Raw genomic sequence first — 61,634 nt, 5'->3', positions numbered from 1 at the left:
TGACCCTAGATTCGAGTTTATAGGAATTGCTCACAGTAGACGTTGTGTTTATAAATTAGAATTATCATGTTATTACTTGCAATCCAGGTAGGAAATTATGTAGAATTCCTTTATTAAATTTCATGGATTGATATGGGATCTTATTGATTGATTAACGTAGTTAAATGTTAATATCATGCATCTTTTATTCTTGGGATTGATTAATTGGAGTGATTGTGGAATGATGTTGGATATGATTATTATTACTATGATCAGATTTGTTGACCAATGTGGCTAAAGAATAATATTGTGCTTCGTTGGTTGTCTTTGAGATGTTGCATGCTATATATTGTGGTATTATGTTGAAACATAGTGATTTATAAGATGGATGAAATGGAAATCTTGATTGTCATGTGGGTTTGTTATGTAGCCCTGAATCTAGTAATTCATGCTTGTTAAGTCCCAATAATTGATTGAGGAATGCTATGCCTTCCTGTTAGAACGCACTGGGATAAATGTCTGAGTTTAGTGATTGGTGAACAACGAATAGCTTGATCCCTTCTTAGGGTACGTAGGCAGTCTAACGCTAAGGTTAGATGCAGCCATGGAATAAAAGAAAATGAATGCATGGTTAAATCATTGATTGTGTTGTGGTCTTGTCTCGGAGGTGATACATGATAGATAAACAGGAATATGGTGACATCACGTGGCGATCTTGGTCGTATGTCGGGATCAGGACGTGTCACCACTTGTCTAGAGATGTGGTGTATCACTCTGTGTTCCAGGCACATCGAAAGATCTCTCGTCATCTTGACTACTATTGGCTCATCATCTTGATTACTATTGGGAAACAACGCCACAAAAATAAAACTAGGAAAATGTAATTCAATTTGAAGTCTTTCTCTTATTCTAAGAAAAAAAAACTAATAATAATAATGTCTTAATGATAGTTGACAATTGGGAGAAAACATAGTGTAAATGAGGGGTGGGTGGGGTGTATGGGCACCAGCACATGTGGTGTTTTTTATTTATTATTTTGTCTCTTATCATTAAATAAAGTTGATGAATGATTTTTTATTAAAATGAAAAAATTTGAAACCTTTTTCATTAGTTTTCTATTTTAATATCCAACACCTATTGATTCTTAACTCTAAGGATAAAAGCAATCATTGAAAATGACAAAAACATTTGGTGGAGTATTTTAAATGGACAAAAGTCATGTTGACAAGGGACTTGGATTGTCTACCCTCCTCATCTCATACATTTCCCATGCCCTCTTATATTATGTGGTCACGGTTAAACCACGTCAACATTTTATATTGATTTTGTTATAGAAATAATAAGACAAAAAGTAATGGAAATATAAAATGTTGACATGGTTTAACCGTGACCACAGAAAACGGAGGGCATGAGGAAGGTATGGGATGGGGAGGGCAGACAATCCAAGTCCGTTGACAAGACGCAATAGACAATAGACTTGGCTTGTGTGTGTGTGTGTGTGTTTTTTTTTTTTTTTTTGTGGTGTGTGTTCATATGGTTGAAAAATGTTCATTGGGGTTTTTTTAATTAAAATTTTGTTTTGGGGTATGCTATCCACAATTTTTTTCTTTTCCCCACATACTACTCTCAATTTTCGACCGTCGGATCAAATGAATTGAAGGATATCAAAAGACAAAAATAAAAAAAGGGATAATTCTATGTTTATATTGCCAATTTACCAACAAGCCCTTATCATATTCTTATTGATATATGGATAATTTTAGGGAGACCAAATTTTTCAATCCCCTATGCAAACCGAATGATATGGTTTTGGATGATTGGATTAGTAATTAAGTGTCGATTAATATGTTTATTTCTTACTGTTTACACGTATTTTGGTTTAAAAAATTGGTCTTTCGAACATTGTTCTTAATATATCCATTGTGCACCAATAGGAATCGACAATTGAAAGTCTCTTGTTTTACATGGATCGAAACTTAATATCTAAAACGTTCACAATTGACGACATGGCCTCAAAGTTTTTAGACATCTCCAATGATATAAGTGGAAGTATAAACAATCACGTCTAATCAGAGCGTGTCATGTAGATCGTAACATTAGACTGACAAAACTACCTTGATAGAATGCATGAGCATATCATTATCCCATGAGGATCCTCTTCGGATCTTCAAATCGTGTTCGTTCATTGTATATCGTGTGATCAGTTTTTATCAAGTACTATTCATATTTAATTTAAAATAATTTATGACTACACGATGTACAATAAACGTACACAATTTGAGAATCCGGAGAGGATCCTCATTCATCATTATCTAAACTTAATAGACAAAGTAGATCAGCCCAATAAAAAATAACAAAAGCTCACAACTACCATGGTCAACGACCAATTTATCCCAAGAGGATCTTCTCCGGATCCTCTTTGTGAGGATCCTCAAATCATAATCGTTCATCGTATATCGTGTAGTCAGTTTTCGATATATACTATTTAAAGACTACCTCTTACAATCGTTTGATTAAAATAAAATTCAACAACGTTTTCTATTTGTCTTTCTTTTCCCATTTATGTGCGAGATACACTACTTGTATTAAAGAGGAGACGATGAATTAAATATGGCTCAAGGCTCACGCATGAGAAAGTTGCTCAATCTTGGCTAAATGCTATTGGGTTAGCTGAATTTTATTTCTTAATTAGGAGGACTAATCGTCGGTCTTCTGACCTTTTTTAGTTGTTATCTATGAGTAGGGATTGCACCCATTTTGCTAAATAATAGAACCCAATTCTATGTTATATTTACATTCATATCTGAAAAATGAAAACCACCAAATAAAATCATGCTTGGATTTACCAGGTCGATTAATCATGCCAATATAATAAATTCAAAGAAATGTACATGATATCGAGGGAAAAAAGTGCTATAGAAATATAAAACTTAAAACATAACATTGCATCATAAGACACACGTACACATCCCACGACACTCACCACTCAGATTGGTAGGCATCAGATTACACAGTAATGAAAATGCCCATTATTCAAGTCCCAGGGACGACACTACTTACCACACAAACACAACGCATAAGTTCATAACCTCGTACTATAGTCATAAGATGACCACATAGATTCAAAACTAGCCAACCCTTCAATGATGCGCGTTGATGGGAGAATCAGTGTGGCAGCACTTGTAACTCACGAATGTCTCCATGGTGCGAGGACACTCTGGGCATTTCATGGTCTCCGGGACCTTTCCAGCAACGCTCGGGATGTCAAGGCGGCAGCAGTGCCTCATAGTCTGAATCACCTTCTCGTAGTATGCTTTGAACGAGAATTCAAAGCCCTTCTCCTTTATGAAGTTCTTCCATGTGTCGAAGTCGTCGAGGACCTTCAAGATTGTGAAGCCATGGCCACTCACCACCACAGTAGACCCTTTAGTAAGCACAGCCCATCCACCCTCATTTTTGTAGGAAAGCAGCTTCTGGACTTCTTTGGTCACAGTGTCAGTTTGCTTGTTGACTTTGGTGAAGAACAAGCTCTCAATTCCATTCCAAAATCTCCCGAGAATTCCAAGGTCTTCTCCGCCTTTCGGGCTCTTGCCAACACAAAATAGCTCAATATTGATCTTCAATTCCTTGATGAAGGGGTCATTGGCAATGGTAGTTGCTTTCTTTGTGAACTGCTGGATCCAGTCATTGTCTTTGCCTCCATAGAAGAAAATGTACTTCTCCTCTTTGATCTGTTCGAACAAAGAAATAAAAATTATACCCACAAATTTGAATTAAAATTGGTGCTGTAATGTTGTGCAATTGTGAAAAATGAATTGAATTAATTACCCAGGTCTGTATGGTTGGGTGAATATCATTCACAATGGGAGTGATCCATTCTTTGTCATTTGTGATAGTATCTTCTATTCCCTTATGAAAAGGAAATGCCTTCATTCCATGAATCCGAATCAAGTGGAGAGCATTCGTATTTTCCACCTTGCCTTGCGGGTTCATCACTACCACAGCGGGCTTGCCCTTGAAGTGCCACTCCTCCTTGATGAATCTGATGCCGGCTACAGGCGCAAAATACCGCACAGTGTACCATGGCATCTTGACCATCAAGACCTCGAACTTCTTTCGTAGGTCATCAGTCCATTGCTCCACAATAGGGATCCACACAATCTTATACTTATCGTCTTTCTTTGTCCCCTCATAAACTGGTTTGATAATCGAAATGTCATCATCAGAAATGTCAAGGGTGGAAATGAACAAAAGCACATACTTCCTCCTCAGCACATCAATGCTAACCTGTTTGAAAAATTTAGGACAATGATTACATTAATTAGCTACATACACTACAAACGGTAATAGTAAAATTTATCAAAAAGTAGTAACGTGCTGTGAGAGCAAACCGTTTTGTTAGTAGAACCATCAATAATTGGCTGCACGGCATCCTTAGTAAAAATCAAGGCCTTGAAAACCTCCATAACTTCGGCAGGGGTCTGAAAAAGTTTCCTCAGCTTCCGGTAGGTTTCTGCCTCCACTGTTTTATATAGAAAACACTTGTTTTCAGCAATGCATATCAAGTATAACATGTACATGTACAACGGTACAAGTACTCACCTATCTGTTTTTTGCAGATTAACAATTGTATCTTAAGCTTGTTGAGGATATAGTGGATTTTTTGAGCAAATTGGGACAAATCATATGGCTTCTCTCTACAATGCAGGAAACCAAGTCAGATAAATATTACTTGTTTTGAAATTGTATTGATCATAAATATAACTTTTACAGCGTAATTAGTTTGGAAATAAAAAACTTACTCATCACTGGTTAGAAGGGTGATCTTAGTTGCACAAAAAAAAATAGTTATGATAGACCAATAGACATCGACCGGTATGTGATCCATTGCAATTGCCAATGCTGGCACATCCTTTGGATCATAAGCAGAAATCTTCTCAAGCTCAAAGATGCACTCAATCACTTGCAATGTGGTCTTGATCAGGACGTTGAGCTCAACAACAGCTTGCCTGCGCTTTTGGAGATCCACGGGCTTGAGAAGGACCGGCACTCTCTTGAGGATTGCGACGGACTTGGCAAGTAGGTCACTTTGTTGAGTTTGGGCAAGGAGCCAGAACTCTCCATATTCCAAAGCAAATGCTGCTAGGGCCAGCACTGCCTTGGCTTCCCATGAATAAGTTGAGAGCTTGTTGAGTATTGCCAAGGTTGATTTGTGGGCAATTTCTTCACCTGGTGGCTTGCATGACATCTGAAAGAAATTGTAGATAATTAAACCCGTGATTTTTTTATAGGAACTATAAGATATTTTGTTTTAGAAAAATAAAAGGAAAATTAAGAATTAATCAATTTGTTATGCAATATTGTAAATAATGACCTCACAGCAAATGGACTTGAGAGTGCACAATGGAGAACTGAAGGTGGCTTTGGGGGGCTTCTCGTCAATGGTTTCAACATGTACTTGGGTTCCCTGCAACAAATCACTAGTAATTAATCACCAATTGGAAGTTTGCTAATACTTAAAATTAACCTGAGCTCAGTAATATTAATTGCAAGATATTTCTTACTTCTAATCACTTAATTAATCCTTTTGATAATGAATTCAAGTGCTGAACCCATGATTTGGTTTCTAATCTTTAAATCTTCTTATTATTTTAGTTAAGATTATTATTAATAAAAATCATTTTCAAGCTTCATAATGTATACGTGTCCGATTTACCAACAAAGATAAATGTATGTGGCCCTTCTGTCAAATACAAAATTAAAGAGGTCCAGAGGCAACAGAATTATCAATATCAATAGAAGGAAAAGTTCTTGTCCAGAAGTCAGAGTTGTAACCGAGGGAGAAAAAGGTGCCAAAGATGATCAATCCTTCCCTGAGTACTTTTTTGGTATATTGGGTACCTTAAAAATAGAACATATCAACCTTGTGTTTTAAGTACTGTAAATTTTTTTTTGTCGCTTACCCTTAGCGTACTAAAAAGCTCTAAACTAATTTAGCTCATTTGAAGTTGTAAGACGGAACATTTACCATGTTTTTACCAAAAACAATTTCTTAAGAACATTCTCTACATTCCCAAATTAATTTTTCATATTATGTAAAAAGTTAAGTTTAATTATAAGAAATTCTCTATATTTCATTAATGAAAACGGAATATTTTCGTATAAAAAGTTTCAGAGTGTTCTGATAAAGTAGTTTCCAAAAAAAATTAAATAGTTGGTAAATCAATGCTCTAATCAGTTCTACAAAATGTGAAGTGCTTATATAAAAAAAAAAAAAAGACAAATAATCAATCCTACTCTCATTCTACCTATTTCAGAGTAACATATTTTAGAACTATGAATCTAGATCAAGTTAATTACTTCCTTTTTTGGTCCATGTTTTTAGGAGATTTTCTATGGTACTCCAGAGTGTCGATATTTAACTGTTAAATATTTAGGCAGAAATTGAGATCTAATAGTGTTGGGGACAGGTGAATTTGCTGTCGCATCGGACTGAAAACGACTACCTAATCGTCGGATCTATTTGTCATAGTACACAAACCAAATGTCCTTTACCCACTTCATCTCTTCTAATTTTCAGGACAAAACCAACCGAGTTATCAAGTGCCATAGTATAATTTTTTATTAAATGCAAGGAAATCTAGCATAGCCATCGCAAATAAGAGCAATGCTAGTTATTGTCACGTAGGCAATTGAAGGTAAGAGCCCCTGGCTTACATTTTACTCTAACAGTCTTCCCGAAATAAACACGGAGACTATTCTGAGCTTCTTAAGCAAGTGGTACCTCGTTTAAGAACAATGTTCTGGTATTAAAGCATTTAAGCGACTATAGTTAGCATTTCTCTTTTACGTAGTGGAAGAACATAGAGATGTTACACAAATGTCATACCTGCACAATGTTATCGACAATCTGGGTCGAGCGCTTGATGATGTTTTCAGTGACAAGAAAGAGAGAATCAACGTCAAAGGAGTCATCCTCATGGACGTGGGTTGTGTAAATGAGCTCCAATATTTTGTTGTCGGACATGGTGAAGAGGTTGAGCTCACCCTCAATGTGCTGAGCAGTGGTGGCAACCGCCGAGGCCACCTTGCTCACCACAGTTTGTGCTATGCCTAGCATGGTTGAAGGAAATGGCTTACTTGCTTAACAACTCTGAGGAAAAAAGTTTTAGGAAGCACACAGAAGGATGAAAGTTCAAGGAAGAACACAGAAGGATTTGTATGAACTAGGGCTAGTGGGTGGTTGTGTACAGTTCATTGCTGCCCAGTTCCTCTATTTATAACCATGTTCATCTTGGAATCTAGCATATAAGTGTGGCCCTGCTATGTAGAAAATGGCCATGTGTATGATCGGTAATTTTTAAGAGGCACAAGGTACGTGAATATTTTCAGAGGCTTTTTACTCAAAATAGTCTTTAAAATTGACACAATTCTTTACTTTGATCCTTAACTTTAGTGAAAAATGCGTTAATATCCCTATTAAATTATCACGTAAACGACCACGTGATCACTATTTTATGAGTAGTTTTTTCAAACCAACCCCCACTTAATAAGAATATTGACAGTGAAAAAACTCAAAGACTACTTCTATTGATTTTCATTGTCAATGCTCAAAATAAAGAGTTATTTCAATTTCAAGAACCATTTTAGTTAGATCTGTCTATTTTTCCATGATGATAGGCTCTTTTAAGAGGTGTTAGCAACGTAAATATTAGGACGAGTATATTTATTTTAATCTGGCATAGGCGTAGGCTAGAGGATGACCCTCAAACACCCAAATTTAATAAAATTTATTAGAAAATGAAAAAGTACAACTATGGGGGACAAGTAACCAAAACCTCGAGGAAAAAGAAAAAGTAAAGGTCATAAAAACCAATATGAAATGGTAGTTGGGCATGCCAACCAACCAACCAGTCTGTATGAAGAAGAAATAAGAGACGAAGGTGGATCCCAGCAAGTAAAAACTAGAGCTCATAGAATCGTGATTTGCCAAAGAATCTGGCTTGATCACTTCAAGAAAAAGGGCTAAGAACGTAATTGAATTATACCTTTCTCATTTTCATTGAGCACAAATATGTATTTATGCTTTTTAAATTCCGTCAAAATATCTCAATTATGCCTTCAAAAAAAAAAAAAAAACACATTAGTTTGTGTCGTGCCAACTAAAATTTGAACACAAAACTGAGATATAATTTTTTTTTATTAATTTACAAACACACAATAGGCATTGTACTCTCTAATTTAATATAATTAAATAAAAAAAATGGTTTTGTGTCCCTTACATTTACTTTTCCGTATTCCCAACTACTTTTACCATTTTTCACAATTTGTGAAAATATCTATTTGCAACTAACTTGAATTATTATTAGGGCATTTAGGACTAGTTTATTATTGTTGTGTTTTTTTTAAAAGTTACTTTTGATATATTGTGAGGATAAACAGCTGTAAAATAAAGTAGTTCAGCGTTTGATAATTTTTTTTTTATGAAAGTACTTTGAAAAAAAAAGTAGTATCCAATTTTTAGTTTTTTTTATATAAAATTCCTGTGACTATATTAAACGATTCAAAAATATATAATATTAGATATTAAAATAATAATTTATTTTATTTAAAATCTTATTCTTCTCCATCTTTCTCAAAACAACTTATAGCATTAGAACCTTCAAAAATCTTTTCGCATTAGTGCCTTCTCTTCTTGAGAAAGCACTATCTTTTTTATTTCAATTATGAACCAGTGCCATCTCCCTCAAGCATTTGGTGTCGTCGACACCCCAAATCCCCAGCTCAGCTGCACCACCCACACCCCAGAAATTCCAACCCAGCCGAGACGCACCAACCCTCGCAGCACCATCCCCCACCGCCCCCCCCAAAAAAAAGCCAAATTACCCCACCTCCACCACGCATCTAACTTTCCCCTTTACACAATCCAAAGTTCGAAAGGACACCCCAAATCCCCAGCCCAGCCACACCACCGACACCCTAAAAATTCCAACCCAGCCCCACCGCAGCCCAGACGCACCAACCATTCCAGCACCGCCCCCCCCCCCCCCCCCCCCCCCAAAAAGGCAAATCACCCCACCTCCACCACGCATCTAACTTTCCCTTTTACATAATTCCAAAGCTCGAAAGTACACTTTTAGCGATGGGGATTCAAAGCACCCAATCTTCCCCTCTAAGCTCCCCCAATCTGGTGCGACATTAGCCCAGATGTGAAAGTTTTCATATCAAAAACTAAACCCAGATGCGACTGCATGGAGTCAAATGGAGAAACAACGAGGGTATTATTTGGTTGAGAGATTTTCTTTAAATTTTACTGTTCATCTTTTGCCGCTTCCACTTTTTTCTGCTTATTTTGACCCAAGATTTGAAAAAAAAATACTTATTTTTATATTAACCAAACACATTTTACACTCTAGCTTTTTTTCATAGCAGTTTTTTTTTTTTTAATTTAATCAATCCCAAACCTAACCTTGGATTGAGACTAGAAAATGTGACCGCGCTTCGCTGTGGGGATTGAATGTATTAGTCGCAACAGGTACAAATATGCACTAAAAAGACGGTAAGAACGGAATCACACCCTCAAATGCACCAATATAGATAACACACACTAATGCACCTTCATACAAACTGTAGACCAAGATGCACAAAAAACATTAGCAAATTCCTTGAAGGAAAATTTCTAGACCTTTGTTATATTATGTATTAAGAAGAACCAAATTGTATCCCCCAACACGAAATTTGTTCGAGTCATAGTCCCCTTGCAAGGTTGTAAAACTCAAAACTTACTGTCCAAAACCAAAACAATTTGTACCATTTACATGCATGCTCAACATATGCCTTGCATTGGAAAAACGTCTAAAATCAAATACAAATTTGTAAATCACGTACAAATTTTGTTTTACATTTTTATAATCGAGTAGCAAGTAAAATTACAAACTTTCAGCAACCTGAGAGCAGAAATTAAGATGCAGAGATACTCCCAAACATACAACATATTGTATGAAAGCTAACCATAAAGGTTTATGAAGCAAACTGCTGCATGAGCTTCCTCTTGAACAAATTGGAGGTACTTTAGCCTCTGTTCCTCCCCCTCGGTCAAAACAATTACAAAAACATAGTAGCTTAACTAAAAATGCATGATGAAATGGATAGTTTTCATGCATAGAGAGAAAGCACTTTGATTTTTTTTATATAATATGAGACAACTATAAAAATAAATCTAGCATTATATCTTAGGTACATGTATAATAATCACAATTTGATGCGTGCCTAAGTAAATCTTTTTGGATTGTCAACTGGCTAAAACATATCGGAAAATAAACAAAAGAAAGCACTTTTAGTTGGTTAACTATTATAAACAAAGGAAATTAGTATGAAGGTCCCAAACTAAATCCCAATTAAGACAAAAGGCCTGCTTGACCAAGTTAATAAACCAACATAGATGAATTTATCTAGGGGTGGTTCGGTATGGGATCCCATACCAAAACACTTGTCCCGATTCCCAAACCGAAATTTTCGGGAATCCCAATTTCAATACCGATCCCAAACCAAATTTTCGGGAATCCCAATTTTCGGGAATCCCAAAATAGTTTCGGGATTTCGGGACAAATCGGGAATCCCGAAATGGTTTTGGACTTTTGGGCTTTTAGACTAAAATTTGACATATTATGCTTTTAGGCCCAATCTGCCAATTTATTTCTACAAATCTGCCAATCAAATCTGCCAATCAAATGGCAAGGCTTGTTTATACTAATCTCTACTTAATATTAATACTAACACTTAGTTTTCATTTCGATGCAGAGAGTGATGGATCAACTGCAAAATAGTGAAAGAAAACAAAGAAGCTCAAAACTGTACACAAAAACCAAAATCAAGCAAAACGAAGAAGCTCAAAACTGAACATTGCAAAGTAAACGCCAGAAACTGAGCACAGAAACTGAGCAAGCATGCCAAGAATCAAAGCAAACCCCACAAGAGTCAAGAAATGATAATTGAGCCATTCGAAGAGTACCCAAACAAGTTCTGTGCACAAATTTGACAATATGGCTAGCAAATAGCAAGCAAACAACAAATAATTAACAAGAACTAGTAACAGTGAGCAGAATCATAAGGTCTGATTAGCTCACCTTCATCAAGCACAATTCCGACGTTCAATCCCTTGAAAACATCAGATTCAGCCAGCTTCTCAGCACCGTCGTGTCCCCCAATCTCCTCATCAGGAACATATGACAAATAAACAGACCTTTTGGGCTTAAACCCAGAAGCCTTGAGCCGTCGAATCGCCTCCAAGTACTGAATCCCGACGCACTTCATGTCCTGGGACCCCCTGGCGTAAACGTCGCCGTTCGAGTCCAAGTTGGCCGAGAAATGGGGGGTGTGCCCACTTGTCGTGCTCGGCCGGAACGACGTTGGTGTGGGAATTGAGAAGAACAGAGGAGAGAGAGATGAGATGAAGGCTTGTCGGCTAGATGAGGGAGAGATCAGAGATGAGAGATTAGGGCTCGGCTATTCGATTCGATAGAAACAATGGAACGAAAGTGAAGTTTGTGAAATGGTATTCTGACCTAAAAACATATGAACGGCAAAGATTAAATCCAAAACAATGAACGGTTGAAATAATTCTTTTATAATTAAAAGAAAAAAAAAATATATATATATATATATAATATTTATTTTCGGTTCGGTATGGGAATACCGAAAATTTGAGATTCAAAACCGAATCCCATACCGAAAATATCGGTTTGGTTCGGGATTACATACCGAAAATTTCGGAATTTTTGGTTTGGGATCGGGATTTTTTCGGTTTGGTTTGGGATTTTTGGGATTTTTTTCCAGCCCTAAATTTATCTATCATTGTTGTTTGTCGTATATTTGTAGTTTCATCTTCTGTCTTTTCTTGACTTTCTCAATTTTTCTGACTACAACCTCATTCAGCATTCAATGAATTCAGAATTCAGAATTCAAATATAAACAGAGGACGCCTTATTGACTATAATCCTCACTAACCAACTAAGCTTAAATTGCTCAAATTAAATAAATTGTACCCCTCTCCCCCATTTTCCATGCAATTCACCACCTAAACAATGCAGCAAAACACCAAATGAAGAGATAAAAGATTGTTACCTATGGTTAAACTTATTTACAATGAAAGATGTTTTAGCTTTATGAAAGAAGTTTTACATGAAAAGTATAAAATAGGTGAATCAAGCTCTTAGAACTCTTTGAACCAATTTATGAGCCTAATTGGTACAACTGAAAATGAAGAGTGTAATCAAACTTCATGAACCTAATTGAAACAAATTAAAGACCAGATTAAAAATGCATTAAAAGCTGAGAATATGCGATATAAAGGCATTGAACTCTGCATTTACCTGCATAGTTTCAAGTTGCCTAAGAAAATGTATGGTATATTCTAGCACTTGAGTAATCACCTCTGTACATTGGTGTTCGCTTGCCTAACAAAAAAAAAAAAAAAAGCAGAAATGAAATAAATTGCAATATATTTGGAATACTGGTGTATAAAACATAATTTTCAAATTAGATCCAAGCTAATTAAAATGCCAATCCCTTTCAAGTAAGCTTGGGAGCCATTGATCAGGGTGTGTTATAAATAGGGAAAAAAAATCAGATGAACAACAAAATGATGTCGTAATCTGCAGAAGATTAATACCTTGACTAACTAAATGAACCGAGAATGAAAACATCTAAAATTCTATTAATCAAGTAAAATTACTAAAGGAAGCAGAATAAAATGTCAAAAGTGATACATTAAGATAAGTTTGGCGGCATCAAAATCACTGAAAAAACATGCATAAACCCAACATGCATCAAATCACTACCGTTTGGTACATAGATAGGACGAGAAAGGACAGGACAGGACGGAACAGAGGTTCCGTGTTATGTTTGGTACGCACATGATAGAATGGGACAGTTGTTCCATTCTATGTTTGGTACGCGCTGGACAAAACGGAACCAAAAGATTGAATGACTAATTTACCCTTGTTCTGTCTGTTGTTTGGTACAATGTTTATGCGTGAGACGGAACAAGACTTTTTTTTTTTTTTTGAACTTGTTCATATTTGAACACATATAACAATACCATGATTAGCTTTTGGAGATTGCAGAAGAAGCAAAACGAAAAACAAAGGCAGAGAATTTAGAGAGAGAAAGAGAATGACTAAAGATTGTATTCCTTAAACAATGAATGAATTACAAACAAAGATGTGTTTGTTACTTATACAAGTATTCTTTGCTTCACTCATAAGCTACTAACCAACTAACTTATATCCCTACAATCAGAAAAATCTTCATAGTTTGCTTGTCCTTCGGTATCGATCATAATAGAAATCCCCTTCTCACTCAGCCATTTGATCTTCCTAATCACATCGCAGTGCCAGTGCCACTCCCTTGTGTTGTGACACATATTAAGCGTTGTCATATTCATCAAATAAAGCTCTTCCAATTTGTTTTGTGAACTCAGAAGTGACCCAAATGCATTGACACCATTTTCGCCCATGGCGTTGTCTGAAAAGTTAAGATACCTCAAGACATTTGTCCAGGGCCAAAGAAAATACGTGCATGACTTCAAGAGCTTCCTCTTCTGACCTTCTTGCAGTAAAATCAAAGCTTCTCTTGCTAACACATATATTGGTACACGATTTTTCATCATCCCTTGATGGTAGTAATAGTTCCTCAACCTTGCCAGCAACAATAAAGGACCTGCGACCACCTGACATATCAAAAACACTTTCACATGTAGCAGTAGCTTCCTAATTTTGCATCACTTGTAGTAGACAAGTAACATGCAATGCATGATTAATGAAGTGTAGCTGTGAGATCAAAATTTGAGGGTACTTGTCTCAACGGTTCGCCTGGTGCTTGGAACAGAGCATCATCCTTATAATTTTAGCTAATCCTCCTCCCAGATCCCATCCAATCCAGAATGCACCTATAGTTAAGCAAAACTAAGAGCATACAACCATGTTATGAAAAAGAGGGGTCATTCGAACGAAGAGGTTTCCTGCAGCGTCCTCGCCTTGTCTCTTAGCTATTTCATCAAACACCTTATCTTCTCTGCATTCAAAACCATCACCAACTTGCCAGCCTCATACATGCTGACCCACCCATTAATCTCATTCTAATAAATAGGGAAGCCAACATGATAGAAACCTCATACATGCTGACACACCCAGAAAAATTAGAAGAATTTTGAATACCATATATAGGGCAGCCAACATGATAGAAACCCCAAATTCAAGAAACTATAGCAAGAACCAAAATTAGTACGAATTAAAGCAAAAGGGAGATCAATCGAGATCTTACGGAGGCGAGAATCGTGATCTGGTGAACCCGAACCCAGAATTGCAGAATCGGACAAAAAAATCAGAAAACCATAACTTCCAGAGAGAGGAAGAGAGGGGAAAGAGAAGGAAACAGAGGGGAAGGAGGGCGAGAGACATGAGGATGACGATGAAGGATAAGGAAGGCTACGCGAAATGAAAGGCAGTAGCAGAGAATGGATTAGAGTTTGTTTTAGATGGTGTAAATATTGAAAACGATTAAGGGTATTTTTGTCTTAAAATGTTATAAATTTGTGTTCCACGGAGGTGGAACAAGTCGTTCCAGGAGGGAGAGGCAGAACGAAAATTCACCCAAAACTTGTCCCGTGGAACAGTGCGTTCCATCCGTTTTTTGCGCATCAAACGTGGGACGGAACGTCTCGTCCCACTCCGTTCTATCATGTCCCACGTACCAAACGGAACCTAAGACTTGACTTCACTTGCTTGTCAGAATATAAAAAATTCAAATAATATTGATTCCAAAAACTTGTTCAAAGGAAAAAAAACATATCACCTCTTAAGGCTCTAACTATATGGCGGGGGGACTTCCTCTTCTGCATTTAAATGGTGAATTGAAGACCAATGCTGGCAGTATACCAAGAGCAAGTGCAACCCGACTGCAACAACAAAAACACAATTGACTTTCACACTACAGAAATAAATGATGAAAAAACACATACACCCAATACATTGTTTTTTTTTTCTTCTGTGCAGTAATAAAAAAGGGATAACATTCCCCTGAAAATATATGACATACATATTATATTCCGTAGCCGGTCATTGATCATACACAAAGAAATAACGCATGTCATTTAAGCCTCTACACAAACACAGGGAAGAGGAAATATTTGTCTTCTTTTAAAACAAATTATCTCCCTGTACAAACACACAGAGAAGAGGGTAAATTTGTCCTCTTCTAAAACAATTAGACTCCCTAAATGAACACATAGAGAAGATGATAAATTTGCTGTCATTTAGAACAAATTTTTCGAGGGCACAAAAAAAAAATGACCTCCCTTTTCTACCGCTTTGATAAGAAAAAAAAAATCACACATTCATACACATATGAATCCAACCATGCATTTTAAACAAATGCCAAGACATAGATGGCTGTAGAGGTTTTTTTGCCAGTGACCAAACCAAAACCACCGACAAACAAACAGTGCAAGCCACGTAAACAAACAAAGTACACAGATGCAGCGACAAAGTGAGGAGAAACAAATACAGACAAAGAAAATAACTTTGTTAAAAAGAAATAAACATATAACCGCATAAATAGGCACGCCAGCATATATTTTAAAACAACCAAAACCAAGTCACAGACATGCTTGATTTCCTCGTCTAGCAATCAAAATCAAACCACATCTATAAACCATGAAATACTAAATATGAATATAAAAGGTGATTGTCACCTAAAACTATATAAATTAATCAGCAAGGAGTTGCAAAGGCAACCACAGACAAATGCAACCAAATAATAACGAAAGGCATTACCTTATACAATATGTGCATCATGCATACAGACACACTAAGTTACCATTCATTACATTAAAAAATTTCGTACCTTCATATTTGTTGTATTTCTGTCGATGTCTAAATCTATACTAACTCTTGATAATTTGTACATATTTTCACTGTAATTAGAATAAGTACTAATTCTTGATAATTTGTACGTATTTCTATTGATGTGGCTTGGTGTCCCTGCTAACACAGATATAATTGACTGAGTTATTTCAGCTTTGATCATTTGGGAAACAATCATCACCTCCATCGTTTCTCTTCAGGAAACAAAATCCCATTTTTGATGATCACAAATTAACACGATACCATATCAAAAGCAAAGCAAATTAAACCAAATCGCCCTTAATTTAGATCAATGTCCCAGAAAATGAAACTTAGACATCACGAAAGCTAAGCTAAAAATCCAATTTCTCACAGCCCTAGCACAATTCAATAAACCAGTGTAGCATCAAACTTTAACATCAAATGAGGCCAACGGTCTTTGTATTCAAGTTCCAGTAAAGAACCACATCAAAGGAGCCCTTGCACAGTTCCATTTATTAAAGCTTTCTGAGTATCATTTCTAACATAGGGAATGAACAAACTAAAGTTACTAAACCCTAAGAAAACCACTCACATTGAACCCAACAAAATACCACAAACATAAACTCAAATCAAATTTGTTTAAAATCCCTCCCTAAGACTCTAAACCATCATGGCCTACACATTTATCTGGCTTTCCACTAACAAATAGCCATGATGCAGACACTAATAATCAAAATCAAAGCAATGGGAAAAAACAAACAAAATGACATTACAATAAGAAAGAACAAAATGATAAATTCGATCAGTCAAAAGGGGGCAAAAAGCGTTGGAAGTTGAACCTTACACAAATCAGTAAATCGATCTTGGAGAAGACCAGAATCACTGCTCTCGAAATTTGAATTGTTGGAAGCTGAAACTTCAGGCTTAGCATCTTCCATCTGCATTATAGTTAATGTTGTCTATAATGAGACAACAATAAGTCATTAAATTAATAAAATAAAAAAAACACTAATAAAAAATCATACTATTTCAACTAAACCTATATCCCATCCAAACACACCAAATGCACCCTAACAATATCTATAACTATAGAAATAAGGAACCAACAGATTTCACTTGAATAGCAAAAGAGAAAACTAACCTATTGCGTAGCGGCAAAGAGAAAATGTACAAAACAGAACACCTCCACCTATTCAAAAAAGACAAAAACAAAAAAGTAAGATCAATAGAGTGACTATAAGTAGTCTGAATAGAGTTATGGCTAGATTAATATTAGAGCATTGTGTCGTTTGCAACGACATATATACTTCTTAAAGAAGATTTATTTATTCTGTAATATGGTGAAGGGGAAGCTACTTTGAGCATATCAAGTCATCCATGGCAAAGCCGCTGCATAAATGAAGAAAAGAAGAGAAGCTTTTTATTTTTAACTAAAATGAATCGGTATTTCAGGTTGAATAAGTCCCAACGAATTAAGAGAGTGAGTTTATGTGTGGAGCTAAAACTTTATGTATATATAAGCAGACCTCTCTTCATCTCCCTTTCACTACTCATGGTGTATATTATCTGACTAATCTGTCTGTCTCCTCGTAATTATCAAGAGACAACGTGTATTTAATACATCACACGTATCATCTTTTTGACAGTTTGTGTTTCAAATCAACTGAAAGGAATTGTATGGGAATATCTTGCCTAAATGAAATGAAACAAATTTTAGGGTGATGAACTATTGGTCACTGTACACCTATCTTGTAAGTTCCATAAATTTTTCATCATCACCCCTCCTCAGTACCATGGCAAGAAACTCCAAAACATGTATCCTCTTTTAGAAACACTTGGGAGGAAAGCCCTAGTGAACACTATGAGAGTTAGGAGAAAAATTATTAATATTACTTGACGAAGTAAGAATCTTGATTCATCCATTCGATAACTAAACTCATACAAAAAAACATAAAACCCTAGAAAAAAAAAATAATCTACGGATGTCTAAAATGCAAGCATATAATATAACAAATGGATTTCTCAATCGAACTCATATGCTTCGGTTTTCCAAGCAGAGAACCATAAAAATAAGAGAAACCAAACCAGAAACATGAGCAGAAGAGTGACTACTTGCATGTGGGACTGTCGAGCATGGAAAAGGCGCTTTTGTTGAAAGAGTGATAGAGGGCCTACAAACAGTAAAATTCAACATAAAACCAAAGTCAGGAGATTTTTACAGCATTGAATTGATCCTGAAGAGAGGGCTAGATAGAGAAGGAGAGGAAGAGAGGAGAGATAGATTACAATACCTTGCCTCTGCGTAACACATGCTTGGGGGTTAGGAGCGAGTGGCCAATTACTGCCTAATTTGACAGAATCTAGCTAGAACCGAGCTCGCTAACTCTTTATAAATTCGCCTGAAAACGTAGCGGTTAGGTTTTAAACTGAAAATCACATATTTAAGGCACATTTTCACATACATTACGTGTAGAATGTACCTGAGGTTATGAGGAGTTGCTTGAGACCAACTTCAAGGTTGGCTGTCACTGGAATTGTCGCCGGAACCCTGAGAAAGCTTCAGCCTCTCCACCTCTTTAAGTAGCAAGACCCACCTTCTCAGTATCTCAAGTCTTTGGAGTCCCCTGCAGGACATAGCTGATTCCTCCAATCTCTGTATACTCTTCTTCACACTCCTTAGATTATCAAAAGCCCTTAGTCACTGATATTTTTGGGCGTCATACTTGGTTTTGTACATACATGTTAATAGTTGCCACATATTGTTCATGCAATTTTCTCTCTTTTTTTTTTTCAATTTTATTCTCACATCATACCATATAAATCAATGTACAAATGGTAACAAAATTTATGAAAATGTACCCATAGTACATGTAAAACAAATGTACCCAATTGATTCTAGCAAAAAACATATCTAAATTTATAAGTTCATTTAAACAAACGTACCACAAATGTACAAAAAATGTACCACAAACGTGCCTAAACTTATGGGTACACTTGAATTCAAACTAACCAATAGAAATAGATTGTACCAAAAATATATCACAAACCTACCTTAACTAATTGGTACATTTGAATTTGAACGTACCATATAAATAGAAAATTGAGGCATCTTTCATCTAACTGTTCTGAGATGTAAAAAATGTGAAATGTAAAAAAAACCGTACGTATTAAAAGTTAAAAAATGATGCTTAAGGTCAATAATATCTAAACTACATATTAATAAAACACTCATTGTCAACCAAAATCCTATAAAATTACCAGTTTAACCCTCTAATTAAAACTGAACATGAAAAAAAAATATGGGTAGAAATGTAATTTTACACAATCAAAATTTATCTTTTTTTTTTTTTCAAAACCTCACTTACATGTAATTCTAACATATCTCTAATTAAAAACTAAAAAAAATTTAAATTTAAAAAAATCAAAAAAAAAAAAAACTCCCACTCTCACATTCTCGATCACACTCTTCCTCTCTCCTTCCACTTCAAAAACAAAAATAAAAAAATGTCAAACACTTTGTATGTGCCCATATACTAGTTAATTATTAATAAAGAGATAATTAAGTTTATGTAAGTTTGTTTTGACCTTCCCTAAAATTAAAGCAATTTAATTCGGATAATAGCTAACCAAATGCTCAAGAAGGCTAAATTGAGAAATCAGTATATAGCATTTTGAGAGCACATTGACATTTAATTTATCCACTTGCTGATGTGCATATTAGTTAAGAACTTTAATCAAATTTTTAAAAGGGTTGTTCAATACACACCCCACAATGTTATGAATCCACCTCATATCCAAAAAATTCTTCAAAAATTTCAACTTTGTTCCTCATATTTCTGAAGCCACCCCACCCCAAAAGCAAAAAGAAACACCAAACATCTCCATTCGATGAACACCCATCCCCTAAACCCCATCAGCATCACATGTCTGACCTCTCTCGTTCTCTCCCTAACACCCTGAGTCCCAACACCCAAACCCACCAACCATGTTTCCAAAAAAAATACAAAAGAATGTAATAGTCATTCACTTCAATTAAGCAATGAAAATCTCCAAATTCTAGGGGTTGTTTACTCGCAGAGAATTGTAGAAACATGCAATTACAAAATGAAAATTAGAAGTGCAGAAGCATAAAACAAGCACTAGCTGTCTTGGCAATTGATACATAAGTTGGTGCCCTTTGACCTTATAGGGCACAAATAACTTTTTGTGCACACTAGTCATATTTTTTTGTAGTGGGTTACCTTCTTGGAAAATATAAGCAACTTTAAACGATATTTGACAAAAACGCTCTAAACCTTTTTGCCAATCCACTTGAAGTTGTTAAGGGACCAAACTAGGGGAGTGAAAGAAGTGAATAGCTAACATTGAATCCCTTGCAATTCAAACATTATACTAGCATGAATCCAAGCCAACTCTCCCAGACCCTGCGTAAAGCGGGAGCCTTGTGCATTGGGTACGACCTTTATGAATCCAAGCCAACTCCATTGATTTAATGATCAGCAACTCAATTGATTTAATGAGCGTTGTCAGAACCAAATTCGTGCTTCGCTGTTGATTGAGGTGCTACGCATGTCCAGCTATTTGTACAAAAACACACAACTGTAACAAGACCTTGGATACATGTAGGGTACCGGCTAAAGGCTCCAACGACCAAGTTAGTAAGCAATATTAAGGCTCAAATAGTAGGAAAGAGAATAAGCAAACTGTGTGTGAATCGCGTAATATGCGTTACCAGAGTTATGCCTTAGATGAGGATATTTGCACTAGTCGGGTGAGATACCTTTTCGGATATGGAATCCTTATTAAACCGATAGAATCCAAGAGGGTTAGATATTGTTTTCTCTAAGGAGTGTGATTACTTGCAGCCCACACCAATCCCTAAATTGTAAAAATCTTCAAGAATATAGGAAACCCGCTAATCCCCAACTAGATCATATTCAGTGTCTTGTGGAACAAGAATAGTCGATCTTAGCGAATTCGGCATACTTCGCCTACCTTTCCAGAGTATAGCACGATGTGGTGGCATCGTTTGTCCATTTGAGTAGCGTGATCCAATTAAAGCTTTTGAGTTTATAACTAGACTTCTGAGGTACGCGTATTCTGATATGCTTTACTCTAACCCTAGAAAATTCATGGTCCCACAAATGGTCTTAACTATGTACCTGAAAGGGCATTCCACGTGAGGATGAATAATTATCCAAAGACCATGCCTTTCAGAGTCAATCAGAATAGCTACTGTTTGATATTCTTTGACATGTGGCAATTCGGTCTCGTTATCGTTGTGAGGTAATGGCGACATTCTTAATTTAGGCGTGTGATCTCGAGAGTTGTACCATAAAGACAACAATAATGAGAGATTACATTTCAGGCAACAATAATGAGAGATTACATTTCATGTGTGCACGAGAAACGAAAAGCTACCTGTTGTGTTACTGAGTGATTTTGGCCATCGGATACACAAATCTCGAGAAGAGTCCTCCCAGATTCAACAGAGAGACGCTTTCGAAATATCCTCCATAAATATCTCAAACTTTTCTTTTTCATTTCTTCCGCTTTCAAAGAACTTCCAAATCTTCTGAGTGTAGAAAACCTTTGAAATTTTCCAGCCTCTCTTCAAACCTTAAAACCTCCGGCTTTCATCGATTTTCGATTGCATCTTGAAGTGCAAAGCCAGTTCCAACCACCAACTACAACACCTTATTCGAGTCTCCAATGATTAAGGTACACAATTAAGAGGATTGCGTTGCCTTTACTCGCCACCACAAAGATATTCTGGATAGATGCTAAATCGAATGGGAAGCTGGTGTAAACATCTTGGCACCAATACTGCAATCCTCTGACGTAGAGCACCCATGCAGGGCCGGTCCAAAGATTTTTGAGGCCCGGGGCGACATAAAAAAAAGTGCCCTAACTTCATATAAGAAAATTATTTATTTTCACACGTAAGATATCGATAAAATTATACTTAGAAAAAACACTTCAAACTCAATAATTTAGAAACACAAAAAGACTACTTTATTTTGTATTGAGAGAGGGAAACAAAAAAACTTCGGGTTTACAAGTAGATAGATGATGAGTTTTATTTTCCATCTGAACTTTGAATGTGTTTTTTAATAAATCGTGAGGTTTTTTTTTTCTTATTTACTAACCTTGTCAATATGGGACTAAAAAATAATGATGTTTTCGAGTCTTTAATTGATATGTATTATTAATGAATTGGCACTAAATTAAACATTTTGATAACACGTCATATAATTTGCAAATTTGGTCTACGTATTATTCTTTGTTGAAGATTAGACTTGAATTAAAACGAATATTTAAAAATAACAACCCACATAGCTACTAGATAGCAACTAAAAATAAATTAACAACCAAACAAAAATTTGTAAAAATTGAAAAGAATAAACATGCACATAGCATTTCGAACTTAGGACCTCTTGTCAATTTTAAACATCAAAAATCATTGTTTATAATTACACTTCTTGATCCTTTAACCAAATTTTATAAATTTATACTCTTATGAAAAGAAATTTGTAAAAAATGGAAAGTAAATAATCACACATGGTGTTTTGAACCAAGACCTCCTCATTATTTTCAAATGACAAACCACCACTTCTAGTTAAATTTCTATGTCTTTGAACCAAATTCTATAAATTTATACTCTTATAAAAACATATATAAATATACCACCCTAATAATTTTGGTGCCCCTAATTTTTTTGGGCCCCGGACGGTTGCCCTGCTTGCACTGGGCCTGGGCCGGCCCTGCACCCATGTACCAGAATCCACTCTCGGTATCTGGATCTGGGCTTGAAATTTCGTATTTCAAGTATTTTGAAATTCCACATCAACATAAATATGAGTTTATTATAGCCAAGTCGTCATATCACAGTTAAAAAAAAAAAACATATTGACTAATTAACATATGTATGACATTGCAACAAAATTATAAGTTTGAGTATTGTTGGAACCAAATTCGCGCATCACCATGAGGGGATGAGATTCACAAATTCTACTACCTGTAAAACAATAAACAAACTGTAAAGTAACCTAGGGACTGATGGGGTGTTGGCCAATGGCTCTCCGACTGTCAAGTTAGTAAGCCGTATTAGATTCAAGCAATAGGCAAGAGAATAAAGTATGCAATAATTGCGTTACCCGAGGTGAAGCCTAAAAGAGTGTATTTGTACTAGTTGAGGAAGAATCATTTCAGGTTATAGAATTTATATTAAATCGGGAGAATCATAGAGAATATTTAGGAGTAGATATTTCATCCTCTTAAGAGTGTCCCATTGAGGACAGATTGGTGGACAAGGATTGTCTGCCCTCTCACTTCCGGTGCCCTCATGTGCCCTCCTGTTTGTGTGGTCACGGTTAAGCCACGTCAACATTTTATATTACTATTCATTTTTATCTTATTATCTTTATAAAAAAACAATATAAAATGTTGACGTGACTTAACCGTGACCACACAAAACAGGAGGGCACGAGAGGGCACCGGAAGTGGGAGGGCACCGGAAGTGGGAGGGCAGACAATCCTTGTCCCAGATTGGTAGACTGCTCCTGTAAAACTGATGCTATTCAGAAGGAATCACCCTCTACGGTAAAGTTTTGGAATCTCCTTTCCATGTCCCAGATTGGTAGACTGCTCCTGTAAAACTGATGCTATTCAGAAGGAATCACCCTCTACGGTAAAGTTTTGGAATCTCCTTTCCACCGCCAAAACTGCTCCTTCTCTAGCCGCAAGAGCTTCCACCTGCAGCGGAACATCATCACTCCTAATGCAAAGGATTGGCCATAGTGTGAATTTGAGAGCCTCCTAATGCGAAGGATTGGGCAACTAACGTTGGTGTTCTAGATTCCTTGCTCAACCATACGAAGTCAAATTTGACTTTTTTGCTTTTTAACTCTTGTGCATTATAGAGGAATTGAATCAAATTTGGCCTCAAATATGACTTTTGTATTTTCTAAGGCGGGGATCCCACTTTTAGCGCTAGAGTAATAGCCAAAGTCAAATATGACTTTGCATATAACTCCAAAGTCATGTAAGATTGAAGAGAGATTGAGTCAAATTTAGAGTAACAAATAGATTTCCAACGGGCTGGACATAGTTTAGCATGTATCTACTCTCTTTTTTTCTTAGTTGAAGCGAATTTTCCGAAGATAAAATGTAAGTTTCAGAAGGAGAGAGAGAGGAACCAAAGTTTTATACTAGTAATATACAAATACTTGATGCAAATGGTGAATTACCTTGGTGGATGATGTATATTTTTTCAATCCAATGTATTTCGAGTTCAACTTTTTCCGGGACTTCTCTTAGATTATAGCTTATAATATATAGTAATATTGTTTATGATAAAAATATATAACTTGCATGATTTAATATTAAATATATAATTCCTATTAGAGAGAAGAACATCCCCTCCTTTTGTTGATCGGATCTTTGGAAGAAGGAAGAGTAATATTGGAAGCAAAGATCGAGTCTCTTGGCTCAAAGATGGTGGTGCGAATATCAAGTTTTTCCCTCTTGCTACAGATAAGAAAGAAGAACAAGGAATAGAATATTAAGGTTGCAGGGAGGCAATGGCAACTACAACGGGTTATTTATCGCAGTGTCGGAAAGAAATCACGTCAATGCATTTAATACGGGTTCGATCCTTATAAATTTTCCTCCTCCTTAATAATTAAGTTAACTATTTAACCTACTAATATTATCGTTTTACTCAAAGAGAAAAAAAATACTTGCCCAATAATATTGTCATTTATTTTTTGACTATGAATAGCGCATGAACATCAAAGCTGGCGTCCCTCAGGAACAAGGTAATTAACTGCAAAAATGAGCTTCATGATTGAGACCTGGCGAAAAGGCTGGTCCGTTCACTACCTTCACCCTCATCCCTATCCTCCATCTCCATGTGTTTCTCTTGCTCATCATCGGTAATAACTAGTTAGACAGAAAACTCCTCGGTCACCACTGCATTTTCAGGCAGGCTTTTCCATGATCATTCAAATATGACTTTTTTTTTTTGTTTGGTCATATGATCGAAGACTTTGAAAGAGACTCTAAGAAAATATTTGGACTACTTGTATCTAACAGAAGACAAGCACAAAACCAAGCACAATGACATTCTAAGATTCTTAAAGCTAATTCCAATTAATAGGATAAGGCTTTGTTGTTGTTGCTGTTATGTTGGTCAAATGATCAAACCTTATCAGGTACGATAAGGTAAGGTACCCCCTCTTTTCTTTGTTTTGTGGTGGCCTAGCCTTTTGGGTCCACCTTAATTAGTCCTTATATTAGGAAATTAATGAAAAATGGCTTCATTATATTTTAATTTATCCAACACCTATTGATTCTTAACTCTAAGGATAAAACCAATCATTGAAAATGACAAAAACATTTGGTTGAGTATTTTAAATGAACAAAAGCAAGGTTCTAAAAAACGTTAGGCGCTAGTCAAGCGGTGGGTTGGGGTCTAGCGCCTAGGCGGCTAGGCGGAGTCTAGGCGGACTAGGTGGATTTAAATAAATCTATTGTATTTAGTGTAAATAAGTGTCTGTTTATTATGAAGTATTGGAACATAATAAAAATATGGGGAGCAAACATATAATGTGTGTTTATTTAAGTGTTAAATAAGTTTCTTATGTTAAGGACTACCTCTTACAATCATTTGATTAAAATAAATCCAACAATGCTTTCTATTTGTCATTCTTTTCCCATTTATGTTCGAGATACTCTACCTGCATTAAATTGGTGATGATCAATTAAATATGGCTCAAGGCTCACGCATGAGAAGGTTGCTCAATCTTAGCTAATTGCTATTGGGTTAGATGAGTTTTCGTCGGTCGTATGACCTTTTTCAGTTGTTCTCTATAAGTAAAGATTGCACCTAAATAATAGAACCCAATTCTATGTTATATTTCTAATCATATCTAAATAATGAAAACCACCAAATAATATCATGCTTGGATTTACCAGGTCAATTGATCATGTCAATGTAATAAATTCAAAAAAATACCCATGAGATCGAGGGCGAAAAGTGCTACGAAAACATTAAACTTAAAACATAACATTGCATCGTAAGACACACGTACACATCACACAACACTCACCACTCAGATTGGTAGGCATCATCAGATTACATAATAATGAAAATGCCCATTATTCAAGTCCGAAGGACGACACTACGAACCACACAAACACAACGCATAAGTTCATAACCTCGTAGTATGGTCATAAGATGACCTCATAGACTCAAAACAGCAAACCCTTCAATGATGCGCGTTGATGGGAGAATCAGTGTGGCAGCACTTGTAGCTCACGAATGTCTCCATGGTGCGAGGACACTCTGGGCATTTCATGGTCTCCGGGACCTTTCCAGCAACGCTCGGGATGTCAAGGCGGCAGCAGTGCCTCATAGTCTGAATCACCTTCTCGTAGTATGCTTTGAACGAGAATTCAAAGCCCTTCTCCTTTATGAAGTTCTTCCATGTGTCGAAGTCGTCAAGGACCTTCAAGATTGTGAAGCCATGGCCACTCACCACCACAGTGGACCCCTTAGTAAGCACAGCCCATCCACCCTCATTTTTGTAGGAAAGCAGCTTCTGGACTTCTTTGGTCACAGTGTCAGTTTGCTTGTTGACTTTGGTGAAGAACAAGCTCTCAATTCCATTCCAAAATCTCCCGAGAATTCCAAGGTCTTCTCCGCCTTTCGGGCTCTTGCCAACACAAAATAGCTCAATATTGATCTTCAATTCCTTGATGAAGGGGTCATTGGCAATGGTAGTTGCTTTCTTTGTGAACTGCTGGATCCAGTCATTGTCTTTGCCTCCATAGAAGAAGATGTACTTCTCCTCTTTGATCTGCTCGAACAAAGAAATAAAAATTATACCCACAAATTTGAATTAAAATTGGTGCTGTAATGCTGTGGAATTGTGAAAAATGAATTGAATTAATTACCCAGGTCTGTATGGTTGGGTGAATATCATTCACAATGGGAGTGATCCATTCTTTGTCATTTGTGAGAGTATCTTCTATTCCCTTATGAAAAGGAAATGCCTTCATTCCATGAATCCGAATCAAGTGGAGAGCATTCGTATTTTCCACCTTGCCTTGCGGGTTCATCACTACCACAGCGGGCTTGCCCTTGAAGTGCCACTCCTCCTTGATGAATCTGACGCCGGCTACAGGCGCAAAATACTGCACAGTGTACCATGGCATCTTGGCCCTCAAGACCTCGAACTTCTTTCGTAGGTCATCAGTCCATTGCTCCACAATAGGGATCCACACAATCTTATACTTATCGTCTTTCTTTGTCCCCTCATAAACTGGTTTGACAATCGAAATGTCATCATCAGAAATGTCAAGGGTGGAAATGAACAAAAGCACATACTTCCTCCTCAGCACATCAATGCTAACCTGTTTGAAAAATTACGGACAATGATTACATTAATTATCTACATACACTACAAACGGTAATAGTAAAATTTACCAAAAATTTGTAACGAGCTATGAGAGCAAACCGTTTTGTTAGTAGAACCATCAACAATTGGCTGCACGGCATCCTTAGTGAAAATCAAGGCCTTGAAAACCTCCATAACTTCGGCAGGGGTCTGAAAAAGTTTCCTCAGCTTCCGGTAGGTCTCCGCCTCCTCTGTTTTACACAGAAAACACTTAATTTTCAGCAACGCATATCAAGTGTAATATGTACGTGTACAACAGTACAAGTACTCACCTATCTGTTTTTTGCAGATTAACAGTTGTATCTTAAGTTTGTTGAGGATGTAGTGGATTTTTTGAGCAAATTGGGACAAATCATATGGCTTCTCTCTACAATGCAGGAAACCAAGTCAGAGAAATATGACTTGTTTTAAAATTGTAGTAATCATAAATATATACTTTTAGAGGGTAATTGGTTTGGAAATAAAGAACTTACTCATCACTGGTTAGAAGGTTGATCTTAGTTGCACAAGAAAAAATAGTTATGATAGACCAATAGACATCGACCGGTATGTGATCCATTGCAATTGCCAATGCTGGCACATCCTTTGGATCATATGCAGAAAGCTTCTCAAGCTCAAAGATGCACTCAATCACTTGCAATGTGGTCTTGATCAGGGCGTTGAGCTCGACAACAGCTTGCCTGCGCTTCTGGAGGTCCGCGGGCTTGAGAAGGACCGGCACTCTCTTGAGGATTGCGACGGACTTGGCAAGTAGGTCACTTTGTTGAGTTTGGGCAAGGAACCAGAACTCTCCATATTCCAAAGCAAATGCTGCAAAGGCCAGCACTGCCTTGGCTTCCCATGAATAAGTTGAGAGCTTGTTGAGTATTGCCAAGGTTGATTTGTGGGCAATTTCTTCACCTGGTGGCTTGCATGACATCTGAAAGAATGATTTTTTTATAGGAACTATAAGAATTTTCTTTTTTTTTTAACAAAAATAAAAGGAAAATTAAGAATTAATCAATTTGTTATGCAATATTGTAAATAATGACCTCACAGCCAATGGACTTGAGAGTGCACAATGGAGAACTGAAGGTGGCTTTGGGGGGCTTCTCATCAATGGTTTCAACATGTACTTGGGTGCCCTGCAACAAGTCACTAGTAATTATTCACCATTTGGAAGTTTGCTGATGCTTAAAATTAAACTCAGCTCAGTAATATAATTGCAAGATATTTCTTACTTCTAATCACTTCATTAATCCGATATTGTTGGATTGGTCCCAAAAAAGAAACCAGATATTGTTGGAGAAAGAAGTAATATTATACATTTGGTTTTTTACTTTTTGTTAATGATTTGGATTCCAAATCTTTAAAACTTCTAATTTTAGTGAAGATTATTATTAATAAAATCATTTTCAAGCTTTTAATTTATACGTGTCCGATTTACCAACAGAGAATTGTATGTGGCTCTTCTGTTAAATACAAAATTAAAGAGGTCCAGAGGCAACAGCATTATCAATATCAATAGGAGAAGGAAACGTCCAGAATTCAGCGTTCAATAGGAGAAGGTCACGATTAAGCCACGTCAATATTTTATATCGATTTATTTATAAAAATAATAAGACAAAAACAATGGGAATATAAAATGACGTGGTTTAACCATAATCATAGAAATAGGAGGGGATATGAAGGGTATGAGATGGGGAGGGCAGACAATCCAGGTCCAAAATAAAGAATAAAGTGAATAGTACTATAATTAATTTTTTAATGTAGAAATACGATTTTTCGTTAAAATAAATAATATTGAAAATTTTCCGTTAAAATTTCAAAAAAAAGAAACCAGAAATTGTTGGAGAAAGAAGTAATATTGTACATTTTGGCTTTTTACTTTTTGATAATGATTTGGATTCAAAATACTTAAAACTTCTAATTTTAGTCAAGATTAATAAAATCATTTCCAAGCTTCACAATGTATACGTGTCAACAAAGATAAATGTATGTGGCCCTTTCTGTCAAATACAAATTAAAGAGGTCCAGAGGCAACAGCATTATTAATGTCAACAGGAGAAGGAAAAGTCCGTACCCAGATGTCAGGGTTTAAGAGCTGTATTGTAACCCAAGGAGAAAAAGGTGCCAAAGAAAGATAAATCAAAAGAAAACATCAAGGTGAAACAATGTCTACCCTGATGAGTACTAATTTTTTTTTATCGTTTACCTTAATGTATTAAAAGGCCCTAAGTTCAATTTGTTTTTGAAAAATTTAGCTAGTTCGAAGTTATGAGACGGAACATTTACCATGTTTTTATCTAAAACAAATTTCTAAGAACAGTCTCTACATTCCCAAATTAATTTTTCCATAAGGTAAAAGGTTAAGTTTAATTATAAGAAAAGTGTTCTGAATAATTATAACAAAAAGTTCTCTACATTCCATAAGGAATATTGTGTAATAAAAAGTTAGACAGTGTTCTGATAAAATAGTTTTCAATTTTTTTTAATGATGCAGAAAATGAGTGCTCTAATAAGTTGAACAAAACATAAGATGCTAATAAAACAAGCCATAAGTATTGAATAGTACTCTCATTTTACTTATTTTGCAGTATCATATTTTAGAACTATAACTCTAGATCAAGTTAATTATTTCCTTATTTTAGTTAGTGCAGTATCTTGTGATTTGACAATGCTTTTAGGAGATTTTTTATGCTATTCTAAATTATCGAATATTCTAAATTTTTAATTGTAAGATATTAAGATAAAAACTAATACCTAAAAATCCCTAACTATCCTATACTCAATAGAATTTTTATATTTTTCGAGCATGCCCCCAAAAAAACTGTCAGATTACAAATCGTTAGTGTTGGGGACCAGGGCCCATTTAGGTTAATTTGCTGACTCAGATCGGACGGAAAACGACTACTTAATGGTTGGATCTATTAGTCAGAGCAGTCAAACAAAATGTCCTTTACCCACTTTTGAGGACAAAACCAACTGAAATATCAAGTGCCGTAATCTTATTTTTAATAAATGCAAGGAAATCTAGCACAGCCATCGCAATTAGGAGCAATGCTAGTTATAGTCGCGTAGGCAATTGAAGTTAACATTCCTTGGCTTACGTTTTACTCTGACTAACAGTCTTTCCAAAATAAACAGAGAGACTATTCTGAGCATTTAAGCGACTGTAGTTAACATTTCTCTTTCAATTAGCGAAGAACATAGAGATGTTACACAATCTCATACCTGCACAATGTTATCAACGATCTGGGTCGAACGCTTGATGATGTTTTCAGTGACAAGGAAGAGAGAATCAACGTCAAATGAGTCGTCCTCATGGACGTGTGTTGCATAAATGAGCTCTAATATTTTGTTGTCAGACATGGTGAAGAGGCTGAGCTCACCCTCAATGTGCTGAGCAGTGATGGCAACCGTCGAGGCCACCTTGCTCACCACATTTTGCGCTATGCCTAGCATGGTTGATGGAAAATGGCTTACTGGCTTAACTCTGGGGAAAAATGCTGAAGGAAGAACACGAAGGATGGCTTAAGAACAAGGGCTAGTGGGCTGTTCCGTGCAGTTCATTGCTGCCCAGTGCCTCTATTTATAACCATGTTCATCTCGGAATTTAGCAGATAAGTGGGGCCCAGCTCTATAGAAAAACGACACTTCTAGGATCGTGAATAATTTTCGAGACTTTTTATTCAAAACAATCTTTGGATTGACATAAATTTTCATTTTGATAACTGATAAAGAAAATTAATAGGACTGGTCGATGAGTTTGTTCATTGTAAATTATTTTGATTATTCCGTGAAAAATTTGTTAATAATCTTGTTAAATTATCACATGAACCACCACATGACCACATTTTAAAGGTATTTTTGTCAAACCAACCTTCCAATTAACGAGGATATTGACGATGCGCAAACTCATAAACTACTTCTATCTATTTTTATTGTCAATGATCAAAATAAGAAGTTATACTAATCTCAATGAACATTTTTGCTAAAATGCCTATTTTCCGATGATGACAGGCTTTTGTAAGAAGCGCTAGGAACGTGAATATTCGGACGGGTACCTCTGATTTCTTCTTCGATTTTCTTCTGGCATCTTCCAGTGCAAAGCCAGTTCTAGCCACCAAATATAAGACCTTCTCCGAGCCTCCAATGATCAGAGTATACACAATCAAGAGGATTGTGTTGCCTTTACTTGCCACTGCCAAGATATTTTGAAAGGAAGCAAAATTCAGAGAGAAGCTAACATCTTGGCACCACTACCAGAATAGTCTTACCCAGATCGCATGTACCAGAGTCCAACCTTGGTGCCTGGATATGGGCATGAAATTCCCTATTTCAAGTCTTCTGAAATGCCACATCAGCATAAATATGAGTTTATTATAGCCAATTCATCATTTAACAGTTCAAAAAACATAATGAATAACAAATTTAAGACATTGCTACATAATTATAAGTTTGTGTATGAATTATAATGTTTTAAAGATGATATATGATATTGCAATTGCATTCAAACTGGAGGATGCAAAATGCATTTACCCTGAGATGTTTTGAAAGTTAGATAGGTGTTTTGTGTAAAATAAAAATTTATATTTTTTACGGTTGCATATGAACATAAATGGGCGTGTGAATCACATGGATGCAAATATAAATGTACCAACTTGCATTGCCTATAAAAAATAATCATGCTAGATACTTTCTAGGCTCAAATTAATTTATAAAAAGTGACAGTTCGTAAATGATGACAATTTATTTCACGTTTCACATTTTTTTAGATCAAAAGAAATTTCATTGAGAATATAATCAAGAACACATATAAAAAATGTGATCTTTAAAGCAATTCAAAAGATCACACATTTCAAAATCTTCAAATTCCCATCGATAAAGCAAAAGAGCGACTACAATAAAAAAAAAAAACCTATGCTCGAATGAAATTGGAAACAGAAAAAAGAAGTAAAGAGATAGAAGATGATTATCGCTGACCACGAGGCCAAAGACGGAGACGCGGTTCAGGGCTAAAATTTCTTGTTTTGAAGGTTATATTTTATCCTTTACCTTCAGTGATTCACATAAATTAGTGATGTGATAGCTAGGGTTTTTCTTCACGGCTAAGATTTCTTGCTAGAAGGTTATATTTTGTCCTATATATTCAAAGGAAAACTAATGAAAATGGCTTGAAAACTTTGAGTTTTAATGATAAGGACAAAATAAAGGGTAAAGTGAATAGTAACATGATTGACTTTTAAGTGTAAAAATGTGGTTTTTCGTTAAAGTGAACAGTACCGAGAACTTTTCGATAAAGTTTCCTATATTCAATGGTTCACATTAACTAGTGATGTGATATGTTTGTGACGTAATTAGTGTGATGTATCAATGTGTCCATAAGGGCAAATGAGAACACAAAATTAACCATGTTCTAGAAAGACGGAACACCATAATAGCATCGCCTAGCTAAAAATAGATTCCAAAATAAAGGATAACAGGCTCTTGAAGATAAGAAAGACAGAAAGCAGCAGCACCGGAGGGAGGGTGGGGTCGATAGGTGACTATGACATCAACGGTGTGAATTTCTTCCTTTCGGTGCTGAACCAAACATGTGTTCATGCAAAGAAAGGCAACCACCATGTAGAACTATAAATGAAAGGTACAATTTTTTATAATGGTGTTTTGTTCAAGATCTAAAATATCGATAATATCAGAAATATCGGTAATTCAAAAACACGGAAATTTCGATGGAAATATCAGAATATTATCGATATCGATAAAAATTGAATAAAAACCAAAGAAATTGTAAGAAAAACTTGGAAATTTTTATTGAAACTTTGCAAGTTTATTTAGTCAATTATCTATTAGTTTATCACAAAAAATTGGAAGGAAATGCATTGCATGATGAATTTAACTGATTTAAGTTGATTATATAGCGATCTAGCAAACATTGTGAGTGTAGAAAATATGTAATAATTAATGAAAGAAGTTTAAACAAACCATAGTCATTTATATATAATGAATTAGTACAATATTTTACACTTTATACATTGCATGATAAGATACATGAATGACTTAGTACTACATAGAGTTCGTATCAAGGTCTAAAATATTGATGATATCGGAAATATTGGTAGTCCAAAAACACGGAAATTTCGATGGAAATATCGGGATAATATCGATATTTTAGACCTTGGTTGTGTCCCAATGCCATAAATTTCTAGCTCCATTGGAAAGCAGAGCACTATTTTCTTGACTGAAGGCAAGATTGACAATTTTTTTTTATTTTGACGGAAATACGGATGGTACCTCACTTGTTTTTATGTAAATGGTGAAATTTTTAAATTTTTTAAGTTATTAACATTTTAGCACACATATCCTACCATTTGTATCATTATACATGATGTACTATCTTGTGTACCGATCACACATTACAATAAAATTAATTCGGAGCATATTTTCTCCATAGATATAAATTAATATGAAAAGCTTTTTAAAAAGATTAACAAGTCGAAAATTCAGAAAGAGAAAACTATACGAAGTTCTTAATTTGGATCATATAGGTAAGTGGTGAATTGAAATGGTAAATAGGGTATTTCAAATTCATTAGGTTATGAGTTCAAACCTTCTTTCCTTAATGTTTCTGTACTTGTAACAAAAATTAGAATTAAAAAAAAATTGGACCACATAATGCACTCTAAATGACAGTAGTTGGATTAAAAAGAGGAATGAGCCACTTAGTAATACGGTCTAATAATATTCCTATCCACTTATAAGTGAGAGGTCTTAGGTTTGATTTTTGCCAAAGTTGAAGTCAAATCACATTATTACTAGTCCATTGTGAGATTAAGATCCACCTTCCCTTAGTGTGGATAATATCGTAATTTTATTTTTTTTTAAAAAGAAACAAAGGGAATGGGCTAACAAGAGTTTAGTGTATTAATATTCATATGGATTTTTGTTGAGTTTTTACAAATTTAGTATATTTTTATTGACTACAAACTCTCCAAAATTTCATAGAGTTTTAATCATATACTTATAAACGAGTTAAATGACAGAGTTTTGCCTAATTTTAGAGAGTTCATAGATTTTTTTTTTAATTTTGTGGATTGTCATGGACTTTTTACTGACCAATTTAAATGAGCATTTTTATATATGAGTTTTCATTATTGAAATAGTGATCATGACCATAACATAGTCTTCTGAGGTGCTGGTTGCAACGATGGTGGTGGAATGTCACGTGATGATTGTTTGGAAGATGATGGTAGTAAAGTTGGTGTCTATGTGGTAGCAATAATAGTAGGAGTGGTGATTGTGATGGTGGGGTGGTGAAGGAGATGAGGGTGGTTGTGTTGGGGTGGCGACATGGTGGTGGAAGGTGGTGATAACGATAGTCATTCCACAATGGTGAATGGTAGAAAATATCATTAGAAATGAAATCCATTAATAGCTTGTTTATTAATCCGTAATCAGATTGAGGGAAATTGAATTGAGGAGAAATTGAATTGAAGAGGAATTGGAATGAGGTGGAATCAGAATAAGATTTCTGTTGAAGTTGTTTACTTAAACTGTCTGAAATCGGAATAGAAATGACGTTGATCTATTAAAATCTTTTACTAATTCACATGAATCGGAATGAAAACTAATGTGATTAATAAAATACCCCTATTTTAACTAATCTATTTTATATGCTAATTACTTTTAATTATTATTATTTTTTAGTACAAATAATACTTTTTTTTTTTTTAAGTAAACTTTCATATTTTCAATTTTTAATATTTTGTTGAGACCTCTGATACCTCATCTCTATCTTTCCCATATTTTCATTTTGTAACTCAATCCCTCTTCCCCACTCCTTAACCCATAGCCGCCGCCTTTCCTATAACCACCAGCCACCTCTCATGTCACCACCAGCTGGCTCCCCTTACTCTCTCTCCTACAAATTCATCTCTCTCCACCCATTCTTGATTTTGTAAATGTTTAATTCGGTTTGCAACGAGATCGAGTCAGTGGATGAATCGAAGTGATTTTGGTCGTCTCTAGCCGACGTAAGTTCAAAACTGAAATCCAAAATCTCATTTCTTCCCTTTTGATTTTGGTCATGAAACCTGCACGATCCCACAAGCCATGAAATCTGTATAATCTTTCTTTGACTGAGAGAAGTAGAGATAGAGGTAGAAGGAGAGAAGGGTAGTTTGGGGTAGAAAAGTTTATTCCGGATTGAGGCTTTCTGCTAGAGTTGAATTATTACCCATTGTTCGGAAATCCAATTCCGGAAAAATCAGTAACCTGATTCCCATTTTAAGTGGGTCCCATTGATGCTTTCATTCCCCAAGGGTTGGTAAACACTTGAATCGGTTGGATTGTGTGCAATTCCCATTCCCCTCGTTGTATTCCCCTTACGTAAACACGCCATAAAATCTTAGGGGATATGTTAGATTTGCTATGAGACAAAAAAGTTACTATTAAAGCACTCAAAATCCATGAGTTTTTAAAATGGACATGGCTTCTCTGCCCTCTCACTTTCCATACACTCATATCTCTTTTTATTTGTGCGGTCACGGTTAATCCACGTCAACATTTTGATATTTTTGAAATGTCATGGAAGCTGAAACAACCGCGCTCAACAGACGTGTTCCCATTTAAGAGAACAAGATACGGAAAATCATTTTCAGTGCAGACAATGAAGGATGGATTGAGAGGAAAAGATTGGGAAATTTAACTCTCTAGAGAATAGGTTTTTAGACTTAAGTTGACTTAAGATTGGGAAAATAATTTTGTTTTGTAACTGGATGACTGTGCATAACCTTGTCACGAATGGTATATGCTAATTTCGCATTTCCATGTCAGTAAAAGCTGAAATTGGTTCAATGTCAAAACTGTCGTAGTGTAATATTAAAAATTTGAAACTAACTTCAAACCTTAATTAATAGTATAAAATGTACTTATCCCGTTCATCTGAGTGCAAAATATACCTAGGAGCTGTATCGAGTTTAATGAATTTTGTTTGACTCTCAAATCTAAGTGCAGTCAATATACAATTTGAATAATAAAATTTCAGGACTTCTAAAAAGTGTATAATAATTTATTGGTATTCAATTATGATTTCTTGTGAATCTACAAAATTTCACATGTTTTAAAGGATTTTAAAAGGACCCAGCTTCTTTGTCCTCCCACTTTTCATACATTCTCATTCCCTCCTATTTGTGCTGTCACGGTTAAGCCGCGTCAACATTTTATATTATTATTATTTTTTATCTTATTATCTTTATAATAAAATCAATATAAAATATTGATGTGGCTTAACCGTGACCACACAAAATAGAAAAAGATGAGAATAATGGAAAGTGGAAGGGTAGTGGAGTCCTTTTCCTTATCGGTGTTATGAAAACATCACTAAGTAGTACATTTCTAATGGCACCAAAATCAAATATATTTTTCAGGATGCAGATATCAAAAACGTCATATTAGTACATTTATACGTCATTTTAGTCATTTATTGTGTATATTATTGTTAGAAATGATTTAAATTTTTTATTTAAAATTAAATGGAGATCTCAACCATAGAATACAAGAACGGAGAATTAGATGGAGATCTCAACCATAGAATACAAGCTGGATGGATGAAGTGGAAGAGTGCATCCGGCGTGTTGTGTGACCGCCGTATGCCACTGAAGCTCAAGGGAAAATTTTATAGGACGGCAATAAGGCCGGCGATGCTGTATGGCACAGAATGTTGGGCGGTGAAACATCAACACGTACACAAAATGGGTGTAGCGGAGATGAGGATGCTTCGTTGGATGTGTGGGCACACGAGAAAGGATAAGATTAGGAATGAGGATATCCGGGGTAAAGTAGGAGTAGCCGAAATTGAAGGAAAGATGAGAGAAAATCGGTTACGGTGGTTTGGACATGTGCAAAGAAGGCCTACTGACGCTCCGATTAGAAGATGCGACTATGGGACAGAGGTTCAGGGCCGAAGGGGTAGAGGAAGACCTAGGAAAACTTTGGAAGAGACTCTAAGAAAAGACTTAGAGTACTTGGATCTAACGAAGGACATGACACAGGATCGAGCACAATGGCGTTCTAAGATTCATATAGCCGATCCCACTCAGTGACTTGGATTTTCCAAGTCTCCAACCAAGAAGTTTTCCTCACTCGGGAAATTAAGGGAACACTACCCCAACCTACATGCTCCACTCAGAAAGCTTCAACATACAAGCTTCAACAAAAGAAAATTCAAAGAACTTAGCGAAGAAGGCTTTGGTGTATTTAACACAATACGTTGAAATGAAGGAAAGCTTATTTATTGATATCCCCGATAAGCTACAAATATGTACATATACATGAGTCAAAATAAACACACAAGAGGGAGCCTTCACAAAGGTTGCTTAGGAGAAGTCTCAGCAGTCGGTAGAGCCCCAGAAAGAGAAGGCACCGGAGGGGGATCATTTGGAGCCTCAGTACTGGACAGAACCCTAGAAGGAGGAGGCATCAGAGGTTGATCATTTGGAGCTTCATTACGCGGTACAGCCCCAGAAGACGAAGGCAATAAATGCCTTTGGAACAAACCCACAAATCTCTGATGATCAAGTAAAACCTGACCATCAGTTTCCTTCATCTGGTCAAGCTTCCTCTTCATGTTTGTAGCATAGTCATGTGCGAGCCGGTGCAACTGTTTATTCTCATGCTTGAGCCCTCTAATCTCCTGTTTGAGACTCATCACTTCAGCCGCCAATGATTCAACTTGGCGGGTTCGAGCAAATAGGCGTTGGGCCATATTAGACACAGAACCTGCACACTGAACACTGAGAGCCAGCGAATCCTTAACAGCTAACTCATCAGACCGTTTGGAAAGTAGTCTGTTATCTTTGGGAGTGAGAAGGTTCCTGGCCACCACCGCAGCGGTCATATCATTCTTCATCACGGAATCCCCAACGGTAAGAGGACCAGTTGGGGAGACGAAGGATGGGCGCCATATGTTGTCTGGAGAAGGCGGGGCTGCCTCTTCAACAAGGTTCAAGTCAAAACGACGGTCGGAGGGGCCAGACATTTTCAAAGGTGTTGAAGAGAGAAGAGGTCGGACAAATCAAGATCTTAGAAGTGCAAGAATGAAGCTTCTACTGGTGGAGATTCAAGTGTGCTTTGGAACTTAATGCCAGCCCCTATAAAAATCTGCACTCGACGGAGCTTCAGAAATCAAAGAGGCGCCTGCTCAGAAATCGAAGAGGCGTTTGCTTTCTCAAAAGTTGGGCTGCTTAGAGATCACGAGGGTTGATCTCAGAAATCGAAGAGCCGTTTGCTTTCTCAAAAGTTGGGCTGCTCAAAGACCACGAAGGCCGATCTCAGAAATCGAAGAGGCGCTCGCTTTCTCAAAAGCTGGGCTCCCTAGAGACCACGAGGGCCGATCTCAGAAATCGAAGAGGCACCTACTTTTCCAGCCTTGTCAGCACCTGTCACACGCACACTCAGCTTTGCGGAAATTATGGGCATTCTGTCAAAGACTTTTGGGGAAGTAGAAAACACATGAATCTTACTGTTCAATCACCCACTTCCCACACGCAACAATAGCTCATGGGTACCACAGATAACTTTGCCAAAGTTCTCTGCCAAAGTTGAGCACGTGAAGCTTGCAGCTCCCACTACATCGCTCTGACCAAGAAGGGTAAAAGAATAGCAAAGAAACAGCACTAACAAAGTTTAGACCCATAAATTTTGAAGGTCTAGCTACCATATTATTACCCACAAGGGTAAAGGAACAGTACCACTGCTGGATAATTGGAAAGTCCATGTATGTCAACCTCTGTGCTTCGTGGCAAGGTAGACTAGCAAACATGCCCAACCTTTACTCACATTCGAGAAAACACTCCCAATAAGATTGCTTGCTCCAAAATCGAAGAGGCACCGTCCTCCGAATCTAAAGAGCCAGACTCCCAACATGACTACTTTCTTAAAAATCGAAGAGAGGGTAAAGGAACAGTACCATTGCTGGATAATTGGAAAGTCTCTGTGTGTCAACCTCTGTGCTTCGTGGCAAGGTAGACTAGCAAACATGCCCAACCTTTACTCACATTCGAGAAAACACTCCCAACAAGATTGCTTGCTCCAAAATCGAAGAGGCACCGCCCTCCGAATCTCGAGAGCCACTCTCCCAACATGATTACTTTCTCAAAAATCGAAGAGACACTGCTCCCCGAATCTCGAGAGCCAGACCCCTAGCATGATTGCTTTCTCAAAAATCGGTGAGGCACCGTTCTCCGAATCAATCGAAGAAACGCTCGCTTTCTCAAAAGCTGGGCTGCTCAGAGACCACGAGGGCCGATCTCAGAAATCGAAGAGGCACCTACTTTTCTAGCCTTGTCAGCACCTGTCACACGCACACTCAGCTTTGCAGAAATTATGGGCATTCTGTCGAAGACTTCTGGTGAAGTAGAAAGCACATGAATCTTACTGTTCAATCACCCACTTCCCACACGCAACAATAACTCATGGGTACCACAAATCACTTTGCCAAAGTTCTCTGCCAAAGTTGAGCACGTGAAGCTTGCAGCTCCCACTACATCGCTCTGACCAAAAAAGGTAAAAGAATAGCAAAGAAACAGCACTAACAAAGTTTAGACACATAAATTTTGAAGGTCTAGCTACCATATTATTACCCACAAGGGTAAAGGAACAGTACCACTGCTGGATAATTGGAAAGTCCCTGTGTGTCAACCTCTGTGCTTCGTGGCAAGGTAGACTAGCAAACATGCCCAACCTTTACTCACATTCGAGAAAACAGTCCCAACAAGATTGCTTGCTCCAAAATCGAAGAGGCACCGTCCTCCGAATCTCGAGAGCCAGACTCCCAACATGACTACTTTCTCAAAATCGAAGAGAGGGTAAAGGAACAGTACCATTGCTGGATAATTGGAAAGTCCCTGTGTGTCAACCTTTGTGCTTCGTGGCAAGGTAGACTAGCAAACATGTCCAACCTTTACTCACATTCGAGACAACACTCCCAACAAGATTGCTTGCTCCAAAATCGAAGAGGCACCGCCCTCCGAATCTCGAGAGCCAGACTCCCAACATGATTACTTCCTCAAAAATCGAAGAGACACTGCTCTCCGAATCTCGAGAGTCAGACCCCCAGCATGATTGCTTTCTCAAAAATCGAAGAGGCATTGTTCTCCGAATCTCGAGAGCCAGATACCACAGACCATTTTTTCAAAGTGCTCTGACAGAGTTAAAACATGTGAAACTGGCAGCTCCCACTACCGTGCTATGACCAAGCAGGGTAAAGGAATAGCATTACTACTTGTTGTTAGGGAGACTCCTATATATGTCGACCTCCATCCCCAACGGACAGGCAGACCTGCAAAAATGCTCAACCCTTCATCATATCTGAGAGGGCACTCCCAACAAAGCCTTTCGAAATATTCAGCTTTCTTTCCCCCCGATAATACCTCTGCAAACAAGCTATACTAGAGCAAGAATATCTCATATCATCAGGGTTAAAAGCAAGAGTATCCCATATCATGCTTTTTCCCTGTTTTTTCTTTTGGCCTTGTTTTTACCTGCAAGACAAGGAGAAAGAGAGCAATCAGTCAGCACTTGGAATCAAGCTTCCAGCCAGGAACTGACTACCTGGAACCCCTTACCTGATTACTTACCTGGCATTGCTCTCGAGTACTCATCTTCAACATCTTATGTTTCCAGGGAAGATTCCGCATCTGCTTGAGGAACAGATAGGGCAAGTGCGAAGGATACAAGGAAGCATGTGGAGACAAGCGTAACAGCACACGTGCCGATACATCCATTACTCTGTCAAAAGCAAAAGTATCCCATATCAGCAGGGTGGAACGTACTCTAGATTTGATGGACTTGTTTTGACCCTCAAATTCTTCAGTCGGCCTTATACTCTGGAGGAAACCAGAAAACCCTCCAGCTCAGTTCAAGAATAAGCCTGTGGAAAGTTACTTCTTCAAAAGCAAAAGTATCTCATATCATCTCTTCTCATTTTTCTTCTCTTTATCCTTCATGCTGCTGCAAGATGGGGAGAAGGTGAACAATCAGTCGGAGCTCTGATTGCTTACCTTGTCTGTCACCTCTTTCAGCAGACCCCTAGCTCGGCGACTTGGGGGACTCCTACTACATGGTTTGTATCGCGCTTGACCAAGCCTGAAACTACAAGTAAGCTTCAAGTGAAATTGATACATTACCTTGTGCATCTCCACCAGTTAAAGATACCACCCCTGGATGGAGGAAGAGTACTTCCAGAGAAGATGCCACATCTACCTATGAGACAGATAAGGCAAGTCAAGACGACACCACACTCCGATACTTAGAAGTTTCGTGATTACGAGATCATTCTCCTACAATATTTCCTAATGTCATTTGTACTAAATCATTCACTCGTACTCACTAAAGGAGAGCTTGAACCTATGTACTTGTGTAAACCCTTCACAATTAATGAGAACTCTTCTATTCCGTGGACGTAGCCAATCTGGGTGAACCACGTACATCTTGTATTTGCTTTCCTATCTCTATCCATTTATATACTTATCCACACTAATGACCGGAGCAATCTAGCGAAGATCACAAAAAGCGACCGTTTTCGTTACCTAGGATCTATCTTGCAAGAGAACGGAGAATTAGATGGAGATCTCAACCATAGAATACGAGCTGGATGGAAAGAGTGCATCCGGCGTGTTGTGTGACCGTCGTAGGCCACTGAAGCTCAAGGGAAAATTTTATAGGACGACAATAAGGCCAGCGATGGTGTATGGCAGAGAATGTTGGGTGGTGAAGCATCAACACGTACACAAAATGGGTGTAGCGGAGATGAGGATGCTTCATGGGATGTGTGGGCACACGAGAAAGGATAAGATTGGGAATGAGGATATCCGAGGTAAAGTAGGAGTAGCCGAAATTGTAGGAAAGATGAGAGAAAATCGGCTCTGGTGATTTGGACATGTGCAAAGAAGGCCGACTGACGCTCAGGTTCGAAGATGTGACTACGGGACAGAGGTTCAGGGCCGAAGGGGTAGAGGAAGACCTAGGAAAACTTTGGAAGAGACTCTAAGAAAAGACTTAGAGTACTTGGATCTAACGGAGGACATGACACAAAACCGAGCGCAATGGCGTTCTAGGATTCATATAGCCGACCCCACTTAGTGGGAAAAGGCTTTGTTGTTGTTGTTGTTGTTGTAATACCTGATGAAAATTGATTGCATGATGTACGATAAATTAGAATGTGAAAATCTCTAAGATTGGGAAAGATATATAAAATTAATAGTATAAATACAAAGGAGCGAGAAAGATGCAGAGAGAAGCTTTTCCCTTTTGGTTTGAAACCTGATTAAATTTGGTCCAACTGTTGAAAGCAGATACACGATCTGATTCCCTCGTGCTTCACATGCTTTGGAATTCAGCACTTTAAAATTAAAGGTATAAATTAATAAATATAAAGGAGCGAGAAAGATGTAGAGAGAAGCTTTTTCCTTTTGGTTTGAAACCTGATTAAATTTGGTCCAATTGTTGAATATCAAGAATTTGTCCGAAGAGGAAAATGGAAAGGGATGATCTTCGGATCCCTTCCATCAAATTCATCAATCCGGATCTTTAAAATTTGATATAACGGTTAAAATTATTATAAGTTTTAAGGAAGATACCTATTTGTAGCCTTTATATTAAATTTCAAGGGCCCGGATTGTTGGATTTGGTGGAAGGTATTTGAAGAGGATCCCTTTTAGAGTGAAACAAGGGTAAAATACGGTTTGACCTTCTAAATGATTATTCCAGTTGAATTGACCTCTTGAACAATTATTTTTGGTAAATTAACCTCCTGAACTATTTAAAATCGGTCAATTAACCCCTTGATGTTAGATTCCGTCCACTATTCTATCAAATTCAAGGGAAAATTAGTCTTTTCATCATAATAACCACCAATAAATACTTCGAAAACTTATAGCATAATAAGAAATATAAAGAAACCAAACGTTTACATTACGAACCATTTTATATTGTGATTACACATTATTATGTGTCCACATGTCATAATTGTATTGGTGGTTATAAGTGCCATGTAAGAATTGATGATAAAAAGAATAATTTGCCTTTGAATTTGATAGAATAGTGGATGAAATATAATAACAAGGGGTTAATTATTTCAAATCATTTAAGGGGTTAGTTCACCAAAAAAACAGTTCAGAATGTCAATTTCAATTGAAACAATACTTCAAAGGGTCAAACGACAATTTATCAGTAAAACAATGTGTGGAATGTGGACCAAATTTGGTTCGAACTCTTATCAGCTTTTGCAGAGTTTTGGGGTCCCCTATAACCAGGAAACCCTAGTTCTTTCGTGTATTAATGCGCATGTGTTTTCTAGGAAATAATGTCATGAAAATTAAAGCGATATCTTCTAAAATTTTGTTTTCACCGGCATCATGTAACACAACATTTATGATTTTATTGATTAAGAAAATTTTGTGGTTTGGTTAGCTTGGCTTTCAACTAAGCGTTTGAGGTCTGCTCATCATAGCTTGGCATCATGTAACACAACATTAATGATTTTATTGATTAAGGAAATTCAGTGATGAGCTTATTTTCTTCGCTTTAAGCAAGAAATTTTCAAGTTCTTGCAAAAAGTGAGCTTAATTTAATGTCCATATTTGCCCAGAAGCTACGATAAAATTTTGAAAAATATAAGTTTTAAAATTTTTTGAAAATTTTGTTATCAGTCTGGACAATGTACAACGAAAGAACAAATATAAAACTATAAAGACAAAATGGATGATAATTAGGGGTATAGTAAGGCACCAATAACCAACAACAACAACAACAATAACAACAAAGCCTTTTCCCACTAAGTGGGGTCGGCTATATGAATCCTAGAACGCCATTGCGTTCATTTGTGTCATGTCCTCCGTTAGATCCAAGTACTCAAGTCTTTTCTTAGAGTCTCTTCCAAAGTTTTCCTAGGTCTTCCTCTACTCCTTCGGCCCCGAACCTCTGTCCCGTAGTCACATTTTCGAACCGGAGCGTCAGTAGACCTTCTTTGCACATGTCCAAACCACCGGAACCGATTTTCTCTCATATTTCCTTCAATTTTGTCTACTCCTACTTTACCTCGGATATCCTAATTCCCAATCTTATCCTTTCTCGTGTGCCCATACATCCCACGAAGCATCCTCATCTCCGCTACACCCATTTTGTGTACGTTGATGCTTCACCGCCCAACATTCTGTGCCATACAACATCGCTGGCCTTATTGCCGTCCTATAAAATTTTCCTTGAGCTTCAGTGGCCTACGACGGTCACACAACACGCCGGATGCACTCTTACACTTCATCCATCCAGCTTGTATTCTATGGTTGAGATCTCCATCTAATTCTCCGTTCTCTTGCAAGATAGATCCTAGGTAGCGAAAACGGTCACTTTTTGTGATCTTCGCTAGATTGCTCCGGTCATTAGTGTGGATAAGTATATAAATGGATAGAGATAGGAAAGCAAACACAAGATGTACGTGGTTCACCCAGATTGGCTACGTCCACGGAATAGAGGAGTTCTCATTAATTGTGAAGGGTTTACACAAGTACATAGGTTCAAGCTCTCCTTGAGTGAGTACAAGTGAATGATTTAGTACAAATGACATTAGGAAATATTGTGGGAGAATGATCTCGTAGCCACGAAACTTCTAAGTACCGGAGTGTGGTATCGTCTTGACTTGCCTTATCTGTCTCATAGGTAGATGTGGCATCTTCTCTGGAAGTACTCTTCCTCCATCCAAGGGTGGTATCTGTAACTGGTGGAGATGCACAAGGTAATGTATCAATTTCACTTGAAGCTTACTTGTAGTTTCATGCTTGGTCAAGCGAGATACAAACCATGTAGTAGGAGTCCCCCAAGTCGCCGAGCTGGGGGATCTGCTGAACAAGGTGACATACAAGGTAAGCAATCAGAGCTCCGGCTGATTGTTCACATTCTCCCTATCTTGCAGGCAGCATGAAGGATAAAGAGAAGAAAAATGAGGAGAGATGATATGGGATACTTTTGCTTTTGAAGAAGTAACTTTCCACAGGCTTATTCTTGAACTGGGCTGGAGGGTTTTCAGGTTTCCTCCAGAGTATAAGGCCGACTGAAGAATTTGAGGGTCAAAACAAGTCCATCAAATCTAGAGTACGTTCGACCCTGCTGATATGGGATACTTTTGCTTTTGATAGAGTAGTGGATGTATCGGCACGTGTGCTGTTACGCTTGTCTCCACATGCTTCCTTGTATCCTTCTCACTTGCCCTATCTGTTCCTCAGGCAGATGCGGTATCTTCCCTGGAAGCATAAGATGTTGAAGATGAGTACTCGAGAGCAATGCCAGGTAAGTAATCAGGTAAGGGGTTCCAGGCAGTCAGTTCCTGGCTGGAAGCTTGATTCCAAGTGCTGACTGATTGCTCTCTTTCTCCTTGTCTTGCAGGTAAGAACAAGGCCAAAGGAAAAGACAGGGAAAAAGCATGATATGGGATACTCTTGCTTTTAACCCTGATGATATGAGATATTCTTGCTCTACTATAGCTTGTTTACAGAGGTATTATCGGGGGGAAAGAAAGCTGAATATTTCAAAAGGCTTTGTTGGGAGTGCCCTCTCAGATAAGAGAAAGGGTTGAGCATTTTTGCAGGTCTGCCTGTCCGTTAGGGATGGAAGTCGACATATATAGGAGTCTCCCTAACATCAAGTAATAATGCTATTCCTTTACCCTACTTGGTTATAGCACGGTAGTGGGAGCTGCCAGCTTCACATGTTTTAACTCTGTCAGAGCACTTTGAAAAAGTGGTTTGTGGTATCTGGAAAGCTGATGTTGCGTGTGAAGATTACAGACCTGTCGGGGGTCTGGCTCTCGAGATTCGGAGAACGATGCCTCTTCGATTTTTGAGAAAGCAATCCTGCTGGGGGTCTGGCTCTCGAGATTCGGAGAGTGGTGTCTCTTCAATTTTTGAGAAAGTAATCATGTTGGGAGTCTGGCTCTCGAGATTCGGAGGGCCGTGCCTCTTCGATTTTGGAGCAAGCAATCTTGTTGGGAGTGTTTTCTCGAATGTGAGTAAAGGTTGGGCATGTTTGCTAGTCTACCTTGCCACGAAGCACAGAGGTTGACACATAGGGACTTTCCAATTATCCAGCAGTGGTACTGTTCCTTTACCCTCTCTTCGATTTTGAGAAAGTAATCATGTTGGGAGTCTGGCTCTCGAGATTCGGAGGGCGGTGCCTCTTCGATTTTGGAGCAAGCAATCTTGTTGGGAGTGTTTTCTCGAATGTGAGTAAAGGTTGGGCATGTTTGCTAGTCTACCTTGCCACGAAGCACAAAGGTTGACACACAGGGACTTTCCAATTATCCAGCAGTGGTACTGTTCCTTTACCCTCTTTTCGATTTTTGAGAAAGTAATCATATTGGGAGTCTGGCTCTCGAGATTCGGAGGGCGGTGCCTCTTCGATTTTGGAGCAAGCAATCTTGTTAGGAGTGTTTTCTCGAATGTGAGTAAAGGTTGGGCATGTTTGCTAGTCTACCTTGCCACGAAGCACAGAGGTTGACACACCGGGACTTTCCAATTATCCAGCAGTGGTACTGTTCCTTTACCCTTGTGGGTAATAATATGGTAGCTAGACCTTCAAAATTTATGTGTCTAAACTTTGTTAGTGTTGTTTCTTTGCAATTCTTTTACCCTTCTTGGTCAGAGCGATGTAGTGGGAGCTGCAAGCTTCACGTGTCTCAACTTTGTCAGAGAACTTTGGCAAAGTTATGTGTGGTACCCATGAGCTACTGTTGCGTGTGGGAAGTGGGTGATTGAATAGTACGATTCATGTGCTTTCTACTTCGCCCAGAAATCTTCAACAGAATGCCCATAATTTCCGCAAAGCTGAGTGTGCGTGTGACAGGTGCTGACAAGGCTGGAAAAGTAGGTGCCTCTTCGATTTCTGAAATCGGCCCTCATGGTCTCTGAGCAGCCCAGCTTTTGAGAAAGCAAGCCTCTTCGATTTCTGAGATCGGCCTTTGTGGTCTTTGAGCAGCCCAGCTTTTGAGAAAGCAAACACCTCTTCGATTTCTGAGATCGACCCTCGTGGTCTCTGAGCAGCCCAGCTTTTGAGAAAGCAAACGCCTCTTCGATTTCTGAGCAGGCGCCTCTTCGATTTCTGAAGCTTCGTCGAGTGCAGATTTTTATAGGGGCTGACATTAAGTTCCAAAGCACACTTGAATATCCACCAGTAGAAGCTCCATTCTTGCACTTCTAAGATCTTGATTTGTCCGACCTCTTCTCTCTTCAACACCTTTGAAAATGTCTGGCCCCTCCGACCGTCGTTTTGACTTGAACTTTGTTGAAGAGGCAGCCCCGCCTTCTCCAGACAACATATGGCGCCCATCCTTCGTCTCCCCTACTAGTCCTCTTACCGTTGGGGATTCCGTGATGAAGAATGATATGACCGCTGCGGTAGTGGCCAGGAACCTTCTCACTCCCAAAGATAACAGACTACTTTCCAAACGGTCTGATGAGTTGTCTGTTAAGGATTCTCTGGCTCTCAGTGTTCAGTGTGCAGGTTCTGTGTCTAATATGGCCCAACGCCTATTTGCTCGAACCCGCGAAGTTGAATCATTGGCGGCTGAAGTGATGAGTCTCAAACAGGAGATTAGAGGGCTCAAGCATGAGAATAAACAGTTGCACCGGCTCGCGCATGACTATGCTACAAACATGAAGAGGAAGCTTGACCAAATGAAGGAATCTGATGGTCAGGTTTTACTTGATCATCAGAGATTTGTGGGTTTGTTCCAAAGGCATTTATTGCCTTCGTCTTCTGGGGCTGTACCGCGTAATGAGGCTCCAAATGATCAATATCTGATGCCTCCTCCTTCTAGGGTTTTGTCCAGTACTGAGGCTCCGAATGATCCCCCTCCGGTGCCTTCTCTTTCTGGGGCTCTACCGACTGCTGAGACTTCTCCTAAGCAACCTTTGTGAAGGCTCCCTCTTGTTTGTTTATTTTGACTCAAGTATATGTACATATTTGTAACTTATCGGGAATATCAATAAATAAGCTTTCCTTCATTTCAACGTATTGTGTTAAATACACCAAAGCCTTCTTCGCTAAGTTCTTTGAATTTTCTTTTGTTGAAGCTTGTATGTTGAAGCTTTGTGAGTGGAGCATATAGGTTGAGGTAGTGTTCCCTTAATTTCCCGAGTGAGGAAAACTTCTCGGTTGGAGACTTGGAAAATCCAAGTCACTGAGTGGGATCGGCTATATGAATCTTAGAACGCCATTGTGTTCTGTCCTGTGTCATGTCCTCCGTTAGATCCAAGTACTCTAAGTCTTTTCTTAGGGTCTCTTCCAAAGTTTTCCTAGGTCTTCCTCTGCCCCTTCGGCCCTGAACCTCTGTCCCATAGTCGCATCTTCTAATCGGAGCGTCAGTAGGCCTTCTTTGCACATGTCCAAACCACCGTAACCGATTTTCTCTCATATTTCCTTCAATTTCGGCTACTCCTACTTTACCCCGGATATCCTCATTCCTAATCTTATCCTTTCTCGTGTGCCCACACATCCAACGAAGCATCCTCATCTCCGCTACACCCATTTTGTGTACGTGTTGATGCTTCACCGCCCAACATTCTGTGCCATACAGCATCGCCGGCCTTATTGCCGTCCTATAAAATTTTCCCTTGAGCCTCAGTGGCATACGGCGGTCACACAACACGCCGGATGCACTCTTCCACTTCATCCATCCAGCTTGTATTCTATGGTTGAGATCTCCATCTAATTCTCCGTTCTTTTGCAAGATAGATCCTAGGTAACGAAAACGGTCGCTCTTTGGTATTTCTTGATCTCCGATCCTCACCCCTAACTCGTTTTGGCCTCCATTTGCACTGAACTTGCACTCCATATATTCTGTCTTTGATCGGCTTAGGCGAAGACCTTTAGATTCCAACACTTCTCTCCAAAGGTTAAGCTTTGCATTTACCCCTTCCTGAGTTTCATCTATCAACACTATATCGTCTGCGAAAAGCATACACCAAGGAATATCACCTTGAATATGTCCTGTTAACTCATCCATTACCAACGCAAAAAGGTAAGGACTTAAGGATGAGCCTTGATGTAATCCTACAGTTATGGGAAAGCTTTCGGTTTGTCCTTCATGAGTTCTTACGGCAGTCTTTGCTCCTTCATACATATCCTGTATAGCTTGGATATATGCTACTCGTACTCCTTTCTTCTCTAAAATCCTCCAAAGAATGTCTCTTGGGACCCTATCATACGCTTTTTCCAAATCTATAAAGACCATGTGTAAATCCTTTTTCCCATCTCTATATCTTTCCATCAATCTTCGTAAGAGATAGATTGCCTCCATGGTTGAGCGCCCTGGCATGAACCCGAATTGGTTGTCCGAAACCCGTGTCTCTTGCCTCAATCTATGCTCAATGACTCTCTCCCAGAGCTTCATTGTATGACTCATTAGCTTAATTCCCCTATAGTTCATGCAATTTTGTACATCGCCCTTATTCTTGTAGATAGGCACCAAAGTGCTCATTCGCCACTCATTCGGCATCTTCTTCGTTTTCAAAATCCTATTGAAAAGGTCAGTGAGCCATGTTATACCTGTCTCTCCCAAAACTTTCCACACTTCGATTGGTATATCGTCTGGGCCTACTGCTTTTCTAAGCTTCATCTTCTTCAAAGCTACACCCACTTCTTCCTTCCGGATTCTACGATAAAAAGAGTAGTTTCTACACTCTTCTGAGTTACTCAACTCCCCTAAAGAAGCACTCCTTTCATGTCCTTCATTGAAAAGATTATGAAAATAACCTTTCCATCTGTCTTTAACCGCGTTCTCTGTAGCAAGAACCTTTCCATCCTCATCCTTGATGCACCTCACTTGGTTTAGGTCCTTTGTCTTCTTTTCCCTTGCTCTAGCTAGTTTATAGATATCCAACTCTCCTTCTTTGGTATCTAGTCGCTTATACATATCGTCATAAGCCGCTAACTTAGCTTCTCTCACAGCTTTCTTCGCCTCTTGCTTCGCCTTTCTATACCTTTCACCATTTTCATCGGTCCTATCCTTGTATAAGGCTTTACAACATTCCTTCTTAGCCTTCACCTTTGCTTGTACCTCCTCATTCCACCACCAAGATTCCTTTTGGTGTGGGGCAAAGCCCTTGGACTCTCCTAATACCTCTTTTGCTACTTTTCGGATACAACTAGCCATGGAATCCCACATTTGGTTAGCTTCCCCCTCTCTATCCCACACACACTGGGTGATTACTTTCTCTTTGAAAATGACTTGTTTTTCTTCTTTTAGATTCCACCATCTAGTCCTTGGGCACTTCCAAGTCTTGTTCTTTTTTCTCACTCTTTTGATATGTACATCCATCACCAACAAGCGATGTTGATTAGTCACGCTCTCTCCTGGTATAACTTTGCAATCCTTACAAGTTATACGATCCTCTTTCCTCATTAGAAGAAAATCTATTTGTGTTTTTGACGACCCACTCTTGTAGGTGATCACATGTTCTTCTCTCTTCTTAAAGAAGGTGTTGGCTAAGAAGAGATCATATGCCATTGCAAAATCCAAGATAGCTTCCCCATCCTCGTTTCTCTCCCCAAAACAATGGCCACCATGAAAACCTCCATAGTTGCCTGTCTCCCTGCCCACGTGTCCATTTAAATCTCCTCCTATAAATAACTTCTCCGTCTGAGCAATTCCTTGCACCAAGTCTCCAAGGTCTTCCCAAAATTTCTCCTTCGAACTCGTATCCAACCCTACTTGAGGTGCGTACGCACTAATCACATTGATAAGTTCTTGTCCTATTACAATCTTGATTGCCATGATTCTGTCTCCTACCCTCTTGACATCTACAACATCTTGTGTCAAGGTCTTGTCCACGATGATGCCAACACCGTTTCTCGTTCTATTTGTGCCCGAATACCATAGTTTAAACCCTGAGTTTTCTAGATCCTTTGCCTTACGACCAACCCACTTAGTTTCTTGTAGGCACATAATATTTATCCTTCTCCTCACCATAACTTCTACTACTTCCATAGATTTTCCCGTCAAGGTTCCTATATTCCACGTTCCTAAACGCATTTTGCTCTCTTGAACTCTACCCTTCTGTCCTAGCTTCTTCACCCTTCCCCGTCTAATAGGATCAAAGTACTTCTTTTGTGTGTCCCGTGTAAAGTTGATAGGAGCATATGCTCCCAAACAACTTTGAGTGGAGTCGTTCGAAAAGAAGTTTCTATAGCCCCCTTGCTCATTTAACACTGTATCCGGGTGCCGATGGAGATACAGCGACCCTTGCTCACTTATCACTGTGCTCAGGCCACACAGCGCGCCACTTACGAGTGACGCCCTAGCTTTAGCACGATTTCGTTCTGGATTCATATTCATAAGGATTCGACGTGATCATGGAGTGCTGGCTGTCGACTACCTGACGCCCTCCCCCTCCTCCTTTATCCGGGCTTGGGACCGGCAATGTAAGATAAACTTACACGGCGGAGTTAAGGCACCAATAACCAATGAAGAAAAAAAATGTCTGGTTATTATTGAGCTGCATAGGATAAGACAAGATATGACTTTAGGGTTGAATTAGTTTTTGAATAAACCTACATTTCTCCATGGGAACACTCTTGAAAGGATCAACTGCACACGTACCAACCTTTTTGTTTTTGGGTCAAGGGTAAATTTTCATTACCAAAGCAGAAAACATTTACAAACTGGGATCCAATTACAAATAAAGCCCAAAACTATGATATGAATCCCACAACAACATGCCCAACCAAAAGATTGAGCCAGAACAAACAAAACAAAAGCAAAAAACCCTAAGTACACAATCATGTCAACACTGCCGACCACGAACTACCGCCTCTTACAGGCACTGGAATCCACCCAAATGAAGCCTCCAAATCGGAAATCAAAAAGTTCCACCCACCTCCATCATGCCACAAAACACAAATCCGTAGCCATCAAGAGAATGAAACTCGTGGGAAAAACCTCCCAAGTAAGATGGTATTGAACATGTGATTTATAAGAGTCGAACTTTTCACTTACAAATAAAGAAAAATATCATCAGTAGCCTATACTTGTTGACTAGTACTCGTTGATTTGGATATAGTTGTGATGTCACGATGGTGGTTATGTGAAAGAAACCATGCACCTATAACTGGTAGAGAAATTTTTCATTGTGACCGGAACACAGGTTGTACACCACGTGTTTTTATACATGTCGTGGGAAATTTAATTTTTTAAGTTATTAACTTTTCATCACACATATCCAATCATTTATATAATGACACATGATGTACTACCTTGTGTACCGATTACACTGAAAAATCTCTCTAACTAGTGGGGGCTAAGTTGTGGATCACCATATAATTAACAATAATTAAAAAGTGAACATCACATTGTTAGGATGCTTGAGAAACACGCATTTGTGCGGGCATCACTTTAGCGACGGAGTGATAATTGATGCATTGTGACAAGACACCGGACAAACAAAAGAAATAGCAGAGCACTTCATGCTCTAGATACCCTAATTGGCATAAATGGTGGGAAACAGTTCACGTATTATTCAGCAAAGAGAACCGCATTGAGAGGACCATCAGTGTGGCAGCACTTATAGCTCACGAATGTCTCCATGGTGCGAGGACAATTTTCATAGTCTCCGTCACCTTTAGGTAACACATGGGATGTTGAGGCGGAAGCAATGCTTAATATTTTGATAGTCGCCTTCTCATGCTCTACTTTGAAAGCTCATTCAAAAACCTTTTTTTTTTCTTTTCCTTTATTAAGCTCTTCCATGTCTCGAACTCGTCCAGGACCTTCAAGATTGTGAAACCGTGGCCACTCATCACCACAGTAGACACTCAACATCAATTTGCAAATCCTCTCACTTGATTTCTTTTTTATTTTTACTCTTATTTCCATTCTAACAGTCAAACATCACTTAGGAGTGATGGTTTGTTAATTAAATAATTGTAACAAGTTTGAGAATAATTTGTTTAGAATTCGAGTGGAAATTTCTTCCTTACAACAAAATGGCACGTGTTGTGATGGTGCATGGCAAGGGGAGTGCTAGCAACATTTTCATTTTAACGTTCTCACTTCTATTCATGCTATGTATATTTCACTAGCATGTAAAACTAACAATTTAATTCCTTCTTGGTTGACAAAGGAAGAAAATAAGTGGCATTTTAATAGTTATAAATTTTAGTTTTTAGTGTTAATGAAATACACGTGGCACAAGAAGAATTGAAAAGATTGAAATAAAAAAGGTAAGTGAGGAGGTTGCTAGTATTTCTCAAGAAGAGGTCATCTCTATTATTTTTTCACGAGAAGAGATAGAATAGTTTTCATTGAACATCACAAACAATTGAAAATGGTGCCAATCGGGCTCACAACTCTAGTGATCAAGTAATTGATCTGAAGTGAATTTGTACAATCAAACAAACTACAGTAAATCCTTATGTGGCTACCACAAGTACAAACTTATAAAACATCACCATTACATATTCATTCAAAAATGATAGACGATGCAGACTTATACCAACAATCACACTGGTCATCCGAGAAAAATGAAAACACTTAAAATTATCACAATAGAGTGGGACCACATATAATCGTACTGTTGAAAGATAGGACCACATTTGTTCATTGTGTTGGTACATGAAGCGTCTGGATTGAATAGATCCGGATAATGGTACACGTGCATAATGTGTTATGATTAGGGATAACAACTAAAATTATTACCTACATTATCTCTCAGGATGAAGTAACTTAAACTTGAAACTTGAACTAGAAATGAAATTAATGAAAGATAAAGGGACTAAAATATAAATAAATAAAAAATTATTTTACAAAGAGATGGTGGGAACAAATAGAACAATAGAAGACCATAGGACATCGCATGCAAATGGGTTTTAGTTAATTTGGCTCGAGTGAAGGTTTTCTTCTATGTATCTTAGTGCGAATTTCTTTTTATACATTATAAAGATTAATTTTATGATTTTTTTTTTTTGGGAATTGTTATTGGCACTCAAAAAATCTCATTCTACATTCCAAACTTTCTATATTTGGAAAGAAAAATACACTTGTGAGAAGTATAGAATGAGATTTTTGAAGTGCCAATAATACTTCCCTTTTTTTAATAAAACTTTGTCCAAAATTAAAAGCTAACTATAATCCTTGTCATTTAATTGTAATATTTGAATATTAATTAGGTTGTAATAATTACTGATTTTTTTGTGTGGGTTATATATTGATTCTCATAAACAACGAAAATGTTGTTCATCATTAATATTTATTATTAAGTTTTCATAATAAGAAAAGTCGTGTATTATCATCTACTTTTCATTGTGCATGAATTTTTCAATATATATGTATATGTTATGGCCTATATTTAATAGAGAGGTACGGCAAAGGGAAGAGAGAAAGATGGAGAATAGACTTGAGGAATTGTGTGTTAATTCCTCTTGTGCCTTTATTTATAGTAATAAGGAGGAGAGAAACTTGCCCTCCAAGTAATACAAAGTATAGTAGGAAAGATCTTCTAGATCCCAAAGGATTCCTATTTTATCTCTACTTGGGATTTATACACAATCACATATTGATAAGAACATATGTCACAACACTCCCCCTTGAGTGTGCAAATACTCAAGTAGATGGCGCATTAGATCTTCAGGAAAATGTAGAAATAGTTGATGAAGTCATCTCCTCTAGTCGACACAAGTAGTGAATGCAAGCCTCAAAACGAATGAAAGAATGCATGGGTGGTAAAACTCACAAAACCTCGCTACGGGAAAACCCAAGGTGGGACAAAAGCTCACAGTCAAAGGAGAAAAGTGAGAAGTTGCATTAAGTCAAAACTATATGTCTTCTGGACGCAAGTAGAAGAGCTCACAAAGGTATGACCAGCCCAGGATGGGTGCCTCCTTAAAACTTAGTTAGGTAACAAAAATCTAGTGGGAAAAATGCTCCTAATCGTAGGGAAAATAGTACATTAAGGTCAAGTGAGTATGCTTTTGGATACTCCATCTGAGTTTGACAAAACTTCCAAATGAAACTACAAGCATCGCGAATGAGAAAGTTACGCATACTCATTCCTTGGACAAGCTTTTGGAATGGTAGACTTTGGCAGTGACTCAGTGTAGATGTTGGCAAGGTTGTTTGGGATTGGACTGCTTGACTTCAATATTCTGATGTTCATGCTGATGTAGACACAATATGCTTGGTGTTGACTTGTTGGATGTATCATGATCTGGTCGATACATACAGCATTGTATTCATGGATCGTTGTTGGGACTCAATGATGGGTGAAAAACGCAGGAATTTTGAATATGCTCAATAAGAGTTCTCGACCATATCTCTGACATTCTAAGACATAGTGAGTCTTGGAACGATTCCAAGGTTTCACAACAAAAGGTCTATCTAGTTGAACTCTAAGATATTGCGGTGTTCCTTTATGGTAAAGACTTAACCATTCGGGAACGTACGTTGTGCGGTCAGATAGATGGTCTGATTCAGCTAATCCCACAAGGTAGGCATCATTCCGAAGGTCAAGGGGGTGTGATCTATTCTGAAATGCATAGGGATAAATAAGCCCAAATCCGTAGTAACGAAAAAATGTCTTTAACATCAAATTTGGTGGTGGCGTGTAGGAGCAGTGGTACTTTATGCCAAAAGATTATCAGCACATAAGATGTCTGATCTAGTGCATTTAAGCTAAGTACAACAAACGCCAATGGTACTTATATATGGCTGCCTTACGTTCCAATTTGGAACCTTATGCTCCATACCCTCCGTAAAGGTCTCATTTGCATCTAGAATACAAATGATCAGGGTATTACTTAGACGTAACACCTCCTGGGTCTAGTTTGAGAGGTGGACCAGAATACTATCACAACTAGCTCGAAACTTCAAGTCAAGGTAATGTCGAGTTTTCCCAAGATCATTCATCTTAAAGTCCGACTTAAGATATGAGTCAGTTTTCTCAACTCTAGCAATTTCGAATTTTGTACACGCAGGGGCATATATCCTAAACTGATCAAATATTCACTTAAACAGGTATACCACATTCACCCGGATAGTTCTACATCCACAAAGTGAAGGCCTCTTGAGAACCAGAAGATGTTCTTGTGGTCTAGAACTATTTGAATCAGTACATGTAAGTTCTTTGGAAAACTCCATGTAGGTTCGTATCACGATCCCAGAGATACTACAACCACGTTTGTAATGCTGCAATCAATCACATGGCGTATGTGAGAAACCTTGCGCCACAAGGCATCATATCGCACTATTTCATTCAACTCATTCGTCATAAATTGATTCTTTTAGTTGACCAATCAGTTCTACATTGACACTAATCAACGGAACACGGTTCATTATTGTCGCTTTTCATTTACATCGGTACTTACCATATAAATAAAACATCATCTATGATACTCTCATTCCAATTCCATATCTCATCCAAACTAGTATACTGGACCAAGAACTTCAGGTCTCAGGAGTAATTCGGATTTAATCTCAAGAGATGAAAGGTTTGAGACAACGATCGAGGGGCATATTTGTTCATGCCATATTCCTTCATTTTTAGGGAAATGAATCCTCGAACCGAGTGATCTGCCATGCTTCTGGTGTAGGATAGATTGATTGGCTAGCCGCCAATGTACGAGGGTCGGCCACAATTGTGGCGTTCCTGCTTTTGGGACGAAGGTTCGTCGTACATTTGGTACATATCTTTATAGGCACATTTGTAGTTGGTATATGTGATCTCGTCACTTTTACTAGACCAGAGGAAGTGTTTGGTTATACTCTGACGATCTAGATTAGGATCGATATGAGACATAGTGGACATCCACGATAATTCGCGTCATTCTTTTAGAAATATTGACATTCTTATCTCCCCCTAATGATGGGAAGATTGTCTCATAAAAGTGACAATCTGCAAAATGAGCTGTAAATAGATCACCTGTCGAAGGTTCTTAATAGCGAATATTAGAAGGAGAATCATAACCAACATAGATTTCCATCCTTCCTTGAGGACCCCTTTTTTTATTTTGTACATAAGGGCAGTGCAAATGGCATATAGCCCGCACAACCAAAGACGCGCAAATGCGATATGTCAGGTTCGTATCTGGTAACCAATTAACACACGTTTTATAAGGTTGGGTTATGACTGGCCTCAGGCAGACCAACATGGTTGCTTGCAATATTACATGGCCCTAAGTAAAGATCGGGAACTTTGGTACGTATGGCCAATCGATCGTGCAATCATTTGAAGGCGTTTAATGAATGCTTCTATTGGGTTGTTGTGGGTATGAACATGGGGTACTAGATGTTCAACTTCAAAACCCAACCGACATGCAATATCCATCGAAAGTTTTTCGATGTAAATTCTCCAACTTATCTAATTAAATAAATTTGATCAGATAATTAGGGTCGTGAGCCCTGAGCTTATTAATCTGAGCTACCAGTGTGGAGAATGCATCTTGTGGACAACAACCACACATGTAGAATCATCAACCTATACTATAAAGTATCTAAATAGTTCGCATAATGGTTGAATTAGTCCACAAATGTCCGCTTTTGAATCCTTTGTAGAAAAGATGGAGGGTGCTAAGGTATGATACGTGTCCAGGCATGATGTCTTTACTTCTGGTAAAAGAATGCCCAAAATGGCGCATCACGGATTATCCTAGATATCCCAAACGTATATCCATAGCGAAAATTCCTTTGGAATCGCAGGCTTCTGGCCGACCACTTAGTGGCTTGAATGGGTGTAATCCACTCGTTAAATGTTCCATCTTCTCTAGAATATGCATTTGGCTATATTCATAGGAAGTGCAATATGGTAATATGCTAAGGAATTTCACTTCGTTTTCTAGATTGGTTTCAATATGGTAATAATACTCTCGAATATCCTTAAAGTTAAAAAAGGACATTCTTTCGGAATGAATGAGTATAAGGCGTCCTTATGGTACAATTAGTACCATTGGACAATATAGGGCAATGCCATACCCCACAATCAGGTTGGATAAGCCTGAAAGGTTGTCAGGGTATGATTAGATATAAAGTTAGCATAGAACCAGACATCTAACTTCCCCACAAAACATACCTAAGCATGAGTTAATTGTAGTCACATGTGGTAATTTTCGTTAATTAACTCTTATTTGAGAATAATAGTGACATCCAAACACCAATCTTAAATCCAAGAATAAAATAAATTATTCACAAAAATAAACCAAAAAGACAAGGGGTTCGGCTAATAGGTCTTCCATGTCAAATTTTGCTCTTCCAAGTGTGTTAGATGGAGCAAAATTAGTCCCACAAATTGACTACGGGAATGGTACTCCTCAACAACATTGGTAGAGGCACATACAAGTGCATAACCAATGATCAATTTCGTCAAAACAGAGTTAGATTATGTAAGGTTAAGGTTCGGGAATATTATCCTTTATTCTTGCAGTTTTTAGGTGCCAAGGATCATTCTTCGGGTGTGATACTACCTTTAGGCAGGCCTGATTCTACCATATGTTGTAAAAAAAAAAACTCAAAAAATGGATTGTGAGAGAGAGACGGACCAAAATTTGGGTTCGGTAGGCCTCTGCCGAAGCAGAGCATTATTGTTTTATGCATCCCTGCCGAAGCAGGGCATCACCATTCGTTAGACTCTAGCCGAAGCAGGGCATCACCATTCGGTAGACTCCAGCCGAAACAGGTTTATACCGTTTGGTAGCTTCCAGCTGAATTGCTGGGGTACCTTTCTTTCACAAGTGTAGTAGTAATCAAATCCAAGAATTTGGTAGACTTGTACTCTCTATACTACTACTTCAGGAGCAATTTAGATACAAAAGGATGAGAAAGATTTTCTTTGAGTCAAAATTCGATCGGATATAAACTTTAGAATTGTACCTATTCATGGACGTAAAGGTTTCAATCATGTTTTACTTCAGGCAAAAATTCATCTTTGCATGATTTGAAACTCTCCATAGCGAGTCAAAGAGCCATGGAGTCTTCGGCAGTTAGGTATTTCCATTTGATTATGCTTCAGGCATAAGTCTTCGAGTGAAGAACTAGCTACAATGATTTCGCAACTAGTCATAGCCAAGCGAGGTGTCATGTCTTATATCCATATAAAGTAGTTTCTTATTCGAAACTTCCAAATTAGTGAATTCGAACTTGTTAAGGTTCGACAATAAGCTGAATGGCAGCAACAAGAATGCGATTGGTGTTTTAGGAAATAAAATTTCCATAAACATCAAAATTAGAAAATTCAGGTTCTAAGACAAGGTTTGGTTTAAGTGGATTTAAGCATGGAGGACTTCGGATCTCAACATGAGTGTTGCTCGTTAAGAAACTTTAGGTTTCGATGAAGCTTTTCTGAAACTTCGGGTTCAGAAGTATGAACTTTAAGTTCATAATACCTGCAAACAAGCGCAATATATACAATACAAAATATATAAGGCAAAAAGAAAACAAATATATTGATAGTGGGTAGCTTTGGGACCCTTTGTGTGAAAGTTTAGGGAAATGGCCCTAATATATATATATATATATGGAGCTTCGGGTCTAAAAATATTATTTTTAGTTGACTGGGCTGTGGGCCGGCAAGAAAAATTGGGTTAACAAAACCCAGGCCTAAATATGGGCTAATAAATAAAAAGTGAAAACCAAATCCCGATTTATAGGGTTTAGGGTTTCATATGGGCTAAGTAAATAGGCCTAAAAGAAAAAACATTTTTTTTTTCACAAATTGGACTGCAGGTCTAACTAGAAAAAAAAAACAGTTTGAAAGCCCAAAACTGGGGCCTTTAGTTTCTAGACTCAAGCAACAAAGGCTGCTGATTTGTAGGCCAAAAATATGGCTTCAAGTTGAGTGTGGGCCGAGAGCAATACAGGCCCAAGGTTGTTGGGGTGTGAGATCTGAGCCCATCTACGATGGGTGAGGGGTTTCGTCAGGAAACAATGAAGGCCAACGACGTCATAGGGGATGGCGGCGAGCATGGATCACAGAGGTTGAAGCCATTGCCGTGGAATCTAAAAAAAAAAATGAGACGGCTTGGAAGGCTCTAGGAATCGCAATGGGTGTCTTAAAAAAGTTCAGTGAAATGTTTCTTCGTCGTTGAGATCGACGGTGGTGGACAACTTCAGGCATCACCATTGTCCTGCAATCACCAAGATTTGGTGATAAGTGCGGCTGCAGGCGCAGTCCTCGATTCCGTCAAGGTGCAGAGGGCTAGAGGAAGAAGACATAGTAAATGACGTCGTTCTTGCTGGGGCCAGGAGCTATGTGGCTCAACTAGGCTTGGCACGGTCGTGGGTTGCAAGCTATGATTTTGACATAGGCCAGTGCGAGCTTGGTGCTCAAGCACTGGGCTCCCACAGATTAGGCGCAAACAGAAACATATATATATATATATATATATATATATATATATATATATATATATATATATATCCATATCCATGTTTCCAAGCCCTAGTCGAGTTCTAGGGTTTCAACATCCCTTTTTTTCTTTTTTTTTCTTTATTCACACATATTTAATTCACATAATAGCTATATTATGGATATAATGCACAAACAATTGTTGTAGAATCTAAATTTCGTAAAACGTAAAGTTGGGTCATGCATTATGGTGAAGGTTCATGCAATCAGGGCTAAAAAAATATCGAGATAAAAACCGTTGTTTTAGAAGAACTTGGACTGTGTGATGAATATTGTGAATGGGTTTGTAGGAGTTCTTTCTTCAATTTTAGCTTTCATCTTCAAGCTTGTATCACGTTCAACAAAAGAAGAAAAATAAATTGAATCAATAAAAGTATATGAATTCAATAACATCAAAATTGAATCAATTAAAAATAATTGAAATGTAATACTCCCCTGATTAAAGATGAATAAATTCCCTTTAGCACAGCGTGAACAGCATGTTGATAACGTGTTATGGCCTATATTTAATAGAGAGGTGCGGCAAAGCGAAAAGAGAAAGATGGAGAATAGTAATAAGCATGAGGAGAGAAACTTGCTCTCCAAATAATACAAAGTATATTAGGAAAGATCTTCTAGATTCTAAAGGTTCCTATTCTATCTCTACTTAGGATTTACACAATCACATATTGATAAGAACATATGTCACAACAGTATATCCATTTTACATACTTATATATGTTTAGATACTATATGTGGAGGCAAAAATAATCCCAAAAATCATAAAGGTGACACATGGATTTTTGGACAAGAAAGACGAGTTTACCCTCGTTAAATGATCAAGGCACACCTGAATTCCCACGTGCATGCAACGGTCAATAAAGGCTTAAGATACCCTCACTACTACAAAA

At 37.8% G+C, this 61,634-nt stretch overlaps 2 protein-coding genes and 1 long non-coding RNA gene across 3 annotated transcripts; all 3 read right to left on the bottom strand.

Moving 5' to 3' along the window:
* Positions 1 to 2,876: 2,876 nt before the first annotated feature.
* On the bottom strand, positions 2,877 to 7,247 carry LOC126609012 (protein SIEVE ELEMENT OCCLUSION B-like). The gene is made up of 7 exons (XM_050277037.1): positions 6,869 to 7,247; positions 5,354 to 5,446; positions 4,782 to 5,227; positions 4,582 to 4,676; positions 4,371 to 4,501; positions 3,808 to 4,266; positions 2,877 to 3,710 (listed from the first exon to the last, which is right to left on the bottom strand). Exons 1-7 carry the CDS (start codon positions 7,097 to 7,099, stop codon positions 3,120 to 3,122), a joined length of 2,046 nt encoding a protein of 681 aa, XP_050132994.1. The 5' UTR covers positions 7,100 to 7,247; the 3' UTR covers positions 2,877 to 3,119.
* Positions 7,248 to 13,153: 5,906 nt separating this feature from the next.
* Positions 13,154 to 17,045, bottom strand: LOC126609016 (uncharacterized). The gene is made up of 2 exons (XR_007618071.1): positions 16,703 to 17,045; positions 13,154 to 14,935 (listed from the first exon to the last, which is right to left on the bottom strand). It is a non-coding gene; the product is annotated as an uncharacterized LOC126609016 (long non-coding RNA).
* Positions 17,046 to 25,916: 8,871 nt separating this feature from the next.
* On the bottom strand, positions 25,917 to 30,866 carry LOC126609010 (protein SIEVE ELEMENT OCCLUSION B-like). Its single transcript, XM_050277036.1, has 7 exons — positions 30,539 to 30,866; positions 28,357 to 28,449; positions 27,799 to 28,244; positions 27,598 to 27,692; positions 27,386 to 27,516; positions 26,823 to 27,281; positions 25,917 to 26,725 (listed from the first exon to the last, which is right to left on the bottom strand). The coding sequence occupies exons 1-7, from the start codon at positions 30,767 to 30,769 to the stop codon at positions 26,135 to 26,137; spliced, it is 2,046 nt and encodes a 681-aa protein (XP_050132993.1). The 5' UTR covers positions 30,770 to 30,866; the 3' UTR covers positions 25,917 to 26,134.
* Between the last annotated feature and the right edge of the window lie 30,768 nt (positions 30,867 to 61,634).

The sequence above is a fragment of the Malus sylvestris genome, chromosome 16 (assembly GCF_916048215.2).
Source record: "Malus sylvestris chromosome 16, drMalSylv7.2, whole genome shotgun sequence".
Taxonomy (NCBI): domain Eukaryota; kingdom Viridiplantae; phylum Streptophyta; class Magnoliopsida; order Rosales; family Rosaceae; genus Malus; species Malus sylvestris.
Note: the sequence above shows the minus strand (reverse complement) of the source record. Positions and strands in the feature narration are given on the sequence as shown.

Coding starts and splice junctions, on each gene's coding strand:
- LOC126609012 (XM_050277037.1), bottom strand. CDS start 7,099: ATGCTAGGCATAGCACAAACTGTGGTGAGCAAGGTGGCCTCGGCGGTT. Junction 4,677..4,781: donor ACCCTTCTAACCAGTGATGA/GTAAGTTTTTTA, acceptor CCTGCATTGTAG/AGAGAAGCCATATGATTTGT. Junction 4,502..4,581: donor AATCTGCAAAAAACAGATAG/GTGAGTACTTGT, acceptor TATATAAAACAG/TGGAGGCAGAAACCTACCGG.
- LOC126609010 (XM_050277036.1), bottom strand. CDS start 30,769: ATGCTAGGCATAGCGCAAAATGTGGTGAGCAAGGTGGCCTCGACGGTT. Junction 28,450..30,538: donor TCGTTGATAACATTGTGCAG/GTATGAGATTGT, acceptor GACTTGTTGCAG/GGCACCCAAGTACATGTTGA. Junction 27,282..27,385: donor ATGGTTCTACTAACAAAACG/GTTTGCTCTCAT, acceptor TTTTTCAAACAG/GTTAGCATTGATGTGCTGAG.